Source organism: Benincasa hispida, chromosome 9 (assembly GCF_027475165.1).
Source record: "Benincasa hispida cultivar pf3 chromosome 9, pf3_genome.v1.1, whole genome shotgun sequence".
In the NCBI taxonomy this organism is placed as follows: domain Eukaryota; kingdom Viridiplantae; phylum Streptophyta; class Magnoliopsida; order Cucurbitales; family Cucurbitaceae; genus Benincasa; species Benincasa hispida.
This window is the reverse complement of record NC_143486.1, coordinates 76,710,742-76,768,064: the sequence shown is the minus strand read 5'-3', so window position 1 is coordinate 76,768,064 and position 57,323 is coordinate 76,710,742. Positions and strand designations below refer to the sequence as shown.

General features: G+C 34.7%; 4 protein-coding genes and 1 pseudogene across 5 annotated transcripts; 3 read left to right on the top strand and 2 right to left on the bottom strand.

Moving 5' to 3' along the window:
• Positions 1–1,845: 1,845 nt before the first annotated feature.
• LOC120085113 (auxin-responsive protein IAA6-like) lies at positions 1,846–5,095 on the top strand. The gene is made up of 4 exons (XM_039040972.2): positions 1,846–3,053; positions 3,646–3,923; positions 4,361–4,508; positions 4,741–5,095. Exons 1-4 carry the CDS (start codon positions 2,458–2,460, stop codon positions 4,808–4,810), a joined length of 1,092 nt encoding a protein of 363 aa, XP_038896900.1. The 5' UTR covers positions 1,846–2,457; the 3' UTR covers positions 4,811–5,095.
• A 602-nt stretch (positions 5,096–5,697) lies between these two features.
• LOC120087072 (haloacid dehalogenase-like hydrolase family protein) lies at positions 5,698–12,971 on the top strand. The gene is made up of 12 exons (XM_039043921.2): positions 5,698–6,214; positions 7,540–7,791; positions 7,870–7,965; positions 8,668–8,845; positions 9,043–9,111; positions 9,191–9,291; positions 9,488–9,580; positions 10,399–10,470; positions 10,797–10,916; positions 11,290–11,340; positions 11,555–11,743; positions 12,530–12,971. The coding sequence occupies exons 1-12, from the start codon at positions 5,828–5,830 to the stop codon at positions 12,695–12,697; spliced, it is 1,776 nt and encodes a 591-aa protein (XP_038899849.1). The 5' UTR covers positions 5,698–5,827; the 3' UTR covers positions 12,698–12,971.
• Positions 12,972–25,638: 12,667 nt separating this feature from the next.
• LOC120087337 (pentatricopeptide repeat-containing protein At5g48910 pseudogene) lies at positions 25,639–27,781 on the top strand (annotated as a pseudogene). The gene has a single exon (XR_016531770.1). The product of XR_016531770.1 is annotated as a pentatricopeptide repeat-containing protein At5g48910 pseudogene (transcript).
• A 7,612-nt stretch (positions 27,782–35,393) lies between these two features.
• LOC120086470 (profilin-like) lies at positions 35,394–38,229 on the bottom strand. The gene is made up of 3 exons (XM_039043142.2): positions 37,671–38,229; positions 36,406–36,543; positions 35,394–35,851 (listed from the first exon to the last, which is right to left on the bottom strand). Exons 1-3 carry the CDS (start codon positions 37,794–37,796, stop codon positions 35,717–35,719), a joined length of 399 nt encoding a protein of 132 aa, XP_038899070.1. The 5' UTR covers positions 37,797–38,229; the 3' UTR covers positions 35,394–35,716.
• A 758-nt stretch (positions 38,230–38,987) lies between these two features.
• Positions 38,988–42,140, bottom strand: AUR1 (ataurora1). Its single transcript, XM_039043111.2, has 9 exons — positions 41,796–42,140; positions 41,219–41,338; positions 40,614–40,760; positions 40,411–40,506; positions 40,119–40,214; positions 39,935–40,031; positions 39,649–39,766; positions 39,487–39,559; positions 38,988–39,373 (listed from the first exon to the last, which is right to left on the bottom strand). Exons 1-9 carry the CDS (start codon positions 41,829–41,831, stop codon positions 39,272–39,274), a joined length of 885 nt encoding a protein of 294 aa, XP_038899039.1. The 5' UTR covers positions 41,832–42,140; the 3' UTR covers positions 38,988–39,271.
• Between the last annotated feature and the right edge of the window lie 15,183 nt (positions 42,141–57,323).

Here is a 57,323-nt window from a genome sequence, read left to right as displayed (position 1 = left end):
GGTCACGTAAAAAAGTTATTATTATTATTATTATTATAATACAAACCATATACAATGGAAATAATTTATTTGCACCATCCAAATATCAATTATACAATAAGTGTCACATACTAGACATGCTATATCTGAACTTAAACCACAAATAGTATTAAAGTAGTATTCCTCCATTCTCCTAGCTAACGTTTATAAGAATTATATTCTCGTAGGCAATCAACTTTTTCTCTTTCTCTTGAATTTAACAATATGTAGAGTGAGAGAATTCAAATGGTTGACTTTTTGGTTAATGTTATATTAACATCAACACTAAAATCATATTCTTTTATTTGTTTATGTTTTAATTTTAAAACTCCTTCAAGTTAATTACTTATTAATCATAAATCCCCCATTTTGTTGATTTAGTATACATATGATTTGGAAAATAATGAAATATCATTCTCACGTGTTGAAATTCTTTAAATCATGCATGTATAATGTCCAAGTACAATATTTATATATTCGTTCTTGCACATATCAATGAAGGCATGTTTTTTATTTTGTTCTTAATACAAAAGGAACAAATACTCAAGTAGTAACCATTTATGCTAAAAAATTTGAAAATGTGTGACATATTATATATTAAATGATGGACATTCGACAACAGTATAAAGAGGAAGAACTTCTGAAATCTAGTACAGAGAATAGTATACTTTTATTGAACCCAAGTCAACGATGCATTTTTCTTTTTTTCTTTTTTTTTTTCCACTCTCTCTTTCTTTTTAGAAACGAGGATTTTTATATCATTAATTTAAGTTAAATATTTGGTCAGATGGTTTTAAATATAATTTTTATCGAGTCTTTATAGTTTAGCTAAACTGTGTAAATCATCTCTAAATTGTTTTAGACTCAATAAAAATGGCAATTATATTTAATCTATTGCCATGTCAAAAATAAGAAAGAAAAAGTACCAAAAGTGGTAGTTGCATCCATTGGTGATGTTGGATTAGATTATTTGAATCAAATTGAAATCGCGGTAATAAAATTGTAATATTTTGCTAGAACAACCTATATTAAAAAATAGGTTAATATTTATTCAGTGCACTTTTGTTTTTATTTCCTTTAAATCATTGAGAGAATAAAAAGACAAAAGGAAAAATAAAACAAAAATTAAGAATTTTTCTCTTTCTTTAATTTCATATCTCCAAATTTGTTGTACTAAGTTTTTAATAAAATGTTGTACTAAAATTAAAATTAATAATTAATTGTCGGTAGAAGATATTTGAATATTGTTATGAATAATCCAATAAACTAATAAAACTCTTTTGATGTCTCTTAGAAGACACTACAAAATAAAAAATATATAAAAAATATAAAAATCGTGAAAAAGTTAGAACTTCGCGCCATTGTAAGGACATGAGCAACATTATTACAATCACTATAACAGACAAAAAACAACATTTACTTGAGTAGCAAGAAAAAAGAAAATCCTTAGCAACATTCAACGACTTAGATAAATTCAAACCATCATTTTTAAGGATTTTGATGATGGTTTAAGAATTTTGATCATCTCTAAAGAATCTGACTTTCAAATGGGATAAATACTGAAAACTTGTCTTTGATTTGTCAAACCTCGGAGAACACTGTACTTAAATATATAAATATGAATAGATTAATCCATTTGGTGTTTAATGTTTATAAACGGAAATATATATATATATACGTTTTGATGAAGGTGACATACATGGGTTTGGATTTGTATATATATTATATATATTTATGAATTTGACACGTTTTGATGAAGGTGACGTACATGGGTTTGGGTTTGGGTTTGGGTTCTGTTATGTCATGTTCATGAGAGCAAATTCAACTAGTTCTCTGCACTTGAACGACTCTGCCATGTGAAAGCTCAGCAGTTTCCATCTTTAGTGCTGATTCACCCTAAATAATAATTCATCCTTTTTGAGTTTCTCTATTGCTCTACCGACTGAAACACACTCCACCACCATTTCCACTTAAAAACCCCTCACTCTCTACCATCATTTCAATATGATAAAACATTCTAAATATTTTTTGGGATCTTTTCCCCCTTTTGCTTTGATCTTTTACTCCTAAAGATGGTGGGGTATATGGCTAAAGCATTTTCTTAGTGGTTTTTGGGTGCCTTTTTCTTTTTCTTTTTTTTTTTTTTTTGCTGGGAATTTTAATTTGAGGGTGTGGAAAGGAAGAGTGATCTAATCTAGTTATCCCCTTTAGCCGGACCCCTCTATTGAATCTGTCGTCTTGTGGTTGAAGTCGGAACCTTTTTTGCGTTTACTTTAACTAATGCACACCAACTGTTTGTGATTTGTTCTCATCCAAAATTTCTCTCTGTTTTGCTTCTTGTCATATTTATATATATGACTTTTGAGAAGATGGTTTGAAGCATAACAAAAACTTATTTCTCTTTCAAGCTCAATTTATACCCTTTTCTTAGAAGAAAAAATGGTCAGATGTCCTGAGCTTCTTGACTTGATCTCCAGGGACAGGGAATGGGACTTGACTAGAAACGGTGTTGGAAGTTCTGTTAGTGAGAACAATAAACTTGAACTGAGACTTGGATTGCCAGGAGAAGTGGGGCTTGCAGAGGGAAGTAGCTGCTTGAATAGTAACCATGAAAATGGTGAATTCCCTCTCTCTTCGGCTAAACCATTTCCTTCTTGTTTGAACATTAGAAGCAACAAAAGGGCCCTTTATGAGAAAGCTGAAGGAATAACCGGAGATGGAAATTGGTTGGATAGAAATGATGAATTCCAACCCCACAAGCTGATTTTCTATGAGAAAACAGCTGAGAAGGTGTCTCCTCCCACTCCCTGTCTTAGTGCTTCCTTACCATCTTCAGCTTTTCAGAGGGAAGCTCAGAAGTTATCTCAACCAGCACAATCTTCATATTTGAAACAGTTTTTTATGCCTCAGAAATTGGACTTGGTGTCAGAGGAGCCATTAAAGCCATGCAGTTTGAAAACAGCTGAGTTGAAATCATGTCTCAACAGTGGTTCAGTTCCTGCAGAATCATCTGAACCTAAACACCATGACAAAAGGTTAGTCAGCTTATCTTCTTTCATATCCTATTTATAATCATTCATACAAACTCCACCTTTTAAGTGATGGATATCTCATGTCAATTATACTTTGTATCTCCAGACTATTATTACTTGTTTCATCAGCCCAAATAATCCACCAACTTTCTCAAATTGCTTTTTGTTAAGTTGAAATGAAGCCTAAACTCTTTTTAGTTCTTTTTCCTGTTTAAACTGTTTCTTGAAATCTTGGAAGTTTGAAGTCACTTGCAGCTGAAATAAGTTTTTTATGGATTATATTACAAGGGAACAAAATGTTCTGATATCCAAGCCGCTACCCCTAACTGACATAAGATCACTTCAAATACACAAGTTTGACCTGCAGTGCAACTGATTGTTTTCATGTCGCTCTGGTACTTGTTGCAGAAGATTCTAAAAGTGGCCGAGTTGATAACCAATTAATTATTTGCTATTATTTGCTTTTGGTGATAATTAGGCCTTTTCTTATTTCATAACCAGTTTTAACTTCAAAATGTATATGACTTACAAGTTTTTCAAGGAAACAAGTAATGGTAAGTTGCTAATTGCAAGAAATTCAACATCTTGTCGATAGGGCTTCAGTTGCAGCAGCCGTTGGTTGGCCCCCCATCCGTTCTTTCAGGAAGAACTTTGCTGCTCCCCGCTCTTCAAAGCCTAACTCTCTGGAGTTGTCAAAAGAAACTGTGCAGGATGAGAATGGCTCAAAATTATCTGACTGTTCCAAGGGACAAATGTTTGTGAAAGTTTGTATGGATGGGGTTCCCATTGGAAGAAAACTGAATCTCCAAGCCTATAATAGTTATGATCAACTGTCTGCTGGCATAGACGAACTCTTCCACTGTCTTCTTGCAGGTAATCCTTCAATGCCCTGCATTTTGACGATATTTTGTCCAACACTACATATTCTTTTGTATTTGATAATTACTAAGGCCTGTTTGATAATTTTTTTTCTTTTTTCAAAATTTATGTTTGTTCTTTCTTATTTCTTTACTGCAGTTTTCTCCTTTATTCAGGAAACATTTAAATTCTTAGTTAAATTCTAAATACAAAAACTACTTTTGTCTAGTTTTCAAAACTTGACTTGGTTTTTGAAAACATGGGTAGAACGTGGATAACAAAATAACAAAATAAATAAACTTATAGGTGAAAGTAGCGTTTATAAGTCTAATTTTCAAAAACTAAAACCATGAAACCAAATAGTAATTAAATGCACGTAAGTTATAAATTAAAGTGATATGCTGAAATTACTACCTCCTTGTTCTTATATCCTTCTTCCTAATTAACTACAGCACAGAGAAACTACCTAGCAACTGAAGATGGGAGAAAGATGGAGGAAACAACTTCAGTATCTGATTCCAAACACAAAAATGGGCTGTACACTCTAGTTTACTATGATAATGAAGGGGACAGGATGCTTGTTGGTGATGTCCCATGGAAGTAAGCATTTCCCACTACTGTCTTGTAACCTATGTCATCATCTAGCATTGCCTGACCAAATCTAATACAATCTTAGGAAAAGGGTCTTTTTTAGCCTTACTTTGCATCAATCTAAACAGTTTGTTAAAACGCATCCTTGCTTGTTGTTCAGTATATGAAATAAGAACTCTTTTTCAGTCATTACTTGAGCTTTCTTTGTATAGTGGACTTATTTGCCTTCATTTTCATGCAGCATGTTTGTTTCCACTGTGAAGAGGCTACGTGTATTGAAGAGCTCTGTTGTTGCCACTGAAATGAAGTGAAGCTCCTTTCAAAATTCAATCACAAACATCTGAAAGGTACAGGAAACGTTCTTGTCAAAGTCTTTCAAGTCTTGGCTGAGAATAACAGCAATTTTGAGTAGCAACGGCAACAGTTAGGATTTTCACATGTAGATTTTTCATTTTCCTACACTTTTAGAGATGTTGGCAGTGTTATGAAGCTGCAAGTTGTAAGCGCAGCCTTGGGTTTCAAGGTTGAGGCTACTGCTGTTGTGTGTATATAATTGTATTCTGTTTCTTCAGAAATATATGAGTTTTGATTTTGAATTCTTGGGAATTTACTGCATCCTATAAGTTTTGATTATAAACTTATGTTTCAGACAACTTGGGGTCACAGAAATTAATGTTGACCGATGTACGAAATGTTTCAAATTCGAGTCTAATAGTTTTAAGGATCTATAGATTTAAATCTACAGTCAATCTTTACGAAAGACAGTTGCGTTATAGCAATCTCATCCAATTACTTTTTCAAATAGAATTTATCAGCTGAAGTATCAATACTTCCTTTTGAAGTTGAAGGTTTGAACTCCATCCCATATTTATTCTTTAATGTTGACCGATATATTTCAAAAAATATTTCAAATCGTGTCTAATAGTTACTAAGGTTATATTGATATTTGAATCTTCATTCAATCGTTACAAAAGATAGTTGCATTATAACAACTTTGAAGTATCGAAACTTTCTTTTAATTGAATCTTCATCACAGTTAACGTCAAAAGAGCACAAACAGAAAACAAGGGTAATAGTGTCAATTTACCAGCATTAGAGACAAAACTTCAAAAAGTGGCCTTGTGGGGGGTTATTTACATGGAATAGATAAAATAGGGCTAGACATCAAAAACAAGGCTAAACATCAAAAAGAAGAAAAAGGAATTAACCTCCCTGTCTTCAAGTTTCTCAGGCTTGGGCGCAATCAAATCCTTCCAACCATCCTCACAAACAAAGCAAGCAATAGAAGAAGCCGGCTCAACAGTTCCACTCTGTATCTTCAATTCTTCATGCTTCTCCGAGCGTCCTCTCTTCTTCGCGCTTCCCACTTTCCATTCTCCTCTGGGATTCACATGGCGCTAGCTGCTCATCTCCCTTTATATCCCAACTGTAAAACTTCCACTTCTTGGCGATCTTCTTCCCATTTGGTTTCTGTTGGTCAAGCGAATGGTTATGACCGCATTTCGGCTAAAATAACTTTTTCACAATTTGTTCGGAGTTTCTACGTTTTATCGGGAACTTACAATAAGGTACAGAGGCCTTGTGGAAGGATTTTTTGTGGGCAAAGAGAGTATCGAAAGCTGAGGAGACAAGTCCCGAAGAGTAAGATTAAGGAATTAGAGCTCAACGTCAGTATATGTATTGAAGAAGAGTTGCCGGACGACCCAGAAATTTTGGTATCCCTTTTTTCACCTACATTTTACACATTTGTCCATTTGTTCATTTTTTCAGTTTTTTTTTTCTTTTTTTTTTTTTGGTTGATGTAGTATATGTGCATAAAGAATTTCTTTCATGACGACAATGGGAGGGATCAAGAATGGTGTTTTGGGCAGTCCTGTTGCATTCTTTGTTGTAATTGTGAATGCTATCTTAGTGCATAACTCAACTATAATTGACCTATACTATTTTCTTGGAGGTTAGAGGTTTAAATCGTCATATCTCACTAGTTGTACTCACAAACAAATAATCATCTCCTTATTCATTGATAAAAAAAAAAAAAATAAATAAATAAAAATAAAAATTCTGTATGCTATTCTAATATTTAGGAATCTACAGGTGGAATTAATTTCCGATAACATTATTTTCATATAATATGTGAATGTGGATATTGTCTTTAAGCGAGTTACTTAACAATAGTAGCACGGGCATAAGTTAACCTGAGCATAAGAAATTGGCTAAGACATCAAATCCTTTCCGTAAATGTTAGAAGTTTGAATCTCCACCACCTATCATTTATTTAGACTCAAGAAGACTAGCAGAATGTTACTACTAAGAGGACTTGCTAGTCGACACATTCCTCACTCTTATACTTAATTTTGGGTATGCAATAATCTGGTAATCATCTTGGAGTTTATTGTTATTTTTCTAAATCTTGAGAAAAGCAGGTAAGCTATGAAATTTAGTTTTGTGTCATCATTTTCTCCCAAGATAAGCATCTTCAGTGGACAGAACGCTTTGAAGTAGCAAGACTTAATGCTTCCTCTTGGTGTTCATTTTCTAAATTTTTCGTGAGTTTTTTCATCCAAGATATTTATCTGAATTGGGGAGCGTTTATATTTTCTGCTTGATTTCAATTTGTATTGTTTTGTTGATGTTGTATTGCTTTCAATATTTTTACTAGTTTTTTTGGAGCATTGGCCTCTCAAAGAAAAGTTTTATTTCCTTCCAGAAAAAAAAAATCTTCTCCCAACAATTGAGGTGAACATAGCTTCTCCCAGCTGTTTAACATCTATGCACCAAATGCATCTAGGAAGACTATAATTTCATCTGTCACACATGTGGATAAAAATTTGTAGTTCTTAATCATGAGGTGCAGAGTGCTTGGACGTTAGAATCGTATTTGAGAGATTTATGCTTTAACATATCAAACTTGGATCTGGGAGAATATGTCAAGAATCAGGAGTAGAATGAACTTGCATGTTTTATCTCTTCTGCATTCTTGGAAGGTTCATTTTTGATTGATCATTTAATGCTTATGGTTTTCCTTTTCCCAATGCTTCAGAGTATTGCAGAAATGCTTCGTTTGAATGTTCCTAAGGCTCTGAAGTTAGCTCTCAACAATTTAAAGGATTCAGAATATAAAACTCGAGATAGTTCAATAAATGATGTTGGTTTATTTGATAGTGTCGAGTTGTCCGTGCTACTTTGTAACGACGAGTTTATTTGTAAACTTAACAAAGAATGGAGGGATGAGGATCATGCCACTGATGTCTTGTCCATGTCACAGCATGTCCCCGAATTGAAGCTTCCAATTGTAAGAGTTTGAGTAGAAATGAGAATGGAAAATTGTCTTTGAGAATGATAAATAACTGACTGATTTTTGTATCTTCAGCTTATGTTAGGTGATATTGTCATTTCTGTTGAGACTGCTGCGAGGCAGGCGGAGGAAAGGGGGCACACACTCCTTGATGAAATTCGGATACTCCTGGTTTGTTACTTGATTGCCTTTCTTGTTTAAAGAAAAAACCTAAGAATTTTTCCCCTACATCCTTTTGTTTGAGAATTAGTAGCGTTGCTATTATTCATATAGCATACCTGCCTTTAGGGAAGTGTATAAGACTATGAGGGCATTTAGTATCCAGGCATGAGTCATGACGGTTCCATGGGATTTGGTGTCACTAATAAAAATTTCTTGCACAACCTATACACAAACATTTCATTCTCAAGCTTCACATTCCAATGCAACGTATACCAATATTTCCAATATCACAATTATTATCACATTTTTAACACCACATCCTTCATTTTCAAGCATTTGAAACTCATTAAGTATTCAAAGTCTAGATATCTCATTCTAAGCAATACTAGGCTTTCCATTTTCAAGTACTGTTTTTCAAAGGCAATGGGAATTAAAATGTTGAAGGATCTATTTCCTAGAAATAGAAACTTCAATAATTTACTTATTTATTTTTGTTTGATTTAGGAATATCAAAATTATGTGAAAGAAAAGAAAACCAGTTGATACAAAATTATGTCTATAACCAAGTTGAAAGAAAAGCACTATAGACTAAGTGATAGGCAACCAAACTGAAGCAACTATCTATTTTCTTCTTTAGCCTCCTGAGAAATTTTTACTATAAAAACATCAACTAAGAAAAGGAAATTCATCATTGCATGGGGGTTTGTACAGGTGCATGGATTGTTGCATCTTGTGGGATTTGATCATGAGATTAGTGAAGAGGCTGAAGTAGAAATGGAAAAGGAGGAGGAACTACTTTTGAAGAATTTAGAATGGAAAGGGAAAGGGCTAATTCAGAGTGCAATTGATGCTGAAACCAATTCAAACTCAGCTGCAGTTGTCTCAGATGGTAAGTAATGTAGTAGTCATTATTGTTCTACTAATGACTGTTGAGCTACAGAGAAGACTCCAATCAAAAAGAACAAGACTAATATCAAAATTCCTTTATTTTTAATAAGGCTGTATTATGTTCAGTACATTTGTTACTGTTCTATACTGTAATACCATGTTCGCTTTCTGTATATTCTTACTATTGACATGTTAAAGACAGGAAAAAAGAAGGTAGTCTTCGATTTTACCGCCCAAGGTTCAGCTACATTTTTTGTGATATGGATGGTAAGAGCCCTTTTGAGGTGTATCTAAATTATTCCATGACTTGTGCTTACGACTTTTATTAAGTTTATTAATAATGTAGGTACATTGCTCAACAGTAAAAGTCAAATCACTCCAACAACTGCCAAGGCTCTGAAGGCTGTCTTGTCAAGGGGTGTTAAAGTTGTAATAGCCACTGGAAAGGTAGGGCGTTCTGCTTCATTGTCAGGATATTGACCTTTAGCTTGTTTTCCAACTGTTTTTCCCAGGAGCTGCTCTATTACTCTTCACTGAATGTTTGGGTGTTTCTGTATTTATATTCTTTTGTAGCTTTTGTTGCTATTGCTTTATTTTCACAAAGATTTTAAGGAATAATGGTTAGATTTAATACATGGAGTAGGCCCGCCCAGCAGTAATTAGCATTTTGGAGAAGGCAGGTTTAGCTGGAAAAGATGGTGCCGTGTCTGAATTTTCTCCTGGAGTTTTCTTACAGGTTTCAATCTTCCCCCTTTCCTTTTCATCTTTCTTCACATAACTTTTAACGTTGAGGATACATAGCTACTTCTAATTATATGTTTGGAATAACCAGTTACCTGAGGTGCTTTTACATCTTGTAATTGGCGATGTATGTGTCATTGAGCTATGGAGGATCTGGATTATATGTTGGGAGAGCAGTTTGTTGTCCCCATCTGGGAGTGTTTCTGGGCATCAGGATTAGTTGGGATTGTAACAAAGGTGGTGGTTCTCTGATAGAGGAGATTCTCTTGGTTCCTCCCTTTAGGGATGAAGGAAGAGTTCCGTATGATTGTATTTTTGTTGTGCATTGGGTTTTATGGCTTGAGAGGAATATTCGGGTCTTTAGGAGTGTGAAAAGATCCACGGTTGAGGTGTGACCTGGGGAATATTGCTAGATCTAATGCTATGTTGTGGGCTTCCCATTCTCCACTTTTCAATGGAGGTGTTTTTTTTATGCCCTTGTATATTCTTGGCTTAGTTTTTCAACCAAATAATATATAATAATAAGTGAGGATTGAAAGTACAAGAAGAGTGGAGATGAATCCCAATTCAGGGGAGCTTGCTAACTTCTTATTGATATATGTTATGCAAACTTCAATTTTATATCCCTGATAAAATATACAAATATACATTCACACACTCCTGATAATAAGCCACGGTTTCCTTGATTTTATACCTTTAGCAAAATAGAAGTTCAGACTTATTTCACTTATATCCTTACCTTTCAATTTATTTTTATGTACTGTTCCACATTATTTTATTCATTATATATTCTCTTTCCTTCCTTGGTTCTAGGGATTACTCGTTTATGGTAGACAAGGCAAAGAAATTTATAGGAGGAACTTAGACCAAGATGTCTGCAGAGAGGTATGTCTCTTGCTGTTTGCTATATGTACTAGTCTGCAGTTTGAATGATGATTAAGTAAAATTTTTTTAAGGATAAGTCTTGGGGATTAAAGCCATGCGAGCACAAAACATTCTAGAATAGATGTATTCATGTAACGATGCTTGCCAAAGAATATGACTCAGCTATCAAACCTCTTTTCTGAGTATGGTTTGAAATTAAAAACTGTAAGAATCACAGAAATAATGATAATTTTATGAACAATTTTCTGACAAACCTAATAAAGTAAAGGCTTTTTAACACAAGATGCTTGTTACGGATATCTAAATTTTTGTTCTATGAGGTGCAGGCATGCCTTTATTCTTTAGAGGAGAAAGTTCCTCTGATTGCATTTGGTGAAGGTCGTTGCTTAACTCTATTTGATCATCCACTTACTGATGCATTGCACACTATATACCATGAGCCCAAGGTACTTGAACTTATTTTTGTCGTGGTTCTGGGTCTTTTATGTAGTAAATGTAATATTTGTGCTTGTGAAGGTGAGTTTACATAGCTAACTATTGTGAACTGAATTGTTTAGCCATCTGGTTGTCAACGTTGAAAAGCTAGACTTTACAGTTATGAGCATAATTAGTGATGAACTAGACCGTGTTAAACCAGCTTTAATAGGTCATCAACTGTTAAGGCTGTCAATGTAATAACTGCCTTGACTGATTTGTTTTTACAAAGGGGGGCAATGATTGACCACTCCCTTAATTGAAAGCTCGTTTTAAATAGCATCATAATATTTCCCTTGCAATTGTCCTGTTCATGAATGTAACTTCATTGATTATGTATTACAGGCAGAGGTCATGTCTTCGGTTGAGAATCTTTTGGCTGCAGCTGAAATACAGGTGAGCTCTCGACTGAGAATGCCTTCCTCTTATTTGTGTATTAGTAAAGAAAGAATTGAGGAATTGTTCAGCATCAAATAATGCTTTCTATCAAAATATGTGAATAAGCCTATTGGCCGAGTATTATATAACTAGGGAGGATTTGGTTCCCTTAGCAATCACATAGGATAGGGAGCTTTTGTATGATTTATTTTAACATCTGTTATTCATACAGAAACTTCTTTTCTTGGACACCGCCGAGGGAGTTTCACGTGTCCTACGACCATACTGGTCAGAAGCATCAGGGGAACATGCCTCGGTTGTTCAAGCTGTACCAGATATGCTTGAGATTGTCCCCCGTGGAACCTCAAAAGGTAGTGGAGTAAAAATGCTGCTCGATCATTTGGGAGTCTCTGCTGAGGAGGTAGGCTAAAGTTGTCCCAAGGCTTGGGATTAGCCAATTATTTGCTATGCTATACTAAAACTAAAAGTTTGCTCATCATGTTCTTTACATAAACACACATTGTATACACTCCAAAGGTTCTAAAATACGTGAACATTTATAAATCACATAAACATGAATTAAACTCCAAATGAGTGTTTTGCATATTTAAGCGTCCCAACCCTAGTCTACACAAATTCAATTTTCACAGACTTATGAACAGATGCACCCTAAGAGTCTCGAGGTTCAGCCACGCGTATATTATAGGTTTAGGTGATAGGTCTCTGAGTCTCTGATATGACCATTGGTATACTACAAGAGCAGTGTGTTTATGATAGATAATCAGGGAAAGGAAGTGCAAGTCTTAGACTATTGGATACTTTTGAATCTCTCTTTTAACAAATTAGTTACTTCATGCCTACTAACTCCCTACTTACATCATTTATTATATACTTCAGCCAAATAGCCACTGCTCCTTCAGCAAATTGGAGGACCATTTGTAGTTTGCCCCTTTTTTGTGGGTTTTCTTTGTGTATGCCCTTCTATTTTTTCATTTCTTCTCCATAAAAGTTTGATTATTCATTGAAAATAATAAAAATGAAAAAGTGGCATGGTCCATCTGTATGAAATATGTTCTTCTGTGCTGGATAGTAACTTGTGATTCTAAATCGTTCAGATACATGTTTCTATGCTTAAAATGGGTTATTATGATGAATGTTTTACAATGATCCAAAGTGTATTAGATCTGAACCTACTTTGATTATGTAGGTAATGGCAATTGGAGATGGGGAAAATGACATTGAGATGCTCGAGTTGGCATCTCTTGGGATTGCTTTGAGCAATGGATCAGAGAAAACAAAAGCTGTTGCTAACTTAATTGGTCCCAGCAATGATGAAGACGGTGTAGCCGATGTCATATACCGATATGCATTCTAAAGATAAATGCCACTTTGAGAAGCTTTTGATCCCATTTTACAGTCAATTATTGTGATTGAAGGATGCATATTCTGCATCGACATATTCTTATTATCACACTCTCTCGATGAAGCAAAACTGAGTGAAGATTTTTGCCATTTAGTAGGAAATATTGAAGTTATTAGCATAATTTCTTTAAGTTTTATATCTCTATACACAGAATGTCAATGTGTTGAATTACTAATAATCCCACATTTTTTTTATTAGTGAAGAGAGTTGGCTAAATATTTTATCCTCTTGTTTGCATATGGATAGACTTCTGATTCTGTGTGCTTACGTGGACTACTGACATGGAGATAATAAAATGTGGAAGTTGAATTACGGGTTTTTTTTTAAAAAAATAAATTTTTATAATTTTTTTTTAATAATGGTTAGAAACTTGAATTTAACATTTCCCACTCAGTAGGACAAAAAGGGGGAAGAGATTTGAACTTTCGACATCTACTTTCATACTAGTTGTTATTGACTATTGGACAATGCTTATTGCTTACCTTAGCTAAGATATACGAGAAAATTTCTAGTACTATGATAGTATTGAAAATTTTCTATAAGATCTCCATTCATTACTTATCACAAAAGTAGTATTTAAGAATGATGTGCGGTCTATGGAATAAATAAATATGAAATTAATAAATCATTAAATGATGTGTCAAATAATGGATGAGATAGTATGTATTATGATAGTACTAGATTTTCTTTCAAGATCTACTTAATACCACATTAAATTAGTATTAAAATCCATGCTAAAGGTAATATTCATTTATCCTTTTTGGAACATAACTAATAACTCTAAGGCATGTTAGTGAAAGTTTCAAACTAATAATTTTATCAATTTAAATTTTAGACAATTTTTTTTCCGAATGAATCGATGTAAACTTGATTTATACTTATTTTTAATGCAATTTCATTTATAATTAGCTAAAAATCACTAAAATAAAGTATTCTTCCCCTCAGGTTCCATAACAATAGCAAAACATTTACCATTCATTCTTAATAAATAATAGAGTGAAACGAAGAAAATGAAAATCTGCCCATATTTTTTTAAAAAAAAAAAAAAACCGCTATATCATAAATAACATTGCAAATTATGTGTAAAATAGATACTCATTCTTAGTGTCAAAAGCTAAATGTCACTTCCTCTACATCCCATGTATGTTATCATGTGTCTTATAAATACTCACTCTTAACATCTAAATAAACCACCTCTTATTTGCCATTTTACTTATAAATAAAGACATTTGGTGGAGCTTGAAAAACACAAATACATTGGTGAAATCTCAAAGAAAGTTGGAGAAAGTGGAATATTTTGGAGAATTTTCTAATTTCATATTTTTCTTGTATTTTATTTATTTATATATTTTAATATTATATTTTATTGGTATCTGTATTCCCATTGTGCTCTTTAAGTTCACAACACGTTATCACCATGAGCTCCTATCATTTTCTCCGCTAAAGGTAGGTCGATTTTTTTCTCTTTATTATAATTAATAAATTTAATATTATTTTGTATATTTAATATTTATTAAATTTCTAATATAAATACAATGTTTTGTGATAGTGTTGTTATGACAAACCTTATGAAATTAAAGTCATAATTAAATTGCTGAAAAATGAACAAACTTAATTAAGTCTACTTACATTAAACCACTTGTATAAAACCAGTCTTAGACAAAAGGTCCCTTATAGATATATTTGTTACATATTTAATCTTTTATTATGAATCAATTTAATCCTATTAAACCGATTTAAAAGATTAAACTTAGATTTCTAATCTAATTAGAAACATGATCTTAGGTCTATCTCAATCAAATTTTAAAATACTTTTAAAAAATGATTAAAGCCTAAGATTTGCATACAACTCTTTATTATTGATTTGAATTTGAATTTCATTTATTATAACTCTTATAAGAAATGAAATAATTAAAACCAATTAACATTACAAGCTAGACATACATAAGTTATTTATAACAATTATAAATTAACCTAAGGTAGTGTCATGCTCCATGCAATGTTCCTTTATTACTAATATATAAATTTTATATAAACAAGTAATGAACTATAGCATACACTCCATACATACATTCAACCTTATATTATAACATTTATAATATAAATGATGCATAGATATGGTATAATGCATGCATACATATATTATAATTCTTATTTTATATGATGCATGAACATGCTTTATGTAATTTAATCATGCATACTAATATATTATAACACTTATAATATAAAATGATGCATGAAATAAATGCATAACATATGGTGGGTTTTAAAACTATATGACATACATTATGGCATATATAATAAACATACATCACATGTATATTTAACTAAAGTTGATGGACCGGGATAATATATCTCAAAACCGAAAAAGATAAAGGCTAAACTATTATAGAAGTTGAGTCCTTCAGTTCGGAACAAGTGAATCGGGTTTTAAACCGCTCGCCTTGAAGCCTTGCAGCTTGATCGTGTAGCAAATCTCCTGATCGTCGACCAAGGAGTGTCGAGTGTAAGCGATCGTGTAACAACGATCACATAGCTTTGGACTATACGATGAGCATGAAAGTCCATGGGATCGTGCAACGTGCTTCGAGTAGTGCATACAATACGATCGTGTAGCTAAAGACTATGCGATGAGCATGATAGTTTACACGATCGAGTAGCATGCGTCGAGTATCGTATACTATGCGATTGTGTAGCTACTGACTATGCGATGAGCATGATAGCCTACACGATGGTTTAGCATGCAAGCCTTGCGTCGAGTATCATATACCGCGTGATCGTCTACTCCTCGAGCGCCTACGCAATCATGCACCCAACGTAACACGATCGTGTAGACAACTCTACATGATCGTATAGCATTAGTTATACGATCATTTGGCAAATGCTATACGATCATGCAAAAAACTCTACACGAACGCATAGCAAAATCTAAACGATCGTTTAGCTCTAGCTACACGATGTGACCACCGTTTCGTCTTCTCCACCGAAACGTACTGTAACCTTCACTTCTGAAGCTTCACGAACGACTTACAACTAAAACGAATACATACTCGATGGCAAGATTAATGCTAAAAAACGTAGGAGCCCTTACAAATTAACTTTTGTAACTTAAACAGAAAGCCAAAAAAAAGATTACTATCCCGAAACATCCACATACAATTCAACATTTAAACGTAATGCAGAAACTAAAACCCAACAAAAACGGTAAACAATTTCAATACAGAAAATGGAATTTGGAATCAGAACCAAAACCTGGCTCTGATACCAATTGAAGGAGCTCGTTTACAAGGAGATCCATGAGCGGAAGTGGATCATCCAAATTCCATTTTGATTGAAAACAAACATTTACAGTATACACAAACAGTTTATGCATTTGAACTAAAATTACAGTATGCTTTCAAACTAAAAAAAGAGTTCAGAAATTATACCTTTGAAGAACACTTCTTCGCGTAAATCCCTCGAACTATCACGAACTCCTCGAACAGCAACAAAACTTGAACCGAAAGGTGAAGACACTACCACTTGGTATCCTCGGTATTTTCAGGGTGAGAACCTAGGAGCGGTAGGCTCTGACTATTTTGGTTAGGAGGGAGTTTGTGAGTTTGAAGGAGGAAGACGATTAAAGAAGAACACACTATCATATAGCAAACTGCTTCAATCGTTTAAACAATGAGTCTATCGTATAGGCTCTGTGATTTCTTGTAGAGTATGTTTGTATCGTCTATGTTATGAAAAAAATAAAATCATATTTTATTTATTCCATGTTCTATAAAAACTGCATAATCTCCCACTAAGGTGGTTGGAGAGAAAAAAAGGATTATTATTCAAAATAATAAATATTATAAATAAATATAATAACCAACTTATTATATTATATTTAAACCTATAATTTTAATATTGCATCATATACAATATAAACTATAATTCTTTTTCTCTATTTTATGAAATTTAATATAAATTATATTTATATTAAATTTAATAATTATGAATCTTATTCATAGAAAATATGTTTAAATTACATTCAAATATTTATTCCTCCAATTAAATTATAATGTATCAAATACATTATGTCAATTATATAATATATAATTGAATCAATTTAATTATATCATATATAATTAAATTCTCTCTTATTAATTTGAACAATTCAAATTAACCCAAAAACTGATTCTAAACTAAATCATTTGAACTACCAAGGGGACCTACTAGATTTGTCTGTAGCTTGAAGCTCCAATAGTATGTGAATAATTAATTAAATTCTTTAATTACATTATCCACCATTCGTTAACTATTGGACACTCAACTAAAGACTGACAATTGCACTCTTCGCACAACGGATATATTTTTGTGTCTATTTGATATAACCAATCAATAATAACCCTTCATAAATTGCTCGTAAGTACAACTAGACCAAATTACCGTTTTGCCTCTATAGTTACATCTAACTCCTTTAAGTACCACTGCTCCCTCTAATGAACAATAAATCATAGTCCCACTATGACTAAATCCCTCTCTGGCCAAGAGAGGGTGTGACGCCATATTGTTCAAGACCCGAAATTAGCCCTTAAGGGAGCAATTTATCTACTTACCCTACTTTAGAGATGGAGTGAATTCTATTTTATGTAGCTGAGTTCCCAGCTCCCCAATCAGACGAATCCCCAAAATGTAGGCTTGTTGAGTCAGTGATCTGGCCACTCTCACCTATACAAATCAAAGAACCACCCTCATAGGTAGGAGTTCACAATTCACTTAGGATTAAAGTTATATTACCTATGGTCATCCTAGTAAAATGAAAGTCTCTATTATGAACGGCGTTATATAATGAGACTAAGCATTTCGTGGTTCGATCTTATACAAACTCCTTTGTATAGAATATCACCGCTCGCATGTCTAATATATGAATGATCAGGATCAAATTATTTGTAGCACTTTACAACATTTGTAATACCTACAAAGCGGGCCATACTCGTAGTTCCACCAGGATAAGGTACCCAGCCTTAACCATATACTACCAACCATTTAGGTTATCACTTAAACATGATCCACTTGTATATCTCCACAGACATGTTTAAGTTACAATGATAACCTTAGATGTTAGTTTATTGGTTTGTGGTTAATGCAACTAAAATATCACATATTTCAAAGACAAATTGAATAAAATATCAAATATTATTAATCACATATAAGTTTATTCATAAAAAGTTTACAGACTATAAGAACTTATGAGATTTAGGGATCAACCCCAACAGTTTTGAGTCTCACAACTCAATCTAAGGCTCCAAGAGGATAGTAGAGAAGATCTTATGGTGATCCACAACAAGATTTGGAGAAGATTGTAGCAGGATTTCAAGATTAAAGTATATCTTCAAAGGTTAGTAGTGAAATCTTTTTTAGTTTATAGAGCATGCTTAATTTAAAGCCAAAATTAATAAATTAGGATGCTTAATGATCCTGTTTTCTTCCGTTGCATGTTTTCTAACTCTAACAGTGTGCTCTTTATTTTTACAAATATTTTGTAAGGGTTACTCTTGATCTTGGAAAAAGAGTCGTTATAACGGTTTGGTCCTCAATCGTGGAAAGGATCGAGTTTGTTCTTGTGTCCGGAAAAAGAACGTTGGAATGGTCCGACTCTAAACCGTGGAAAGAGTAAAAGAATTCTAGTAAAGTACCTAAGAGAAGTTTAGGAAGTAGATGTAGGCCGGTTGTGCCGAACCATTATAAAATTCTCGATTTAATTTCTCTCTCTCCTACTTTAAGTTTGCAATTAATTTGTAATATATTTATTTATTCAATTAATTGCTTAATGTTTATTTAAGTTGGTTGAATTGATCTTTACATATTTCACACCAATCTTTTTATTAAAATCAAATTGGGTGCTTAAAAGTGTTAGTTTCAATTACTTGTCTATTTTAAGTTGTATTTATTTGCATGAATTTATTGTTCAAATTATTTGTTAGGGAAAAGTTTGTTAATTTATTTAATTCGGCCTAAACAAAAGTTTCATTAGTTTTAATTAATTTGTTTAAATCCTATTAACTCCTTCTAGGGTTACCATGTCGATCCTACAATTGGTATCAGAGTCGATTTGTTTGTGATAAATTTTTCTATATCATTTTAGATTGATACCTATTGTTTTGAGTTTGTCACTCCCACAGTTGGCATCAGAGCAAGATTACCCTTGTTTTTAAACAAAATTCTTATTAAGAGCTATTTCATTTGACACATATTATTGAGTTATTTACTCTAACAATTGGTATTAAAGAGGTTGCTCTTTTGATAAAATTATTTTTGAAATATTGTTTTGGTACTTGAAATATCTTATTACTTTTTTGAAAAATTATTGGAAAGCTTAATTGGAGCTATGACAAATTTAAATGGTGATTGTGTTGAGACCTCATTTCTTTGATGTCATTAGAAATTACGGTGTTTGGAGAAATAAAATGAAAACTTTTATACTTCCTTTAGATTTTAATGTTTTGTATGTTTGTGAGCATAAAATTGGAATTAAGTAATGAGTTGCTTATCTTTAATGCCAAAGTCATGAATATCATATATTGTGCATTGGATAGACAAATATGTGATGGATTCCGCTTGTGCATAATGGCCCATTCGGATAAAGATTCTGGTGATGAGAGTGATGGAAATGAGGTAATTCGTAAATTCCTTTCTTGTGATGAATTATATGATGTGTTTAAAAGCATGCAATATGATCTTGAGAAAGTTAGCTCTAAATATTTAAAATTATCAAAGAAATATAAGGTCTTGATTATTGAGAATAAAAGTTTATGGATGAAAATGCTTGCTTGAAAAATGGAGCTAATGGTATATTGTTGCGTAATAACATTGATGTTTGTTGTGTTGAGAAAAATGCATTGAATGATAGAATTGTTTTACTTGAAAAAGAGAATGATCAGCTCAAATCTTTATCATGTGATTTGAAAATTGAATTGAATGACTTGAGAGATGAAAATGAGAAAATTAGATCTTATTCTTTAGAGATAAAAGATAAAATTGCTAGTTTGAAAAACAAAATTTTTTAGTGGAAAAGTAGCAATACTTCTTTAAAAAAAAAAAGTTTTGCTTATGAATAAAATTAAATTTCTTGAGCATGATATCTTTGATAGAAATGAACTTGTCAGAGCTTTAAGAGAAAAAGAATCAAATCTTATGAATGAATTTAAATGTGCTAAAAAAAGTAATAAAAATTGAATATAGGTGCTCAAAAATTAGATGAAGATAAAACTTGTAATAACAAAAAAAGATTAAGCTATGTGGATGAAAATTCATCATTTAGTTCTAAGACTACTTTTGTTAAAGCTACTCCATATATGTCTCAAGATGCTTTCCCCAATGTGATTAATTTTGTTGAATCTAAATATGTGCCAAATTATGAAAACACAAATTTTGAGCCTAATAAATTTCATGCTAGATCAAGATGTGCTCATAAAATGAGTTTTGTGAATGAGCATGAAAAGGCTAGAAATGTTTTTGAAAAATCAAGTTTATGCCTAAACATTCCATGCCAAAACTAATTGCATGAATAATGCTAAATTTGGGCCTAATCATAGAAATATTAGAGATATGCATATGAAATCAAAGTTTGTACCTACATGTCATTTTTGTGGAGTTAAAGGTCATATTAGACCAAATTGTTTGAAAAATGCTCTAAGGAAAAATTTCTTTGAGAAAAAGATTCGAAAATTTGAACGGATTGGTCAAATTTGAGACCCACTTGAAATTTGACCCACCTTTAAAAAACGCTCGAAAAATTGGCCTTCTAATGACATCAGTCACGTGCGAAAGTACTATTTTAACCCTAAAATGCATGCTAGGCCAGCCGCAACCCAAATTTCTCGCTCTTTCCTCTCGTTCTTCTCGCTCCTTCCTCTCGCTCTCCAATTTACGTTGCTCTCCATAATTTTTCCTTGATTTTTTCCCCTTTTTTGAATTCTTCCTCTCGCTTTTTCCTCTAGCTTTTTCCTGATCAATTTTGTTGTTTTTTCTTTGAGTTTTTTCCTTCATTTGAATTATCTCTTTGGCTTTTTCCTCTCGATTTTTGGTCTCACTCTTGCTTCTTCCTCTCCTTTCTGATTCACTCTCTTCCATCTTGATCCCACTCTCTCTTCCTCCAGAAAAAACCACAGAAAGAAGAAGAAAAGAAAGACTGAAGAAGAAAGAAGAAGAAAAAAAAGGTAGAAGAAAGAGTAAGAAGAAGACAAAGAGGGAGGGAGGGAGGGAGGGGGGGGGGAGAAACGTGAAAAAAGAAAAAGAATTTTTTTTGAAAACAATGGAGGAGAAGGAAGAAGGCTATAGGGGTTAAATTGGTAATTTCACGAATGGATGGTGTAAGCAAAAGGCCACCTTTCATTTGTTTTCAAAAGTGAGGTCAAAATTCATTTGGGCCTCTTATTTTAGGTCCCCTATGCAATTCTTCCAAAAAGATTTTGAAAAATCAATTAGTTAAAAAGAAATTCTTACCTAATGGTGTATGTTATTCTTGTGAAAAAATTGGTCATAAATATCATACTTGTTATTTGTCAAAAATGAATGCTTGTAATTTTGGAGCTAATTTGAAATGGGTTCCAAAGTCTTTGCTCACTAACAATGAAGGACCCAAGAATGGGTACCAAAATCTTTTGGTTGAGCTTTACTTGTAGGTTGATTTAAGAAGCAATTGTTGCTTGGACTTCAAATGAGAAATTAATTCAAATTGGAGCCACTAGTATAACTTGCTTGAATCCAACAAAGAAAAATTGGACATTTGGTAACTCTTAGTATTTTTATTTTTGAATTATTGAGATAATTATGCTTTTGATATCTTTAAGGAAATTATATCTCTGGAGTGGTTTTGGAAAGTTTAAATTTGCTTTCTTGAATTATATTATATATAGAATTCAATGTCCATGAGAAAGAATATCTATCTATTTGACATTTATCTATATTGCTTATTATTTGACTTTTTGGTCAATTAGATGTTTACTCTATCCTTGTGTTTTATTTGAAAAATATTGAGGAAAAGGATGTTGAGTTTTTTTTAAAAAATGTCTTTGTTTTAATGATTAATGTTGCTTATACTATTGGATGAAATGATAATTGAGCATGTTGTTTGGAAAAGTTGTTAATTTCTTTTCCATTTTGGGAGAGTATTTATAGACCTGATATATTGGATGAACCTGATAATTAAGCATGTTGTTTGGAAAAGTTGTTAATTTCTTTTCCATCTTGGGGGAGTATTTATAGAATTGATATATGCTTGAATCCCTTGATTTTTTTTTTTAAATCTAAATTGGTGTAATGCTTTATTGTGTTGCTACCATGCTTATATTTGATTGATAATGTTTTATCTCTTTTGATAGCATTGAATTTTTTAAAATAGATTTAATATTATTTGGTGTCATTATTTGTTCTTGAAATAATTGGAGTTTATGTTATAATATTTGATATTTTGGTATCTCAATTGTTTGAATTTTACTTGATCGATTTTATCTCTTTGGTTAGTATCAGTATTTATTACTAAAAGAAGAATGCTTGATTTTAGGGAATCATACACTTTTTTTTATGTGAATTTAATATATTTGATGATATTGATTCTCCATAGTGTCTTGTTAGGTTAATTGTATCCATCTCATACATATTGTTTATCTTTTTAGGGAGAGCTATTGTATTTGGAGTGATTTGTTTTGAAACTTTATTTGATATTTCTACCCTCAAGTTGATTTATGCACTAAATATCTTTTTGTCCCTTATTAATGGGGAGTATCAATTGATTTCAAAAGGGGAGAAATTCGTGAAATTAATCTTAAAATTTATATGGTGTCTCTAGAATTTACAATGTTGTTGTTTATTTTTAGAAGGCATGTTGATAGGAGAAGACTTGCGAAATTATGTGTTCGTGATTTTAGGAGAAGCTTTCATGTCTTTATGATATTTTTCTTAATTATTCTTTTTTGATTGATTCCAAAAGGGGAGAGAGATAATAAGAAAAATGAAAGGATGTTGCTATTGAATAATTCTTTATGTTCAAGTGAATTGAAACTATATGTGTGTTAATTATGCATCAAGAACATATTTCATATCACACACCTATTTGTATTTTATTTTTCTTGACTTGTTTGTCATCATAAAAAAGGGAGACAGTTGGTTTTTTTTTTTTGCCCTTAATCTCAAATTAATTAATTAATATTTTGTTGATAAAAAACTTGCTTTTATTTATTAATGATTTGAGTGTTTTGAAGTATCCATTGTGTAGAGCTCGGAACAACGATTCCAATGCAATTTGAATCACTTAAATCGGAGTTCAAACGAAAAAGATATAGCCAAAATAAGCTTAATGGAAAAATCTAGTTTTCTCATCAAAGTAGACCAATTGAAAAGAGCAGTGGAGGAGTCAAACATGACGGTTTTTGATTTTTGGATTGATTTTAAAAAGAAAATGAATTTAAAAGGAAAATGAATTTAATATTATTTTATGTTTGTGTCTAATGGTTAATTTTAGATACATGATGGATCTTTTCTTTTTGTTAGATTTTTTTAGGGAAAAAAATGAATTTAATATTATATTTTGTTTGTACAGCTAGTTTAGTTTAAATCTTTCTTTTTCAAAATCCAATGGTCCAAATTAAATGTAGTTTTCAACAATTTTTATTCTCTATTTAAACACATATTCTTCTCCAAATTTTATATTATTTTTCAAACCTCTATAAGCGACTCTCTTTGAGCTTCAATTTTCTTCTTTTCATCTTCTTCTTGAGAGAGATATTTTATGTTGTATGAACTAATTTGTTGAGTGCTACAATTTGTAAATCCACTATGGTAGAAAGTTTATCAAGTATGCTCTTTACTTTTACAAGCATTTTGTAAGGATTTCTCTTGATCCCGAAAAAAAAGTCGTAATGGTTTGATTCTCAACCGTGGAAATGATCGAGTTTGTTTTTGCGTCCAGAAAATGAATGTTGTAGCAGTTCAATTCTAAGCCATGGAAGGAGCCAAATATTTCTAGTGAAGTACCCAAAGAAGCTTGGAAAATCGACATAGGCCGGTTATGTCGAACTACTACAAAATTTCCAGTGTTAATTTCTCTATCCCTCTCCTACTTTAATTTTGCAATTAAATTGTTGTTATAGTTTATTGCATGAAATTAATTGCGATACATTTGTTCTTCATATTAATTGCTTAATGTTTATTTAGATTAGTTGAATTGATATTTACATCTCTCATACCAATCTTTTTTATTAAAATCAAATTTGGTGATTATTTTGCTATTTTGGGTTGTATTTATTTGCATGGATTTATTGTTCAAATTATTTGTTAGCAGAAAGTTTGTTAATTTATTTAATTGGAGTCACGTTGTAAAAAAAATTCATTAATTTTAATTAATTTGTTCTATAAACCCTACTCACCCTCATTGTCTACCGCTGATGAAGAATGAAAGATACTATACTCTATTATATATATATACCTTGATGACATTAGAATTTCCTATTTATGAAAATTTGTGGGTTTTTTCATCAATAATCATCTTCAAATTCCCTGTTTTCTTATCCTCCGCCATGGATAAAGACAAAGACCTTACTGAGCTCACACCTCTAGCTCGCAAAATAGCAATAACAAATAGGGAAATTCGGGAAACAAAATGTATTTATTTACAAGAAACTGGAAAAGAATTTGGGAATGACGTAAAAATGAATTAAAACAGGGTTTTATTCGATTGAAGAAAAATATAGTCGGATAAGCAACCCATTTGATGGAGCGAGCAAGCCAGGGAGCAGGGGCAGAGATATTGGAAACGAAGGGCGGTGGATGCTGCAGCATGTTAGGAATGTAAATTGGAAGAAGAAAAATGGAGGGATTTGATAGTTTGCGAGAGGAAGAAATAGAAGAAGAGTCGGATAGGAAGCAAGAAAAGAAGAAAATCAATGAAAGTCGATGAAGAAGAAGGAATCGGCGATCAATACGCGCGTAAAGTTTAAATGTAAAAGGGGTAGGTTGGAAATTTTTCAAAAAATATAAACGCGTTTGCCCTGAACTTTTTTTTTTCTATTATTTATAAATATTTTTTATTTTTTTTCTATTTATAACAATTTTCCTCCAATAAAAATTATGCAAAAGTAGCACATATAACCCAAAATAAAAGGCACAAATGAAAATGAGTACCATTTTGAAAATCAATGAAATTTGATCTTCTGCGTATATCATCACGATGTAAAATTACCACTTTAACCCTAAATATATTATTCTTCTATTTTCTTCGTTTTGTAAAGTTTTTTTTTCCTTTTTCCAAGTTTCTTCTTTTTCCTTTTTCCTTTTTTTTTTCTACGATTCTTCTTCTTGTTTTTTTGTTACGTTTTTCTTTCTACATTTCTCCTTTTTTTTCCCTTTATTTGCGTTTCTCTCTTTTTTTTTTTTTTTTTTTTTTGCATTTCTTTGAATCGAGCATCAAACATAGAGTATATAACAGAGCATCAAGTGAACTTCTGAATCGAGCATAGAACATACAACATAGGGCCTAGAGTATCAAAGATCGAGTAGCGTATAGCTAGTATATAGCATATAGCATATAACATAGAGCATATAATATAATGCATCAAACATGAAGTATCAAGTATCGAGGATCGAGGATTGAAGATCGAGGATTGAGTAACATGTAGCTAGTATATAGCATAGATTGTATTTATATAACATAAAGCATAGAGTGTAGAGCTTCAAGCATTGAGCATCAAGTATGGAGGATCAAGGAACGAGTATCGAGTATCAAGTATCAAGAAAACTTATAAATCACAACGCACGGATGAGTTTAAGGGTTGAATGCGTAAATTCACGAGATACTGACATAAGCAAAAGACCACTTTTCATTCCATTTAAAAAATGTACTCATTTTTCATTTACCCAAGAAAGAGCCATCCATACCAAAAAAAAAAAAAAAAAAAAACGCATAAAAGGACTTGATTTTTGCCTGAAAAATTTCTCGACTCGGAGGAAAAGGGAGACTCTTGCTAAGGAATTTAGGGCATGTCTCACTCCAGTCGCCAATTCTTGTAACCAACCTGGCTCTTCACGACTACAACCACCGCAAAATCGTCCACCTTCTCCTACGATGTGCGGCCCAGCTTTCAATGCGTCAGCTCTACGAAATCCAAGCCCAAGTTCTTGCCTCTCCAATCCCCTCAATCGATCCCAATCTCATTGCCGTCAAGTCCATCGGCGTTTCCTCCTCCCATGGCAACCTCCGCCATTCTGTTCTCATCTTCAATCACTATCTTACTTCTCCAAACATTTTTGCCTACAATGCTCTTCTCAAAGCCTTTGCTCAACACAATGCTTGGCACAGTACAATTTCTTACTTCAATCACCTGTTGGTATTGCCTGATGCTCCAAACCCAGATGAGTACACCTTCACTTCTGTGCTCAAGGCCTGCGCTGGCCTTGCCCAGGTGCTCGAAGGCCAACAAGTCCACTGTTTTGTCACTAAATATGGCTGCGAATCAAACCTGTTTGTTAGCAATTCACTGGTAGATTTGTATTTTAAGGTGGGTTACAATTGTATTGCACAGAAGCTGTTTGATGAAATGGTTGTGAAAGATGTTGTTTCATGGAACACTTTGATTTCAGGATATTGTTTTAGTGGGATGGTGGACAAAGCTCGGATGGTATTTAATGGGATGATGGAGAAAAACTTGGTGTCCTGGTCGTCAATGATCAGTGGCTATGCAAGGATGGGAAATTTAGAAGAAGCACGTCATCTATTTGATAATATGCCCAAAAGGAATGTGGTTTCTTGGAATGCGATGATTGCTGGATATGCACAGAATGAGAAGTATGCAGATGCTATCGAGTTGTTCAGGCAAATGCAGCATGAAGGCAGCTTAGCGCCAAACAGTGTTACGCTTGTTAGCGTGCTTTCAGCTTGTGCACATCTTGGTGCACTTGATCTAGGGAAGTGGGTTCATGAGTTTATAAAACGAAGCAAGATGGAAGTAGGTCTGTTTCTAGGGAATGCTTTGGCAGACATGTATGCTAAGTGTGGATGCATATTGGAGGCCAAGGGGGTGTTTCATGAAATGCAGGAGAGAGATGTAATCTCATGGAGTATAATAATCATGGGGTTGGCCATGTATGGATATGCAAATGAAGCATTCAACTGCTTTGCTGAAATGATTGAAGATGGTTTAAAGCCAAATGATATTTCCTTTATGGGCTTATTAACAGCCTGCACTCATGCTGGATTGGTTGACAAGGGGCTGGAGTATTTTGACATGATGGCTCAAGTCTATGGTATTACTCCCAAGGTTGAGCATTATGGGTGTGTTGTTGATCTTCTTAGTCGAGCAGGGCGTCTCGATCAAGCTGAGTCGTTGATTATCTCCATGCCTATGCAACCTAATGTAATAGTTTGGGGTGCACTACTTGGTGGTTGTCAGATATACAAAGATGCAGAACGAGGAGAACGTGTTGTTCAGCACATACTTGAACTAGACTCCAACCATTCTGGAAGTCTTGTTTATCTAGCTAATGTTTGTGCTTCAATGGGCAGGCTGGACGATGCAGCTAATTGTAGGTTGCGAATGCGAGACAAGAAGTCGATGAAGACACCGGCCTGCAGTTGGATTGAGATCAACAACTCCGTATATGAATTTTTCATGGGGGACCTTTCTCATCCTCAGTCTGCAAGAATATACTCAATGATTAGAGAATTGAAGTGGAAGATGAAATTAGCAGGATATAAACCAAAGACAGATCTTGTGATCCATAATATAGATGAAGAAGAGAAGGAGGATGCACTTTCTATTCATAGCGAGAAGCTTGCACTTGCATTTGGGCTTATCAATACCAGTGAAGGAACTACAATCAGAATAGTTAAAAACTTGAGAGTTTGCAACGACTGTCATGATGCAATAAAAGTAATCTCGAAAATTGTTGAGCGAGAGATTGTAGTGAGAGATAGAAGTCGTTTTCACCATTTCAAAAATGGAAAATGTTCTTGTAATGATTACTGGTAATATGGAGTTTTAGTAAAAGAATGTTTATCATAATTTTGAAGTATTGATGTCTTTTCCATTCATTCTTAAAATAAGAGAAGAGATCCTTTTTTAAAGAGAAGAAAAGAAAAGGAAGAAAGGCCATTTTGTGTAACCATATTGAGTAGACACTCAATTGTCCAACCATATTTTGTGGTTCAATGGCCTTTAACTTCAGATATTTCAATTTTACCCTAAATTTTGAAAACTGTTCAAAAAATAATTTTAAAATTGTTTCAATTTTATCTTTACCATTAAAATGAAGGATGAAAATTGACATGACAACTAATGTCTAAAATTTAAAGAACATGTGATATTATTTATATTTATTTCATCTCATTTACATAATCAATTTTTACACATTATTTATCATGCCAATTTACATGAATAGTGATATATGTATGATGTCATGTATACTACTTACTAATTCACCATTTTGGAAATTGAAATAATAACATATGGATAAGATTTTTAGTTATTATCAATGAGGATAAGACTATTATGATATGTATTTATATTGTAAATATAATTAGGTGTTCTTTATTGTAATTTCATATCTCCTAGATTATGGTTTCTTAATTACCTATATGTATATATATGTATATTCAACCTGATTAAGGAAATAAGAATGATTATTTTCTCTAAACTTTTGAGTACATGGTATCAAAGCCATTTAGGGTTTAGAATATTTGTTCGACGGTAACGTTAGGGTTTACACTTCTCACAAGGTTAGGGTTTGAGTTGAGTCATCAAGTTTTGTGTGGCCGTTTGTTTCATCACTCATCCCAGGAGAAGCACCATCACCGTCCAATCACTTCTGCAGTCGTCTATCGCCGGAAACAGCCGCGCATGGAGCTAACACGTCGTGGAACAACAGCCTTCGCTACGCGTCAGTGCGTGGGAGCACGTGGAGCTTCATCTCCATTTTCGGCCAGTTGGGTTCTTCTCGGCTCGTCCTTTCTAATCATTCTGTGCGTTTGGTTTCATCGAAATCTGCTTGGTTGTGAGTTATCTGGATAAAATACCTTTTTTTTGCTTAGAGTTGTTGTCTTGTTCAGCTTAGAGTAGTTTTTCTCTTTTGTTTGTCTTTGATTTCGATTCTGGTTTGTTCTTTCTGCTTCTGAGGTCTACAAATTACTTATTAGCTCAGAATAGATGAAGTGAAACATATGGTCGTCTCTAATGTAATTCTCTTGGCATCGGAGATAACTGAACACAAATTAAATGGATCGAATTACTATGATTGGCGTCAAACGATTCAATTTTACTTGCTTAGTACAAATATGGATGATCATGTGATGGAGGAACCACCAAAAGATGAAAGAAAAAGGCTTCGCTTCGTGATGACGCTCGACTTTATCTTCAGATTAAGAATTCTATTGAGAGTGAGTTGTTGGTTTGGTAGATCATTGTGATCCTGTGAAAGAACTCTTAGAATTCTTAGAATTTCTGTATTATGGGAAAGAACATGTTCATATTCGTTTGATGTCTGTATGCAATTCTTCCGAGCGAAACAAAAAGTAGAATTTTTTACAAGTTATTTTATAAGGCTTAAGAAAACAGCTGCTAAACTTGCCTTACTATTATCGTTTAGTCCTGATGTCAATGTTCAACAAGCTCAGCGAAAATAGATGGCTGTTATGATATTTTTTAATAGACTTTCCCCTGAGTTTGGAATGACTAAAACACAGATTCTTGTTTACTTTGAAATTCCATTATTAGAGGAAGCCTTCAGTCGTGTTCTTCGTATTGAGAGTTCTCAGTCCAGTTTGTATGTTTCTCAACCGAACAGTACTCTTATGAGTAAGAATAATAATATCTTCGTGGCACTTCAGGGATGGTTAACAATTTTTAGAAACCTAGTTATGATAATCGAAGATTAGATTCTCTAGAGATTGTATGTCACTATTTTCATAAGCTATGACATATGAAACGTGATTGTCGGAAATTGTTGTATAAGACTCAAAGATCTTAACATGATCAGATTTATGGGACTGATTATTTTGACACATTTTCTTCTGTTGCTAAATTAACTTCCATTCAACTGTTTATCTCGATGGCTGTTACTTACAATTGGCCTTTCCATCAACTTGACATTAAGAATGCTTTTCTACATGGTGATATTTAAGATGAAGTCTATATGGAGCTAAAGGAACTCGTTTTACAGAGAACCTATGAGCGGAAGTAGATCGTTCAAATCTCATTTTGATTGAAACAAACATTTACAGTAAACCAGTACATATTATGCATAATAACATAAATTACAACATGCTTTTGAAAAAGAAACAAGGTTCAAGAGATTATACCTTTGAAAAACTCTTCTTCGTGTTAATCCCTCGAACTTTCACGAACACTTTGAACAGCAACCAAACTCGAACCAAAAAGGAGAAGGACACTACCACTTGGTGACCTTGGTATTTTTGGTGTGAGACCCAAGAGTGGTGAGCTATAGCTATTTTAGTTAGGAGGGAGTTTAGGAGTTGGAGGAGGAAGACGATTGAGAAAGAAACTCTCAATTGTATAGAAAAACTCTAAATCGTTTAGATAGCAAAGTCTATCGCATAGACTCTGAGTTAATCGTATAGTCTTTGTGTGTTTTTCGCAGTGATTAGTTAGGGAAAAACAAAATCTTATTCTTATTTATCCCAACACCCACAAAAACCATTTAATTTCTCACTAAGGTGGTTAGAGAGAAAAAAGGATTAATTATCTAAATAATTAATAATATAAATAAGTATGATAACAAACTTATCATATTATATTTATAACCTATAGTTTTAATATTGCATCACATACAATATAAACTATAGTTCCTTTTCTCTATTTTATGACATTTAATATAAATCATATTTATACTAAATTTAACAACTATGAATCTTATTCATAGAAAATATATTTGAATCATATTCAAATATTTGTTCCTCCAATTAAACTATAATGTATCATATACATTATATCAATTATATCATATATAATTGAATCTATTTAATTATATCATATATAATTAAATTCACTCTTATTAATTTGAACATTTCAAATTAACCCAAAAATGGATTTTCAACTAAATCTTTTTGAGCTACCAAGGGGGCCTTATGGACCTGTAGCTTGAAGCTCAAACTGTACGTGAATAATTAATTAAACTCTTTAATCACATTATCCACCATCCGTTAACTGTCGGGCACTCCACTAAAAACCGCCAACTGCACTCTTTACACTACAGATATTTTTCTATATCCATTGGATATAACCAATCAACAATACAATGACCCTTCACAAATTGCTCGTAAGTACAGTTGGGCCAAATTACCGTTTGGCCCTTGTAGTTACATCTAACTTCTTAAGTAATCACTGATCCTTCTAATGAACAATAGATCATAGTCCCACTATGACTAAACCCCTCTCGAACCAGGAGAGGGTGTGGCACCACATTCTTCAAGACCCAAAATCAGTTCTTAAGGGAGCAATTTATCTACTTACCTCTGCTTTGGGGAAGGAGTGAATTCCATCTTGTATAGTTGAGTTCCCAACTCCCCAATCAGATGAATCCCCAAAATGGTAGGCATGTTGAGTTGACGATCTGGTCGCTCTCACCCATACAAATCAAAGGACTGCCCTCATAGGCAGGAGTTCACAACTCACTCAGGGGGCCATACTCGTAGTGTTACCAAGATAAGGTATCCAACCTTATCCATATACTACAGTGTTGGACTGGTAACAGCACGCAGCTGAAGCGACGAGGATCGATAAACACTCTAATTGATTAATTTCGGCAGAAACAAAAGCATGCTCAAACAAAATTTAATGGGTTTCAAGACATACATTTGAAGAACCATTGAAATCTCAATTTTCAGCTGCTAAATCCTCCAAATCTTTGTGCAGACCACCACAAGATCTTCCCTACTATTCTCTTGGTGCTCTAGATTGGGTTGTGGGACTCAAAATGAGTTGGAATCAAAGGAAACTTGGAGAATGCTCACTGCAACAACCCAAATGAAGAACATCTTCTTCTACCTGAATATTTCAGAAAAATTCATTCGATTGCAATCATTTCAACTTCATTCCAATCTCTACAATATATTGCAGACTATCATGTAAAGAGATTTGCTGCATGGGATGCAGCTCATGCTTAGAGCAATTGAAGATTGAAGATAATGGGTTCTTTGTGAGCTACTTTGAAACGAAGTTGAAAAATCTCATTTTTTTCTTTTTGTGTAATTTCTATTTCTAAAATCTATATTTTGATTTTAAAATCATAATTGATTTCTAAAATCAAAATTTATTAATTTTACAAATTAATTTTCTAATAAAATTAATAAATAATTATTTAAACAATTTAAATAATTCTAATTAATTTAATATCCAATATTAATTTAGTTTTTACACAAATTCATCTATCTATATATATATGTTCTCCAATTCTGTTTGATTCTAATTTGAATGTTTTAAATTAACTTATCATGCTACTCTAGAGCTAATCCATTTCTGAGCTAATAGAGGGACCTCGTGGACCTATAGATCATGGGCTCCAATGATCCGAAATTAATCGACTAAACTCATTAAACCGATCTAACCCCATTCGTTAACTAATAGGTCACTCCACTAAAACCCATAGTTGAACTCCCTTCACTGTAGATATATTATGTCCACTCGATAACCATGATTAGTAAGCCAACTCTTCACAAGTTGTTCGTAATAACGGTTGGGTTAAATCTCTGTTTTACCCTCGAAATTACCTCTTGTTCCTTAAGTCCCCACTGATCCCCTAATGAACAATTGTTTTGTGATCCAATCAACAAAACCAGTCCCTTGTTCAAGACCTAGAATCAACATTAAGGGAACAACCTCTCTACTATCCCTAAAAGCGGGTAGGAGTGAATTCCATTTTGCACCCTATGTCCTAGCTATCTATCCGGTCTTACCCCTGAAATGAGAGGTTTATTGAGCTAGCGCTGTTGAGCCAACCCTCACCTATGCAAATCTAAGGATAATTCCAAATAAACAGGAGTTCATAGTTAGCTCAGGATTAATGTCAAGTTACCTAGGTCATCGCTTTGAAATAGTCAGTCTTAAACAGTAAACAACGTTATAAAGTAAGAGTGACTAATTTTGTGGTCTGATCTTGTACAAATCCTTTTGCACAAGGACACCCCCACTTCTCATGTCCCAACATGAACGAATTAGGATCACTTCGTTTGTAGCACTTTACAACTCCTTGTAACAACTACAGAGTAGACCGCATTCAACAGTGTTACTAGAATAAGGTACCCAACCTTATTCATATACTATAGATCATTTTGACTGTACTCGAACCTGATCCACCTTTATGTCTCCACATAAAGTTCAAGTACTCATCCAATAGTCAAGAGACTTTGAGGTTTATTGGATTTCTATTAAGCAAAACATCTATTCAATAACACCTTATTGAATTTTTCAGAATAAGTTCCATTGTTTTCATATCACGAGTTTTAGGACATAAAACCCAACATATAGACCATTTAGGTTATCACTTAACATGATCCACCTGTATGTCTCCACATGCATGTTTAAGTTACAATGATAACCTTGGATGTTAGTTTATTGGTTTGTGGTTAATGCAACTAAAATATCATATATTTCATAGAAAAAGTGAATAAAATATCAAATATTATTAATCACAAAAATGTTTGTTCATACAAGGTTTACAAACTATAGGACCCTACGAGATTTAGGATATCAACCCCAACAGGAGCAACCACCTAGGTATGTTGCTCAGGGGGAAGACTAATAAGGTATGTCGGCTTAAAAAATCCTTGTATGGACTTAGACAAAGTCCTCGTGCATGGTTTGGTAAGTTTAGTCAAGCACTCGAATATTTTGGTATGAAGAAGAGTACGTCTGATCACTCTATATTCTATCAAAGATTTGATAATGATATTACTTTGCTTGTTGTATATGTTGATGATATCGTTATCACTGGAAATGATGTATCAGGTATATCCTCCCTAAAAAATTTTCTCCAGGATCAATTTCATATCAAATATTTGGGATCATTAAAGTATTTCTTAGGTATTGAAGTGATGAGAAGCAAGAAAGGTATTTATCTATCCCAACGGAAATACGTACTTGATTTATTGTCTGAGACAGGTAAACTAGGAGTCAAACCATGTAGTACTCCGATGATACCAAATTTATAACTTACAAAGGAAGGAGAAGTGTTTAAAGATCCTAAGAGATATAAAAAATTAGTTGGGAAGTTGAATTATTTAATAATGACACGACCTGACATTGCTTGTTCTATGAGTATTGTTAGCCAGTTTATGTCTTCCCCTACTGTGGATCATTAGGCTGCAGTTGAACAAATCCTATGTTATTTGAAAGTTGCATTTGGATGTGGGATCTTATATAGAGATCATGGTCATACAAGAGTTGAATGTTTTTCAGATGCTGATTGATCTTGAGAAGATAGGAGATCAACTTCTGGATATTGTGTTTTTGTAGGAGGAAACTTGGTGTCGTGGAAAAGTAAGAAACAGAATGTAGTTTTCCGTTCGAGTGTTGAGTTAGAATATAGAGTGATGGCACAATTTGTGTGTGAAATAGTGTGGATACATCACCTTTGTCTAAGATGGGCTTCAGTGTTACTGTGCCAGCTAAATTATGATGTGATAATCAAGCAGCTCTCCATATTGCATCCAATCCTGTGTTTCATGAACGAACTAAACATATTGAAGTGGACTGTCATTTTATTTGTGAGAAAATACAAGAAGGGTTGATATCTACCGGATATGTGAAGACTGGTGATCAGTTGGGAGATCTATTTACTAAAGCAGTAAACGGAGCAAGAATAAGTTATATGTGCAACAAGCTGTGCATGATTGACATATTTGCTCCAGCTTCAGGGAGAGTATTATGATATGTATTTATTGATATGTATTTATATTGTAAATATAAAGATGTCCTTTATTATAATTTCATATCTCCTAGATTAGAGTTTCTTAATTACCTATATATATATATATGTATGTATGTATGTATATGTATGTATGTATATGTATGTATCTATCTTTAACCTGATTAAGGGAATAAGAATTATCATCCTCTCTAAACTTCTGAGTACAAAGACAATATTTTCTAAGAATTGATTGAGTTACTAACAAAAAAAACCCCTTATCACTTGAGCAAATAGAATGTTATCTCAGGCTTCTGCTATTTCTATACGTGCTTTTTCCTCTCTTTTCTGCTTTTCTCTTATGTCCGCCTCTTTTTTCTGATTTTCGCTTGCCTTTTCTTCTCTATTATCCAAAATAGTCAATTCTGTGTTTGTCCATATCTAAAAAGTCTTTTCGTTAGGCCAAGAATATCAAAAGAAAAAAAAACACATTGGTCATTGTGTCCATTTTCATTTTATTTTAACAAAAAATTCATCGAAAGTATTTTTTTTTTAACAAATTTTAAAGTTCAATGATAAAAGTAAAACTCACAAAAGTTTAAAGGCATACTTGAAACCTACCTAAGTGCATGTATCATGGGAAGCTAGTACTGTGGCTATGCTAGGGGTAAACTTGCATAGATAGGTACATTTAAATCTCCTGAGAATTAACAGACATAAGATGACTGCAAGCTTTTGAGTTCATTGAAATATTTCAAACAAAAAGTAAACAACAGGTTATATTAACTCTAATCATTAACCATATTCCTTCAATGAATCTTGAAGGAATCCAAAGTTCTCACCATATAAATTAAACAAAGTCATCAAGCTACAACACCTCACTAGGAGACCTGATAGTCCAAAATCATGGGAATAAATACATGGAACACAAGTTTCCCAAAGCATTAAGTATAGTTTTTACAACTTCTGGCAGCTTACTAAGGATCAGATTACTAACTTCAGTACTCATTAGGCAAATCCTACGCTAGCAGTACAGATACAAATGAAAAACCCCAACAAAATCAGCAGACCGCTTACTACAAAAGCAAATTACAGTCCCTGCTCAATCAAGTAATCGCCTAGCCTTTCGACAATCATGTTGCACTGACCAGGAGTTACAGGCTCATCATAAATACCGATGATCAAACCCAGATTAGTCTTCTTAATAGTAATCCCGCCAGCACCCTGATTCATTCAATCTATCAATTCAAGTCAATTAGGTCATAGATGTACATGCATCACCTGCTTACACTCGAAGTACATAATGGATACTACTACAAGTTTTGTGACAGGAAAGAGAATCATACAAAGAGAACTTGGCTTTTGGTCAAGTATTCAAAAGTTGGATCGGAAACTAAGGGTCTACTTGGAATGACTTTGTAAATGCTTAAAACGTTTATTTAAAGAATCATATGAAGAGAACTTAGCTTTTGATCAAGTACTCGGAAGTTGTATTAGGAATCAAAGTTCTGTTTGGAATGACTTTGTAATGACTTAAAAACGCTTATTTTTAACCGCCAAGTCATTCTGAACAAATAGTAATTCCATGGTACAATAACGTTTCTAAAGTCACAACACTTAATGATATTCCAGTTCTTTACCATCTATCAGAAAACCAGAAACAATCAAAAGTTTGACTTTTCTAGTAAGATACAATATAAGAATGCTAATTGTGTCAAGTTTTTTTTTAATTTAAAAAAAAATGAAAAAAAAAACCCTAGAATTTGCGAAGTAATCACCTTTTTTCCTCTTATGACAGCACCCGGTTCACCTTGAATGACCATGTACTTAGTGCCACCAAGGAACAAACCAGTTGGCGCAAGTGATCCAGGTTGTGCAAAATCATTCATAATGGCTGTTAACTCTTCTGGCTTCAACTATTGCATAAATAAACGAATAAACAATGATAGGAAGAATGTAAAGAAAGAAAGATCGGTTAAATTGGAAAAGGGAAAGGAAAAACAAGCAAACAAGTAGTGCCGCAATAGATCTTTGGGACAACAAATCATATGCCACAAGAACATGTAATTTTAAATTCATAGAAACTCCAGTATTGAGATTGCGACCAAAGTTACATATTAGCTAGACTAGGGGATGATCATGGATATATAAATAAAGACAACTATATCTGATACGAGGCAATGTCATGAGAGTCTATGTCCAAAGTGGACAATATCGTACCATCGTGAAGATATCTAGTGGATTGTTATCCCTAACCTCCAGAAACATAGAATCACCCCGTCAGCAATAGAGAAACAATAATTAAAAAAAAGAGATCTTAGAAAAGCTCTATTTCATTCTGTATAAATAAAGATCAAAACGAAGCAATCACTAGTACACAACATTGTTGTGGACAAATGCAGCCAAGGCCTTACTTTCAGAATTAGCTTCGAATGAAATCAAAGAGTTTTCTATGACAAGCCTGCAAATTGGTCAAACCGCTTTGGTTCAGCCCGTCTCTTAGCCTCAACATGATGTTCCTAATCCAACCTTTGATGATTACTCCATTCAGGATATATGTTTAAATCAGAATGTTTTCATTTCTCTAAACTAATTATGTATTCCGTTATTTATGTCGTTAGGTAGCTTTGTATCTTTGTTTTAGTTGTATCTTGTTTTGGGATGTGACAAGGGTACTAGGGGTGCGTCAATCTAGTAGAAATATCTCGGCTCCTATCTTCCCATGCTTATTATATCTCATTGTAATTCGAGTATGAGTTTCATTTCATCAGAAAAATGTTGTTTCCGTTTCAAAAAACTAGTAAACAAAACAGTATTCGTCTAGCCTTATCAACGTAATACAACAATAACAGTACTTGCTCTGTGCCTATTGAACAAATTAATTCATGCTTATCCACTAAAGTAAGACATTCATGCAAAATGGTCACTACCAATCGCCTTCATCAGAAAATGCGAAATTAATCGAGACTTGATAAAACAATCAGAAGAAGATCCAAAACAACAGAGAGAACAAATTCCAGAAAAAGAAGGATTAAGTTTAAACCTGAGGAAAATTGGAGCTCTGAGCCCAAACAGTGCCGTTTTGGCCAATGATCGCAGCAGCAGAGAGACGGTTGCCTTCAGTGTCGCACATCATCAAGTGCTCATCCACGTACGGTTGCCACGACATCTTCTTCTTCCCCTTGAATCGATTAAGCTCACTGGTTTTCGTTCAGAAAATAAAGAGCTGCTTCGGGCGCTAAACTAACCAGTCGGTGATGAAACAGAGAGCGGCCAAATGGGTTCCTCCGAATTGCATGCGTCCCTAGATTCTTCTCTATGTGCTGACACCACACCTCTTTTGGAGAAATTACTGACCGTTTTTTTAACGTTCAAGATAGATTGAGAACTAGTTCAAATTTATAAGCCTACAAATTATTGAATCTACCTCGAGTTATTACAAAGCAGCCACAACGCTGTGATCAACTCTTTTCTTTTTGATATCACAACATTGTGTGTCTGACCAACTCTTTTCTTTTTAATATTGGTGACTGCACGTATCGACTTAAACGCAGTTGAAATAATTTCACAACTCACCCAATCCAACCATACTTTGATGTCTTAAAAAACTAGTAGAATATAAAATCTTAAATAGATTAAATCAAACCAACTCATTTTCTTTTCATGTAAGTTTATTAGGAAATGAAAAATATTACACAATGGCCAACCCCACTTTTTCACTTCATTGCAAACTAGGGAGTCATTTGATCCACTAACTAAACACAACTAAACGTTAATAGTAAATATTACTAAAATTTGTACATTGAACGAGTAATTTCATCGCCTACATTTTGCTGTTTTTTACATTTATCGAGGAACTTTATCTTCTTCTCTATCTCTATTTTATATATTTATCGAGTAACTTCATCTTTCGCTCCTAATTACTCTTCACAATTATAGAAGAGGTTCATTTTACAACCCTACAACCTCCAAAACACTTAACTCCAACATCTGGACTTATTGACTCAACATTTTACAACTCTACAATCCCAAAACACTTGCTTATCTAACTCCAACATCTGGACTTATTATTGACTCAATTCAATGGGCCAAATGCCCCTCTTATAATTTCTCCGGCGCAAGACTTAGAGTTTTGTGCATTTCTTTTATTATACTCTTAAATATTTATATGTAATAATTAAATTTTGTTATGCTTATTACATGGAGTACTTGGGGTTACGTGAATTTGAGAAGGCTAGTTCGTGATGTCAGTATTTGGGATGATGCATTGATGAGATAAGACGTTTTAGTTGGTAAAAAAAGGTTAATAGTGTTTAGAAACAGGACAAACTCCTCTTTAAGAAAAGGGAAATGGCAGCCATTGTAGGGTAAATAAAAGCAATTTATGTTCAATAATAACAGTCATTGAAGGTGCACAGCACAGCAAATTGTAAAAATTTGCTTCCCAAGTTACCAGTTTGTTTGTACATAAACATATATATTGAACAGACCAGAGAAAATAGGAGGAATTGGGAAAACAAATGGGATGAGAATTGAATGGATATCATTCGATTAGTAATTGTTTACAATCACTCAAAGAAAATAGACTGACGCGAGATCATTTTTGAAGCTTTGTACCAATGGGTATATTATTATTAAGGCAGATCAACTCTTATATACACCAGAGGGCTCTGCATTTTGGACAATCCAAGGGTGTTCGAGAACTTTGTGTAGTGGCAACCGTTGAGAACAATCCTTGACAAGCATCTACATAGATAACAATAAAAGCAAAAGAGTTTGTTTACTTGATATGCCAAAGATATTGAGTATATCGAATGGGTTATATATGCAAGGCTTCACCCACTACTATAATATAATACCTGACTGATAAGATCCTTTGCAGTTGAAGAAATTATTGGTCTTTGAGGAAACTTCAAATCTACTTGCACAATTCTGCACATACCCGTCCATATAAAACTATATCAAAACCATGAAGGATGCTATTTTAAGAGACCAGATTATAAAGCTTCAATTGAATCTACCTCCTGTAAGTGTCAGAGTGTTCCTTAGCCTCAAACGGAGGTACCCCATAGAGAAACTCATAGCATAATACACCAAGGCTCCAGATATCCACACTTGCGTCGTGTTCCACACTCTCCACTGTCAAGAACAGCAAATATTAATGCAAAAAAAGTAATCGGAATTTGGAATTACTGATTCTCTTTAGCTCCCATTTTAAAATTTTAGTCGCTCTAATGGCAGAAAGTAGCTTCCAGTACTTCGGAGGAAAAGACAAGTAACTGTAACGTCCAGTATCAATATACATACCCATTTCAGGAGGCAGATAATCCAGTGTTCCACACATAGTCCGTCTACGGTTGAAAGTGTGCACCGACCATCCAAAGTCAGCTATCTTGAGTTCACCCTGTGACAGGAAAGCATCATTACTTAGCCCCAAAGAGAGAATCAAAATCAAGGACTGAGAACCTGAGATTTAATGACGCCAGCGTACCTGGGCACCAATTAGAAGATTTTCTGGTTTGATGTCCCTGTGGATTACATGTTTTCCATGACAGTATATGAGTGCCCGAGCCAATGACGCGACGTACTGCCTCATGCATCATAAATTTAAAACGTCAGTATAGAATTAGTTTTAGCATATATAGTAACACCATAAATTTGCTTACAAATGTTATATCTGTTACAATACACAAACTTGAAATTTGAAACCTACTTCACTGAAATTAAAAGAGAAACCTCTATACTTAGGTGGAAGCCAAACCAGGGTAGAGGGGAGAACTTACAGTAGCAGCACGTCTCTCACTGAAGTACTTGCACTTCTGTAGTTCCTTGTAAAGCTCACCTCTGGGCGCATATTCTAACACCAAATAAATCCGTTTCTGCAACAACATTTTAGAAGGGGAAGGTCAGTGACTGAATGCTTCGGTTTACATTTTTTTAAATTACTTGATTTATTGCAGAAGCTTTCAGAGAAAATATAAAATACTTGATCGTAGAAATATCCATAAAGGCGCAAAATGTTGGAGTGTCTAAGATGACTCTGTATTTCAACTTCTCGACGAAGTTGGTGCTCAACCTGCGACTGTTGTAACTGGCTCTTGAATAGAACTTTCAGTGCCACAATGTGATTACTCTGTTTGAATCCACGGAAATCAAGTAAACACTATCAAATTATGAAAAGAAAAAGAATGGTGCAGCCGACTATATAAATCCCTAACACTTGCAAGCAAGATAAATGGTCTTCTCAGGGTAATAACTCTCAAAGCCAATATGATTTTACAATCGTCGTTAGAGCTTGGTTTTCAAATGGTTTTCAGATGAACATTAGAGGTTAGGAACCAGAAAACAGAACAAGACCAAAATACTTCCTGAAAACTACTTTTAAAAAACCCTAAATTGCTAGGGAAATAATGAACTTGAAAAAAAACTCTAAAATCTTCTCAGATCCAGAAAAAATAAATAATAAAAAACTGATAAGGTTCTGATTTTGAAGGAAAATCATTATTATTTTTAAATGAGATCCATAAAACAAATCATCTTTCGATTCCGAGTTTCTAGTAGGACAAGTAAGGTTGAGAGAGTAAAACGAACCCTCTTTTCTCTAGCCAGATAGACATGACCAAACTTCCCTCTTCCGAGAGGCTTCCCAATGTCAAAGTCGTTAAGCGTCCATCTTCTCTTTTCGACAGCAGAGGCCTCTGTAGTGGTAATCTACAAAAATATTTAACATTCAAATACCTAAAATTTTAAAAAACGATCAACCTTCCGGAAAAAACAATCAACTACCAAATGATAATTTGAAACCCTAATTAGCTGGTTTCTTTACTACAAACTCACAAAATTCAAATCAATAGTCCGTATTAGTAAAAACCGACGAACTCCATCAAAATGAAACTAAAACCAGAAGACATCCTAAGTATTCAATTTCTACCACGAAATCAAAGAGAGTACAAGAATTTAGAAGCGGAGGTTTCATCGTGTTTATAAGCACGTCAGAAACCTAAAATTCTTTGTAAAATCTAAAAGAACATGAATCTCGTGGTAAAGAAGAGAGAAAGAGAGAAAGAGAAACGAATTGAACGGTTCAATCCTAATCTTGGAACAAACGAACGCGAAATCAGAACAATCACAATCAGAAACATGCTATAACAAATTTCCATCGTTTTACCTTCTCCTGGGGCTGGTTCTCTGCAGCGATCGCCATGTAAAAGAGAGGGAGGGAGAGAAGAGAGAAGAGAGACGCAGACCGAATGGCGAGAAGAGACAAAGCGAGACGAGGAAGACCAGGGATGCGAAATGGGGGTGTAAGAAAAAGGTATTGAACCCCCGCAACGGTCGAATTCTAATGCGCTGCCACGTGGCGTGTGCCGCTCAGTGAAATTTTTCAAAAATTTAGAATTAATGTTGTACACCAACTATAAAATCGTCTGCAGTGTCCCCACCTGAAGATACTCTCTATGTAACGGTACAAATTTTTTGATCAAAAGTAAATCACATGTTATGTTTGCATTTCTTGAATTATTTTAGTTGGTACTAATATCATAAGTTATATGAATCAAATATTCAAATTACGTTGTTAGATAACTTACTTTTAAAATTCTTTCCTTGAAAAAAAAAATAAACTTAGTTTTAAGGGAAGTTGTCAAAAATGAAAAAATATATATATACCAACTATTTACATACTACAGCAAAAAAAGAGCCAACGGAAAAGTAGCTTTCAATTTTTTGAAAATTTCAAAATTACCCCTCAATCATTTCTCGTCTCGCATCTCCAATATCCTCGATAGCATCTATTTCATTGATTTTCATTATTGATTTGATCGTCAATTTTTTCCAGTCTTCTTCTTCATCATTTTCATTGTTGATCTGATCGTCAATTTTCAAGTTTCGCTTCTTCTTCTTCTATCCAAAAAAAAGTGTCCATCTTGGGACATTTCCGCACAGCTTAGAGGTTTGCACGATGAGGCACGATATATCACTATCTTTGTCTATCACTCATCATTTTATCTTTTGGTGATAGGCAGAGATAGAACTCTATCTTTATTTATCCCTGATAGACAAAGATAGACACCTATCTTTATCTACCTCTGTGTTTGTCCATGTTTTGTTTTTAATTGAATTCAGTACTTTGTATTGTATTGTATTAGCGAGATAGAACTATTCATTGATAGACAATGATATATCATTATCTCTATCTATCATTTATCATTGTGATTGAGTCTATTACTGATAGACGGATATAGAAGTCTACTTTTGTCTGACAAAGATAGAACTCTATTTTTATCTATCACTATTGGATATTTTCATTATGAGCTCCTTACATAGTCTTAGTGATATTTTCATTACGAATTTCTTATATAATCTTTTTTTCATTTGGTAAAGTACCATGCCTATTCCTATAGTTGTTTTTTAAAGAGGACAGTGGAATGATTATCACTCTATGAGAATTATGAGGTTGGTGGAATTTTGGTAGATGACTGGATAGACTTCAATGGTTTAGTTGGTTTAATATATAAAGAGATTCAATTGAATGGGTTGGTAGATTTGTCAGTTTTATTGGATTTTGGTAAAAATGGTATTCAAACTGTGGTTCCAATAAAAAAGGACAAAGATGTTTTTTGGTATCTGAATTTGGCTAAAGATGCAATCAGTAGATATTCATTAGTTGCTCATGTAAATATTTGTTCTTTGGAAGGGTCTTTTACTGCTATTAATAGTGTAGGTGACGATGGTGATAGAATGTTATATTTAGGTTCTTCTTCTTCTTCAATTGATGAAGTTATAAGAGATATATTTTATATGGTGATTTGAAAGGAAAAAATGTATTTGAAAGTAAAGAAGTACTTTCAAATTTTTTTTACATAAATGTATTGAAGAATAAATTTCATTTTAGGATTACATGATCAAATTCAAAGTTTGTTGAGTTCAAATGTTTGCAAAAAGGCTGCAAATGGTATATTAGGGCATCTTGTTATTGAAAGAACTCTTAAACAAGAGAACCATTAAGTGGAAGCAGATTGTTCCAAATCCATTGTGAAAGAACAAAACATTTACAAACAAACAACAACAATTATGCATCATCGAGTAAATTATAGCATACTTTTAAGTTAAAACCAACAAGAATCAAGTGACATACCTTTGAAGAACTATTCTTCTAATATTTCCTCGATCAACACCAGTCAAGTGTCTAAGCAAACTCGATCAAGTGCACAAACGCAACGAACAACCAATGAATAACGTGAACTGTCAAATCCTCGAACGCAATCGAGTAACACTCGATCCTCGAACAACAAACTTGACACTACCAAGAGGCTACCTTGGTATTCTCGGTGTGAGAATCCAAGAGGTGTGGGCTTTGTGTGGATTTGGTAGAGGGAGGGAGGAACTAAACGATCGAGTAAGTGGGAGAATGAGAAACGTCTATCGTATAGAGTTGGATACTTGATCGTTGGGTAATGAGGAACTATCATCTAGCAAACTCGATGTCTTGATGCTTGATCGTTCATTCTCTCAAAGGCTATCGTATAGCTAATATCTTTACCCGATCGAAATGAGTTGCCTTAATGGAAAATGAAAACCATTTTCACTTTTATCCATTAGTTATCAAAACTGATTAAAAACTTCCCACTCTAAACGGTTAAAGGAGAAAAATTAACTAACCACAATTATCTCATAATTGTTTTAATATAAATAAATATAATAACTAATTTATCATATTATATTTATAACCTATAATCTTATGTATCAAATACATATGTAATATTTAAATCATAGTTTTTTTTCTCCTTTATGACATTTAATATAAATCATATTTATATTAATTCCTCCAATTAATGAATCAAATACATCAAATCAATTATATCACATATAATTGAACTAATTTAATTATATCATATATAATCAAAATCCCTCTTGTTAATTTGAGCATTTCAAACTAACCAAAAAAATTATTCTCAACATGAATTCATTGAGCTACCAAGGTGACCTTATGGACCTGTAGCTTGAAGCTCCAATGGTACGGGAATAATTGACTAAACTCTTCACGATATCCACCATCCGTTAACTGTCGGACATTCCACTAAAGATTGACAGTTGCGCTCTTTGCACTACAGATATATTTCTATGTCCAGAGGATACAACCAATCAATAGTACGATGACCATTCACAAATCACTCGTAAGTACAGCTGGGCCAATTTACCGTTTTGGCCCTATAGTTACATCTACCTCTTTATGACCATTGATTCCTCTAATGAACAATATATCATAGTCCCACTATGAGTGAAATCTTCTCAGCCATGAGAAGGTGTGACGCCACATTGTTCAAGCCCGAAATCAGCCTTTAAGGGAGCAATTTGTCTATTTACCCTTACTTCGGGGAATGAGTGAATTTCGTCTTGTGTAACTGAGTTCCCAGCTCCCTAATAAGATAGATCTCCAAAGTGGTAGGTTTGAGTTGGCGATCTAGCCACTCACACCCATGCAAATCAAAGGACCGCCCTCATAGGTAGGAGTTCCCAGCTCACTAGGATTAAGGTAATGTTACCTATGGACATCTTAGTGAAATGAAAATCTTTATAATGAACGGTGTTATATAACAAGACTATATACTTCGTGGTCCGGTCTTATACAAACTCCTTTGTATAGGATACTGGAGTATATCAGCAAGCAGTGAAAGTAACAAGGATCAATAAGCACTCTAATTCATCAATTTTGGCAGTAACAAAAGCATGCTCATAAATTAACAAGACGGTTTCAAGTCATACCTTTGTAGAACTTCTTGAAATCTTGATTCTCGGCTGTAAACTTCTCCAAATCTTGTTGTAAACCACCTCAAGATCTTCCCCACTATTCTCTTGGAGCTTTAGATTGAGTTGTGGGATAAGAAATCAGCTTGAATGAAGGAAAATTGGAGAAGAACTCACTGCTACAACCCACTTGAAGAATAACTTCTTCAACTCGAATTTTCAGCAAAAACTCTATAGATGCATGCCTCAATTTCACTCCAATCTTCTCTATTTATTGCAAGCCTTTTATGCAAAGAAGATGGTTGCATGAAATACAGCTCATGCTTGGAGTTATTGAAGTCAAATTTAGGTGGGTTTGGTGTGAGCTAGTTGAAGGTGTTAATGGAAAAAACCATAATTCCATTTTGTGTTGCTTTTCAAACTTTTCAATTTTTACCAAATGATTTCAAAAATCAATTTGATTTCAAAATTTGAAAATATTATTAATTTTAAAAAAATTAATTTTCTAATAAAATTAATAAATAATTATTTAAATAATTCAATTAATTCTAATTAATTTAATATCAAATATTAAATTAATTTTACACAAATTCACCTCATATATTTAAATCATATTTAAATAGTAATTCTCCTATTCCGTTTAATTCTTAAAATTAAATGTGTAATTATATCTCATATAATTACTTCCTTTAGTTCTAATTTGAACGTTTCAAATTAGCTTATCATGTGTTGACGAATTGCTGATAGGTATGATTGATGATGTTCTATACTCGAAATGATGCGATACTACTGCCAGATATGCGTTAATTATGGATGTTCACGTAGTATGCCATGCGTTGTCACAAGTTTCCTTACGATAGAACCAAGTGTAATTCCACCGCAAGTTTCTCGGTGTGATCCGAGGTCGAACTCAATGACTATTTTAGGTTATTGTGATATGTTCACGATATATACGACCAGGTTTTCAATCTTTAAAAATATGTTTGTACAGGTATATAAATTGCGATAAAATATTGTAAAGCAGTAAAGATGCAATAATAAAATCAAACACAATAAACCTAAACTAGATGATACAAGATATAGGCTTCATGTTACAAGATGCTGGGATCAAGGCTGACTATGAAAGTTATGCAAAGACGTAGAATGCGGCGACAAGTCTTATGAACAGAATAGAAAGAGAAAGATTAATAATATAAACAGCGTAAGTTCTCAATTACGTTGAAGCTAGAAATACTGTTCCGCTCTTCTTTTAACGTACACCTTTCAGTGATCGACCACGCTCTCACATGTCTGTAGTGAAACAGAGAATAACGTAATGAACGTAAGGTTGTTTCCATGTCTGGAAGTACTACTCGCTTTAGTTAACGCATTCTTCTAACCCTCTCTCAATAGATCAGAATGGTATCTTCACTTCTGCTCTCACAGGTGAAGATGTCGTCTAGCATGCCTTAGCTAAATGCATTTTATACCTTTAACACAAATTAAGTACTTGTTTGATTCATATTAACTATCAGGGGATTAAGAAGACATCATGGAGAAAATGATTAATGGAGGAACGGAAATAGACAGAGAATGGTATATGAAAGCTATCGAAATATTTAATATATCTATTAAGCGTTTGATACATGGTGTGTGAATGAAAAGATAAAGAGAAAATGAAATACAACGATGAAAGAGATAGAACAGATACAAATAAGTGACAATGTCTTGGCACTGATTCGATGGAGATCTGCTTGCCGGATAGGATGGATTTGATGGTAGGAAGAGCTTCCCTCTCAGGCTTGCTCCACCGGTAGCAGAGATCTATGCACAGAGCTTATGATCGGGTATTCGGCATATTAGATTTGAGGTTCACCTCTCGGCCTTATCTCGTCTTCTTTCCGAATTTCTTCAATTAAGCACTCAGCTCAGTCTTTTCTCTCAACACTTTAGCAGCAATTCGCCCCGTCTCAAGTAGCATAAGTTTTCTCTGAAATCTGTGGGGTATTTATAGGTGCATGTCTTTAACTTCGGCCTTGTGGTCCCCACTGATGGTTATGGTAATTCCGAATATGGAGGGATATTATTCCTTCTGTTATACAATCAGACTGTCAATTCTGTACAACCGTTAGTTGTACACGTGTTTCAATCCTCCACTTTTGCGTTGTTCAGTTGCATCTTTCGATCGTGGATTTGCATACGGTGTTGCTTTTATTACCGCATGCGGTTAAAAGTCAACTCTGGATCGATTGTCGCATTGCGCCATCATTGCGATAATCATTTCTTCATTGTTAATTGATGGGCGCAATGTGACAGAGATGCGTTGATCAGTTTCTCGTGAGCCTTGAGCGCAAGCGGTGACTTGGTTTCCTGCAAAACAGAGTAAAACTCGGCTTGTCTTCCATCTTTATGGCGTTAGTGGGTGTAATTGCGATCATTTATAATTATTGTAATTCTAAGCTAATCTTCATACAATCGGCGCATATTTACTAATTTTTGGCCGTAATATCTAGATTAGATGGCATAAATAACTTGTATTTTACAAGTTATTACACCCTCGAATTTAGATATATGCTTGTCCTCAAGCATATCTTCTACTAAGTCAATCATGCTCAATTCCTATCATCTCTTTTTGCGATGATTGGTTGCTCCGAATGTTACACTTAGGCACATTTCTTGACATTGCACTTTCCTTCTATCCTTGCTAATTCTTAGCAAGTCCTACTTTATTCTTCTATATGACAAAATTCTGCTCAAAGATGCTTTTCTAGTTTTCAAAATAGAATGTTTATCTCTTCTTTGTAAAACAACTTGATGTATCTAAATGCGGTGAGCAAAACTTTGTGCCATTTATTCACTTAGAGACTGTTGATCATGGTTACACTCTTCGTTTTGGCTTATCCCCACGGGTGTCATGCGGACATCCAACTACGGTTGTGTGCCAATTTCAACTTTAACTCATGACATTCAGAGGAGTTGTCTCTTGCATTCTATTATTTTTTTTGTCTTTTTTTTCATACTGCATTGTTCTTGGAAACCCACCTTCGTTTTGGCTTGCTCCTACGGGTGTCATACGAACATCAAACTATGAGCAAGCTCCTTTCATAACTAAACTCTTATCAGGTTAGGACAGTTTTGAGGTTTTTCCTTGCGCTGACATTGGAGTTTTGCAATTTTTTTTAATGAAAATAGACGCATTTTCTTAAATACTGCATATTCTTGATCTCATCTGCTCAGACCTTCCCCACCCCCAAATTTAAAGATGAGCAAGGTCCTCATTGCGTTGTTTGGAGAGATTAGACAAACACTTAGAAGAAAATTTCAAAAATAAGCTTTGAGCAGAACTTTGAAAGATAAAAGGTAAAGTACTGCCAAACTAAGAATTAACTAAGTGTTAGTCAGAAATTACTAAGTATAGGAAATGTTTCTAAGTATAAACATATAATACATCATAGCAACACAATGAAGATCGTAAAAACAAAAGATTAAGAACATTATAAAAATTGACAAAGGAAGATAAAGAAAAAGGCACAGGCAAAAAGTAGAGTGAATCATGTACTCTAATTGTATTGAATATTAACAAAGTGTACAAATAAGTATAAATGAACACATCGTTGCCTATACAAGGGTCAAAGAATTTGATAAACTTACAAATTTAATTCAGAAGGGTGCATGATTTAAAATTCACACCATGCTTCTAATAAACGCAGATACATTTTTGCCGAGGACGGGCAACACGCATACATCCCCGCAACACACCCCTTAACTAAATACATTTCTGGAGGATAACTCAACATGGTGCATTTAACTAAGGATAGGCAAAAGACATAGACGTGCGCAACACACCCCTCACCACAATGCATTTGGGTGTACTGATGCACAGTGTCCCTTGGTACCATTTACTACACCCATCCTCTCATAGTTTACTTTCCTTTCTTCTTAATTCATCAAAAACACCAGACGAAAAGACCTTGCGGTGATTTATCCAATCATTCACAACAATTATATGACCAGTGCTACTAAATTTAAGATATGGAGATACATGCAAAATTAAATTGGAAGGAAATACAAAAACATTAAAGACTAATTCTACTAGACAATAATTGACGGAATTTAGAAAAAGGTAAAAGAAAGCAAGTAAACATAGATAGGAAGGTCGATTGAAAGAAGTTCTTAGAGTTACTGCAATCGCTTTCCCTACAAGCGGTTTAATCCTGCTTGCCCAAGTCAATGGTGTCCATGCGCCGATCGAAGTCGCCTTCATAGTATGGCTTGATCCACTGACCATTGAATTTGAATGCACTGCTCCCGTCTAAAGTTGTTAGTTCTATTATGCTGTGAGGAAAGATTGTCTTGATTCGGAATGGCCTAGACCAGCGAGACTTCAACTTTCCTGGGAACAATTGTAAACGCGCGTTGAATAGTAATACCTGTTGACCTTCGGTGAATGTCTGGTCGTTTATGTGGTCATCATGCCATTTTTTTGTTTTCTCCTTATATATCTTAGCATTTTCATAGGCATCCCTTCCCCATTCGACCAACTGATTCAATTGCAGCTTTCAGACTTTCCTCGCACTGACTAAATCAAACTTCAGTTTCTTGCATGCCCACATCACCTTATGTTCCAACTCAAGCGGCAGATGACAAGCTTTTCCGAAGACCAGGGCGTACGGGGACATGCCAATTGGTATTTTGTAGGCAGTCCTGTAAGCTAATAGTACTTCATCAAGCTTGGGTGACCAATCCCTCCTGGCAGTATTAACTACCCTTACAGAAACACTTACAATCCAAGTTGGCGGAATCACCCTAACTTTGGTTGGGGAGGTAACAATGACCAAGAAGGCCAGAGGAATCATCAGAACAACAATTCAGGGAATCGAGGAAATCCTCCATCTTTTCACCAGAATCAGAATCATAGTCACCGAAGGCTACCGCATAATCAACCGTCCACGTTAAACACCTCTATAAATTCGTCATCATTGGAGTCCCTGCTGAAACAATACCAAGAAAAATGAACTTAGTCAACAGGTTGGAAATTATGTGGTTGATAAAGTGAGAGCCCTCATCGCTGATTAAGGCTCTAGTGTCCCATAACGAGCAAAAATGTTCTTCTTCAGAAACTTCGCCATAGTGGCCGCATCATTCTTGGTACATACGATGGCCTCAACCCATTTCGATACATAATCAACCGCAACCAGAATATATTGATAACCTTCGGATGGTGGAAACGGGTCCATGAAGTCAATTCCCCAAACATCAAATAATTCAACCTCTAAGATTGACGTCAATGGCATTTCATTTCTTTTAGACATATTCCCCATCCTTTGACACCTGTCGCATTACACAACATGGGCATGGGCATCCTTAAACAGTGTTGGCCAAAAGTAGCCGCTCTGTAAGACTTTTGCTGCGGTTCTTTACCCCCCAAAATGTCCTCCATATGGGGACTCATGAAAGAGCTCTAAAATGTGCTTGGCTTCATGCTCAAGAACACACCGACGTATTAAATGATCAAGTCCTTATCGATATAGGAATGGATCGTCCCAGAAATAAAATTTGGCGTCATGTCTTAGCTTCTTCTTCTGCTGGTATGTATAATCATCCAGTAGTTGATCGCAAACTATGAAGTTTACTATGTCCGCATACCAGGGAACATTAATGTCTACTGCCATCAGCAGCTCATCGAGGAATCTTTCCTCAATATCCTTTTCTGTCCCTTGAACCTCACAATTTTCCAATCTTGACAAATGTTTTACGACTTGGTTCTCGATGCCCTTCCGGTCTTTAATTTCTAGGTCAAACTCTTGCAGGAGCAACATCCACCGTATCAGCCTCGGTTTTGCATCCTTCTTCGTCATTAAATACATAATCGCAGAGTGATCCGTATACACCACCACGTTGTTCCGATTAAGCACTGTTGGAACTTCTCCAGTGCAAATACCACTGCGAGCATTTCCTTTTCTGTGGTCGTATAGTTCTCCTGCGCATCATTCAGTGTTTTGCTTGCATAATAAATAGGATGCAATACCTTATCCCTGCGCTGAATCAAAACTGCGCCCACAGCATATTCGCTAGCATCGCACATCAACGCAAATGGTTGCGTTCAATCTGGTGCAATCAAAATGGGTGCGGAGATGAGTGCATCTTTCAATGTGTTAAATGCTTTGGTGCAGGCATCATCAAAATTATACTTGCGGTTAGCTTCGAGAAGTGCACTTAAGGGTCTTGCGATCTGGGAGAAGTTGCGAATAAATCTTCTAAAGAACCCCACGGGTCCCAGAAAGCTCCTAAGTGTTTTTACGTTCACAGGTGGGGGTAATTTGGAAATTGTGTCGATTTTTGCCTGATCAACTTCCAATCCTGCCTTGGAGATTTTGTGACCCAGATTTATTCCTTCTTCCACCATAAAGTGGCATTTTTCCCAGTTCAAAACAAGATTTGTTGCCACACATCTCTTCAAGACTTTTTCAAGATTAGACAAACAGGAGTCATAATTACTGCTGAAGATTGAGAAATCATCCATGAATACCTCGACTGACTCCTCCAAGTAATCTGAGAATATTACCATCATGCATCGTTGAAAAGTGCCTGATACATTACAGAGTCCAAATGGCATGCGTCGGAATGCAAACGTACCAACACGTGAAGGTTGTCTTGTCTTGGTCCTCTGGCACAATTGCTATTTGGTTATACCCTGAATAGCCATCAAAATAGCAGAAAAATTCATTCCCCGCAAGTCTGTCTAACATCTGATCAATGAACGGGAGTGGAAAGTGGTCCTTTTTAGTGGCCAAATTCAGCTTGCGATAATCCATGCAGATTCTCCACCCTGTATTGTCCTTGTGGGAACCAATTCATTCTTGTCATTAGTGATGACTGTCATCCCCCCTTTCTTCGGAACACATTGCATTGAGCTCACCTAACTGCTATCAAATATCGGGTAGATGACACCTGCGTCTAGCCACTTTACTATTTCCTTCTTTACAACCTCCTTTATGGCAAGGTTCAAGCGGCGTTGCCTTTCTACTGATCCATTCTTTCCTTCTTCCAGACGAATCTTGTGCATACAATACGAGGGACTGATTCCTCGAATGTCTGCCAAGGTCCATCCTAAGGTTTTTGCGTTATTTCTTAGAATCCGTATAAGAGCATCTTCTTTCTCCTTACTCAGTGATGCAAAAATGATAACCGATAATGTGTCATTACTTCCTAAGTAAGCATACTTTAGGTGCACTGGCAACGGCTTTAACTCTAACACAGGTGGCTCTTCTAAAGATGGTTTAATACACTGCGATGTCCATTCAGATAACTTGAGCAGTTCAAAATTAGATTCGACATGAATTGCGGCACAATTCTCCTCTAACATTGCGCCGACTTCAAAATTTTCTTCCTCTAGCTCCTTCAAGGGTTCGTGCCAATGTCCTTCCCGCAGCTCCTCGATATATTGACAGTTCTCTATATCTCCTGGGTACTTCAACACATTGAGTACGTTGAATTTTACTTCTTGATCATCGACCCGGATGGTCAACTCTCCTTTCTGCACATCGATTAATGCTCGCCCTGTGGCGAGAAATGGGTGTCCCAGGATGATAGGGATTTCTCTATCAGCCTCATAATCCAATATGACAAAATCTGCTGGGAAGATAAACTTGTTCACTTGCATGATAATATCTTCTATCTTGCCCTCAGGAAGCTTTATCGATCTATCGGCTAGCTGTAATGTGATCGTGGTTGGCCTTGCTTCACCGATGTCCATCTTCTTAAAAATTGACAAGGGCATCAAATTTATGTTTGCCCCTAAATCACATAGCGCGTTTCCGACCATCTTCCCTCCTATGGTGTAGGGCAATGTAAAAGTCCTAGGGTCCTTCATTTTAGTAGGGAGATTGTTTTGAAACAGAGCGCTACACTCATATGTTAGTGCAACTGTTACATTTTCTCCAATCTTTCTCTTGTTGGCGAGAATATCCTTGAGAAATTTCACATAACTCGGCATCTACTCTAATGCTTCTATCAAGGGAATATTAATGTGTAGCTGTCGAAGAATGTCTAGAAACCTCTGAAATTGCTTGCTATCATCTTTCTTTTTCAGCCTAGACGGGAAAGGTAGAGGATCCCGTCGTGTTTCTTGTTCCCTTTGCTGTTTGACGAGGTCCTATGCTTGTTGTGTGTCATTGGCTAGAGGTTGCGTTAACTTAGAATTCATGGCTTGAGGAGCTTCATCTTTTGTAGATGATCTTACTTCTGAACTGGTGCTGCTTCCATTATTAAGTAACTGGTCATCATCAACAATCAAATCTGCAGGCTTTGTTACCGCATCTGGTACTTTCAGCATAATAGGGCCTGTCGTTCTGCCACTCCTCAATGTCACTGCATGGCATTGTTCTTTACCTCTTAGCCCCGACACTCCTGAGTTTCCATGCTGCATACCAGACATTTTCTCCTTTAATTCCCTCATAAGCTGATCTATCTGATATTCTAATTCTTTAAGACGGTCAGCTTGCGATTGTCTCATTGCCTCGCTCTTTTCAATATAATATTTTAATTATGTCTCCAGAGACGAGGTACTGCAAGAGGTATCATATGCGACCAGTTGGTCACAGGGTGGCATACCTTTAGAATTACTTGGGCTGCAATCCGGATTAGTGAAGACCGGAGGGTTTCCTCGATCCTCTTGATAACTGAATTGATAAAAACTATGGCCCTCCTGATTGAGATTCTCATCCAAACCAAAAATTGAGTGACCTCACCAACCAGGGTTGTGGTTGTTGCCCAATGATTCATCATAAATAGCATATACGGGTTGTTGATTCCATGGGTAGACGTCTACCAGATGTACCTCTCCCCATTGAGTGTAATCCATTGTGGTCACATGAGTCACCGCATTAACTTGCGTTGTTCCTTGAGAGAGAGTTCTCTACTGATTAGCCACCATCTGGAGGAGTGAGGACATTGTGGTCATTTGCTTGACCAATGCGCTCATTGTGTCCGTTGGCACATCAGCCCTTTCTACTCTTTCTTGCTTCTGACCTCTTACCTCAAGCCCAGTATCAATCCACTCGTTAGAATGTCGCGAGATGCGATCCAATATGTTCTTCGCTTCCGTATATGATTTATTCATTAATCCTTCTTATGTGGAGGCATCGACAACTGCTTGCGTTGATTGGTCCAGGCCATTGTAAAAGGTTTCCATCAAAATACTATCAGGAATCCCGATGTGCGGACAGTTCTTCACTAACTGCCAGAATCGCACCCAGGCGGTGCTCAAGGTTTCATAATCCTTTTGTTCGAAATTTAAAACATCCCTCCACCTCTTTGCGTTAACAGAGGGAAGAATCTGTTCATAAACCTATCAACCAACTGCTCCCATCCATTAATTTCGTCTGGCTCTAATGCTTGAGCCTACCTCTTTGCTTTATCCTGCAATGTGTATGGGAATAGGTATAGTTTAAGACCTTCTTGAGTTACACCAGGCATGGAGAATGCGCTACACATGTCTACAAAATTTGTCAAATAAGTGTATGGGTCTTCTCCTTGTAATCCTTCGAATTGTCCCACATTATGAATCATTTGTAGCATAATAGGTTTTATTCAAAGTTGCATTCCCCTCAACTACTGGTCTTGAAATTCCTGGTGAAAAATTATAGAAATCTGGTGCCGCATATTCCCTCATAGGGATGTTCTAGCAGCAATAAGAAAAACGGGATCTTGCATTGGCAAATCTCCCCTTTGGTTTCCAATAGATGCCACATTCTCATCAACCATACTTCTTCACCAATTAATTTAGCCCTGATGAACTCTGTGCGAAGAATACACTTGATCTTTGGGTCCACTTAGAATTACCAGATCATTCCAGCACTCGTAAGCCATCAGACTGCTCTCCGCGATGAACAGTCAATACAAAGAGATCTGTTCTGCACATAACATAAAAATATTCAACACTAACCGTTAACCAGTCCCCGGCAGTGACGCCATAAATTTGTTGACGAATCGCTGATAGGTATGATTGATGATGTTCTATGCTCGAAATGATGCGATACTACTGCTAGATATGCGTTAATTATGGATGTTCACGTAGTATGCCATGCGTTGTCACAAGTTTCCTTACGATGGAACCAAGTGTAATTCCACCGCAAGTTTCTCGGTGTGATCCGAGGTCGAACTCAGGGACTGTTTTAGGTTATTATGATATGTTCACGATATATGCGACCAGGTTTTCAATCTTTAAAAATGTGTTTGTACAGGTATATAAATTACGATAAAATAAAGTAAAGCAGTAAAGATGCGATAATAAAATCAAATACAATAAACTTAAGCTAGATGATACAAGATACAGGCTTCATGTTACAAGATGTTGGGATCAAGGCTGACTGTGAAAGTTATGCAAAGACGTGGAATGCGGGAGCAAGTCTTATGAACAGAATAGAAAGATAAAGATAAATAATATAACAGCGCAAGTTCTCAATTGCATTAAAGTTAGAAATACCGTTCCACTCTTCTCTTGGCGTACACCTTTCAATGATCAGCCACGCTCCCATATGTCTGCAGTGAAACAGAGAATAACGTAATGAACGCAAGGTTGCTTCCATGTATGGAAGTACTACTCGTTTTAGTTAACGCATTCTTCTAACCCTCTCTCGATAGATCAGAATGGCATCTTCACTTCTGCTCTCACAGGTGAAGATGTCGTCTAGCATGCCTTAGCTAAACGCATTTTATACCTTTAACAATGATTAAGTACTTGTTTGATTCATATTAACTATCAGGGGATTAAGAAGACATCATAGAGAAAATGATTAATGAAGGAACGGAAATAGACAGAGAATGGTATATGAAAGCTATCGAAACATTTAATATATCTATTAAGAATTTGATACATGGTGTGTGAATGAAAAGATAAAGAGAAAGTGAAATACAACGATGAAAGAGATAGAACAGATACAAATAAGTGTCAATGTCTTGGCACTGATTCGATGGAGATCTACTTGTCGGATAGGATGGATTTGATGGTAGGAAGAGCTTCCCTCTCAAGCTTGCTCCACCAGTAGCAGAGATCTATGCACAGAGCTTCCGATCGGGTATTTGGCATATTAGATCTGAGGTTCACCTCTCGGCCTTATCTCGTCTTCTTCCTGGATTTCGTCAAATAAGCACTCAGCTCAGCCTTTTCTCTCAACACTTTAGCAGTAATTCGCCTCGTATCAAGTAGCATAAGTTTTCTATGAAATCTATGGGGTATTTATAGGTGCAGGTCTTTGACTCCAGCCTTGTGGTCCCCACTGATGGTTATGGTAATTCCGAAGATGGAGGGATATTATTCCTTCTGTTATGTAATTAGACTGTCAATTCTGCACAACCGTTAGTTGTACATGTGTTTCAATCCTCCGCTTTTGCATTGCTCAGTTGCATCTTTCGATCGTGGATTTGCATATGGTGTTGTTTTTATTACCGCATGCGGTTGAAAGTTAGCTCTAGATCGATTGTCGCATTGCACCGTCATTGCGGTAATCGTTTCTTCATTGTTGATTGACAGGGGTAATGTGACAGAAATGCGTTGATCAGTTTCTCCTGAGCCTTGAGCGCAAGTAGTGACTTGGTTTCCTTCAAAACAGAGTAAAACTCGGCTTTTCTTCCATCTTTATGGCATTAGTGGGTGTAATTGCGATCATTTATAATTATTGTAATTCTAAGCTAATCTTCATACAATCGATGCATATTTACTAACTTTTGGCCGCAATATCTAGATACGGTGGCATAAATAACTTGTATTTCTACAAGTTATCGTCATGCTACTCTAAAGCTAATCCATTTACGAGCTAGTAGGGAGACCTCGTGGACCTATAGATTATTGGCTCCAACGATCTAAGATTAATTGGCTAAACTCTTTATACCGAATTAACCCTCATTCGTTAACTAATGGGTCACTCCACTAAAGCCCATAGTTGAACTCCCCTCACTGTAGATATATTAT

Coding starts and splice junctions, on each gene's coding strand:
- LOC120087072 (XM_039043921.2), top strand. CDS start 5,828: ATGCTTCTCCGAGCGTCCTCTCTTCTTCGCGCTTCCCACTTTCCATTC. Junction 8,846..9,042: donor AGCTGCAGTTGTCTCAGATG/GTAAGTAATGTA, acceptor GACATGTTAAAG/ACAGGAAAAAAGAAGGTAGT. Junction 9,292..9,487: donor TTGTAATAGCCACTGGAAAG/GTAGGGCGTTCT, acceptor TACATGGAGTAG/GCCCGCCCAGCAGTAATTAG.
- LOC120085113 (XM_039040972.2), top strand. CDS start 2,458: ATGGTCAGATGTCCTGAGCTTCTTGACTTGATCTCCAGGGACAGGGAA. Junction 3,054..3,645: donor CCTAAACACCATGACAAAAG/GTTAGTCAGCTT, acceptor TCTTGTCGATAG/GGCTTCAGTTGCAGCAGCCG. Junction 4,509..4,740: donor GTTGGTGATGTCCCATGGAA/GTAAGCATTTCC, acceptor ATTTTCATGCAG/CATGTTTGTTTCCACTGTGA.
- LOC120086470 (XM_039043142.2), bottom strand. CDS start 37,796: ATGTCGTGGCAACCGTACGTGGATGAGCACTTGATGATGTGCGACACT. Junction 36,544..37,670: donor AGAGCTCCAATTTTCCTCAG/GTTTAAACTTAA, acceptor TTTATGCAATAG/TTGAAGCCAGAAGAGTTAAC. Junction 35,852..36,405: donor CTGTCATAAGAGGAAAAAAG/GTGATTACTTCG, acceptor TGAATGAATCAG/GGTGCTGGCGGGATTACTAT.
- AUR1 (XM_039043111.2), bottom strand. CDS start 41,831: ATGGCGATCGCTGCAGAGAACCAGCCCCAGGAGAAG. Junction 40,032..40,118: donor ATCTTCTAATTGGTGCCCAG/GTACGCTGGCGT, acceptor TTCCTGTCACAG/GGTGAACTCAAGATAGCTGA. Junction 39,374..39,486: donor CAAAGGATCTTATCAGTCAG/GTATTATATTAT, acceptor TTATCTATGTAG/ATGCTTGTCAAGGATTGTTC.